We start from the raw sequence: 66,516 nt of genomic DNA on the forward strand, positions 1-66,516 counted from the left end.
GGCCTTGGCCATGGGCTGTTTTAACCCGGGTGGGAATTACTCTCAGATGTTCCAGCCCCTCAGAGTGGGCAGTGCTGGGTGGCAGAAGCAAATGTGTCTGGGCTAATTAAGAAATGATGTGCATCAGGTAACTGCAGGCCTATAGACTAACTCAGAGACAAGGTGGTGTGTAGTTTTCCTGGCCTGCCCAGGATGGGAGTGGGCTACAAAAATGTACGTTAATTCAGTAGATAACTCAAAAATTAACTCTCTTCAGCTTGCGTCAGACAGCAGGAACCGGTTAATTGATCTCCACACTACAACCGGCGGGGAGCTGCAGTTCCACCGCCGCGCTCCAGGGGGCGTTGCCCGTAGGAAGGGTGGACCAGCACTCTCGTTGCGGAACGCACCCTTCCCGGCCTAGGATTGGCTGAACGGAATCACGTGCAGCGGGAGGGTACCCAGCGCGGAGCGTGACCGTTGTTGCCAGGCGACGGGAGGCGGCGGCCCGGGGACGCGGGGCAGGTAGGCCATGCCGCGGCGATGCCGGTGGCACTCGGCGTTTGTTCGCTTCCCTCCCTTCTGTTTGGCTCAGGAGTGGGTTGGGCCGCGCGTTGCCGGCCCTGACTAGGCGCCCTCAGCGCCCCAGCTTGGGGGCAGGGGGGAGGGCGGCGGGCTGCATACGTGGGTTGATGCGTGAGGAGCCGACGTGAGCGCCCCATGGCCTGGCGAGAGTCGGCCTCGGAACTGCTTTGTAGGTGCCTTACAGGGGGAGTGGGGTGACTTCCTCATGCGGTTTAGTTTGGAGATGAGATGACTGATGGGCGGTGCGGGGCAGGGCAGGGCAGGGCTGCGCGGGGCTGTACGAAGCGCTGTGTTATCTGCTGACACCTTCCTTCTGTACGATTTTCTAGGTTTATCTATGATGAGACCTACCAGTAACGCTTAGAGATGGGCGATGTTCTAGCTTATGAAGCTGAGTTACTCGAACTAGTGAGAGAGGTTGGTTTTATCTTTTTTTTTCTTTTTCTTTTTTTTTTTTTTTGAAACGAGCAAGGCAAGATTTCATTGCTTGTGTTCCGAGCCAGGCATTGTAACCGTGGTCTAACTTCTGGAGATGTTTACATGGTCAAGTGTTTTCTACACTCTGAAATCATATTGTCTCCTGCCATGCTGTGTAGATTCAAAGGGCTAAGTATCCATTAAATGACAGTATTCAAACATAAAATCAATCTAGAATTATTTATTGTTAATTGAAAATGAGGCTTTGATTTCATTAAGTTTATTAGATTCGCAGACACCTTTGGGGCTCAGGTCCAACCTGTGATAACGGTGAGATCTTTAAAACTTTGCTTAGCTGCCTCCTCATTCCATATATATATATAAAATTACAGAGGCACATAAAACTCAAGAGCTGACAAAGCCCAGGCTGAAGCCCTGATATCACTGATCTCCGTGGTTTAATCATACACAGCTTCAATCTTTTTGTGGATCTCAGAAAACAGATTTTAAAAATCTCAGAAAAAGAAGTTTAAGTACTTAATCATTACTACACTACTGTTTGTGTTAACAGTGAAGAAAGTAGATGATTTTTTGTTCTTTGTGGCAACTGGCTATCCAGATCAAGTTTGCAAAGTGAAATGTGATGCCTGAGTAATCAATAACTAAAACTTCTGTGGTGAAAATCTTGTATAGTATAGTGACTGTACAAGGTGGAAAAAAGAGCCTGGACTGTTTATCTCTTTCACAGAAGAACAGTGCTTGATTAGTTGGTTGTTAATTTTGCTTGCACAACTTCAGATGAGTGACTTGGCTTAAAATTAAAGCTGTCTAACTACTAGTGTGGATGTGAGTCACACTTAAGAGTTCTGTCTTCTGAGAACACTCTTTGCAAGGACTTATTTCTTCAGTCAAGGTATAGCATTGATGGATTTTAGTTATTTTTTTTTCCCCTTTGGTTGGATGAAATTACTGGCAGGATTGAGGGGCATCAATATTTGTCAGTACTGTTCTCTAGGATGCAGAAGGAAATTTAGTTGAGAGACAGTATTCGATTCCCACATCAGGTACAAGTTCTTAGTTTGCTGATGTGCAGTCTTTGTATTTTGGACCCTGCTGCAGAGAAATTTTGAAGGACTTTGGCAATTCCTGAGTCACTCATTTAAGCATTAATAATCTTAAAAAAAAAAAGTTAAAAGGTTCCTTTATGGTTTTGTCTTGTAGTATTTGAATTTTGCTGAATTTGAAGAAACAGTGAAAGTCTTTACAAAGGAATGTAAAATAAAAGGGAAGACACTACCCAAGCCAGCAGGTGTTTCTTCAAGAGACTCACAAGCTTTGCCTGTTCAGGTAATGCATGATTTACACTTACTTTGAGTAATACTAAAACCAGTTTAAGGCCAGTCACCACTGTGTGATTTGTTAGAGCAGTGAGATTATCTGATCTTGATTATTCTTAGTTACTTTAAGAAGTCTGCTAGTAGTCCTCTTCCAGTTCAGGAACCTTCAAGTTTGACGTTGTTTTTTTGCAGAGCTACAGTCTGTTTGAACCCAAGACACTGGTTTTGGTTCACAGTATTTTAGGTTTTTATCTTGCCATATGTTAGTAGGACTAATTTTCACACACCATAGGCATTTATTGTTTCTTTGTGGTAAAAGCAGGTCCCTGGATCAATATGCTTGAAAATGTGGGCTTCGCTTCTTGTCTTGGTCGTTGATCCAGGCTCTCAAAGATACTGAAGATAGGTGGAGAATTCTTCATTCTCTAACCTACTGTTGAAAAAATGTAGCTCTGGTTTTGTTTTTTCACTGAATTCTTTTCCATTTTGCAGAAAGACTTGCTTATAGCATTTGATAATGGTGAGCAGAAAGTTTTCTTCCAACTCTGGGAGGAGCATATTTCACCTTCGGTTTGTGACAATGATCCAGCTGCTCAGAAGCTGGAGTTCTATCTTCATGTCCACTTTGCCACCTACCTCTTGAAACACTCTGTGGGAAAGCCTGTAAGTTTAATTCATACTTCCAACCTCAGATTCTTTTGTTTGTTTTACTTAATTTATTTGTCTTTACTGTGCATGAGGATGGAATGTTCAGTAAGAAGAATTCCCAGAATATGTATCCAGATTTTGGGCCACAGTCTGCATTTTAAATGAAGCAGATCCTTTCTATGGTGAAGTAGAGAGATGGAAGTTGGAGGTATCCTTATCTTGGAGCTCTTCAAGTATTTTAGCTTGGGAAATACTAGACTGCTGGTACTTTCACACCTCTTGTAGTAGCCTTGTTGTAAGAGTGTGAGATTCTGAAAACACCTGGCTTCCAGTTTGCACTGAAGCTTTTTGTTGAAGTATAAACATTTCTGATAATGTGGGAGAACTGCATCTTGAACATCTCAGTGTATTACTTTGAAAACTATAATTCCAAGCTGTCATAAAATAAAGTCTCCGTAAAATGGGGTTTCTGTCATGAAGAGACATCACAGAATGGTTTGGTTTGGAAGGGTCAAAGGTCATCTAGTCCAGCCCCCACTTAAGTAGCCTGGAGTCACCCAGGGCTTAATACCTCCTGCCATACACCTGTCAGCTACTACAGGAATATCTGGATGCCTGCAGTGTGTCTTCCAGCCTCTAAGGAGCTTTTAGTCTGTTCTGTGTGCCAGCTCCCTTTCCTGGTGCTGTGTAAGTGGCTTTTACAGATCTGCACTTACCAGTGAAATGTAGCATGTCTAAAGTAGGTGTTTGCTGTCTGCCCTGAGTATGGAAATGTCACCCTGCTTTGGAAATGTAGCCTGAAGTTGGCAGGAATAATGCACCTTCAAAGAGCAATTGTCCCTTGCTGGACTTGGATAACAGAAGCGACAACATCGGTGTAAATTTTCTTTTTTGAGTGGTGAAAACAAGGTATAATGCTTTCCATTTAAATTAATGTTGCTTTTAGATAGCAAATATTCTGGGATTTCAAACTTGATGTTTATGTATTTAAGTGTCTGTTTGTGTTTGCCAGCTTTACAGTGCATTGGGGGTGGCAGTTTTCAAAATAAATATGCTGCTGATTGATCTCCTAGGACAAAGCTGAACTTGAGGAAAGGATTTCTCATTTTAAGGCATACCTGGAAACAAAAGGAGCTGCACTGAGCCAGACTACAGAGTTTCTTCCCTTCTATGCTTTGCCTTTTGTTCCAAACCCCATAGTACATCCTTCATTTAAAGAACTTTTCCAGGTAAGTGTCTGTTTTACAGAGATGGTATTTATGACGATGTTTCTCTTGGGATGATGAATATTGAATGTTGTTCACTTTGGTAATCACTTTTATTTTTTTCCTGTAACAAAAAGTGTACAATCATAAAAGAGCATTTATTCGGTGGGGGAAGGGTTGTAAGAGTGTTGCTCAAGTCCTTAAGTAAGAGTTGCTGCTTCTTCCTTTCCAACAACCATGAAATACAGATGCTCCTGGGAACTGCTATGTAGCTGTTCAACTCCACTTGCTTGTTTATATGCTGTTGCCCAACCCTGCTGTGTATCCATAACTGGATTTAAAACACTGTAGCTAGGCATAAAGAGACTTGAAGCAGTTTCATTTAACGTAGAGAAGATAAAAAATCACAGTTAAAAGTTTTCCTCCTGTAACAGCAAAAGAGTTGGTGGTGTCTGTGCTCTGAGACCCTTCCCCTTTATCCCCTCACAAACCCCCAAACTGATGGAAGGCCATAGCTGTGCTTAGGGATTTGGTGACTCTTGCCACGGGTTAATTTTTTTGGTCAGTATTTTTTTGCCCCTTCCTTTGAGTGGCTGTTTCAGAGTTCAGTTCTTAGGCCTGCATGTGGAAGGTGAGAAGAGAGTGTAGACCTTAGTGTGCTCGAACTTCAAAATAATCTCATTGTAGCTGTGCTCATTTGTAGGTGCAGCATAACTAGATCATCATCACATTGATTCTGGTGATGAAAGAGTAATAAAACACCCTTACAGTGACTGCTTTCTGGGCACCATGCAGGTAGATAGGTAGGAAATGATGTCTAGATCTGTGATTTGACATTTCAAAATGTTGCTGTGGGGAAGGTACAGCCACCATTTCACTTGCTGACTTTGCAGAGCAGAAGTGTGCACTGGAAACAGCTGGTTATGTGGTTGCTCTTGGGCTGGATCAGGAAACTGATCTGCTTTATTGTCTATGAATGTGTGTGTACAGCACACGTACACATGTACACAAATCTGTTTGTAAAATATGTATAGTGTTTTGCAGAGTTAAATGCTTGAAGTGCTTCACCATCCTACCACATAGACAGTTGTGCTGACTTGTCTAAGCAGCTGCAGGCAGTTGTTATGGTGGGAGGATGTATCTTCAGCCTGCATTGCTGCCACAGACTTTTCTGATATCAAATCAAAGCTTAGGTGGTACTTACCCTAGGGCTGACTTTGAACATAGCAGCTGATAAGGAGCTCCACTTCAACACCAAAAAAGGCATATAGTGCCATTTCCTTTGGGACTAGCTATAAATAATGAGATGTAGTGGTTGACCTCAGAGATGGCATATGACTACTCTTTTTTAATTATACTTAGCAGCTTGGTGTTTTTCTTGTTTGTTTTGGTTTTTTGTTTAATGCCTTATCGAAGGCAAGATCCTCAGGTTTATTCATAGTAACCCAGTGTCTAAGCTCTTAGTCCACAGTCACTCATATTTTCTTGTGGGAATTGTACAGCTCATTCCATGTTAGTGTTGAAACACAGATTGTTTTATGTTTGAGAAAGAACAGCAGTGAGTCACTAGTCTACTAAGCAGTGTTCTTACGTTACTTTTTTTTTTCCTCAGGAATCTGATGCTTTATATAGCTGCAGTTCCTATCTGTTTGTGTAATACATCTTGAAAAATAATATACACTCCTCTCTGTAGGAGACATGGTTCCTTTGGTAATATACAGCATACTGCTGTGCACCACTGTCTGCATACTGAATTGGTAAAAACAGCAAGTAAATTCTGTATGCTCTCCAGCGTGGTGAAATAAGGGCAAATCTGGGCTGTGAGAGCAGCCTGCAATATATACAGCAGTAAATTTAGGAAGCTTCTGCTATTTGGTGGAAGAGTGTAGTTTTTCATTTGTTGGCTAGCTTTTTGTCAAGCAGAAGCTAGCTTAACTGAAGGTTTGAAATAGAAGAAATGAGTACTCAGTGAATTTTTAGGTGTAGTTTGGCTTGTTCCTTAAGCACTGCTTTCTTGTGCTTTTGAGACACGACGTCAGGCAGAAGACAGCATTCCAGTTAGTGGGTGATTTGTTCTGGTTTTTCATGTGTGAGTTGTTTTTCTCCAAATCCTTATTTTAGAAATGTTCTACCCTAATCACTGATGTCATGTCATGATGTTTGCAATAGGTATTGACGAAAGTTACAATTTCCCCAGATATTTTTAGGAGTAAAAGGTGACAACAGTGGTTACTTTTTGAAAGCTGAATAATATATAATTAGTTGGTTTCTACTGTATTTAATACATGAATAACCTCTCGATCTTTTTTTTTTCACACTGTTTATATTTTAAAGGTACTTCTAGCTTAGGGGCAGTTGTTGCACATGCATGCAAGGCACCAACACTATATGATGGGTTTACAAATGAAATAAAGCTACATTATGTTTTTACAGCTTTTGACTAGGAGTAATTCTGAACTCTCTTCTAACTCCTGGGGTGCATTAAGAAAAGTGTGTCCAGCAAGTCTAGGGAAGTTGTCCTCCTCCTCTACTCTGCCCTGGTGAGACCACACCTTGAATACTGTGTCCAGTTTTGGGCTCCCCAATTCAAGAGAGACAGAGACCTGCTGGAGAGAGTCCAAAGGAGAGCTGTGAGGATGATTAAAGACTTGAACATCTCTCCTGTGAAGAAAGACTGAGAGAACTGGGACTGTTTGGTCTTGAGAAGAAAAGGCTGAGAGGGGATCTTACCAACATTTATAAATATCTGAGGGGTGGGTGTTAAGATGAAGGTGCCAGGCTCTTTTTGGTGGTGCCCAGTGACAGGACAAGAAACAACAGGTACAAGCTAGAACACAGGAGGTTCCACCTCAACATGAGGATACACTTCTTGATGGTGACAGAGCACTGGAACAGGCTGCCCAGAGAGGTCATGGAGTCTCCTTCTCTGGAGACTTTCAAAATCCACCTGGCTGCATTCCTGTGTGACCTGTCCTAGGTGATTCTGCTTTGGCAAGAGGGGTTGGACTTGATCTCTGAAGGTTCTTTCCAACCCCTAATGCTGTGATTCTGTACACTTACATGGGGAGCTAGCAAGCACATTCACTTCAGTCACAGCCAAGGGAAGACCTTGGTACAATGCCAGCAGCTTTGTTTACTAGCAGAAGGTTGTGGTGATCCAGATGCTACTTTGAGCAGAGTGTGCATATTTAGTGAACAACTGTCATCATTTGTTTTTCTTTTCAAGGATTCTTGGACATTGGATTTAAGGACAAGATTGGAACAGTTCCTGTCTCTGACTCTCAAAGCCAGACAGACTCCTCGGCTTCTTACTTTATTTGTATCCTTTTGAGGAAACACTTTGAAGATAATTAGAATTACTGTAAGGAGGCAGTGTTATTTATTGGAAGAACATGCTGCCAGGATTGATTGCAGAACTGCAGTAACATTGCAGTTCATCGTTTTTATGATAGGAAATGTTGTTTATATTCCACATTCCGAGACAACTGCTGAAAAGGTTATGTAAAAACAATGCAGAGATGCACACAAACTTGCAGCTTGCATATTTATCCTGTGACCATTCTTTGTTGCCATGTATAAAGCACAGGATACTTGAAGGCACTGCCCTGGTCTGACTTCTTTCTTAGCATTTGTGAAGCCATCAGTCTTTTCAATTAGCTATTTCAGGGACTAGGTGAAAGTTTTCCAGGGCTTTAAAGGGTTCCAGAAATTGTTTTATTGAATGGCTTGTTTCAGACTCTATTATTTTTCTAATAATGTTGTTTAAGCTGTGTTGTCAGCCCTAATTTGTCTTATCTACATGACAAAATATCTTCTTTTTTTGGTTAGTACAGTTAAAGGCAAAGTAGAGAGAACTCAACTGGAGCCTTTGTTTATAGATTTTTTTATAATCTTTTGTGCTTTTAAACAAAATGAGAAGTTGAAAGTCCTTTTCCTGCTATATTTTATTTTATCCTAAAGTAGCATGATGTCATGATGATATTGAATGAGGAGCTGGAATTTAGATTCCTTCTATCCCATTCTTGCCCATTTGCTAGGATGGGGAGCAGTGATCAAAACATTGCTTTTCCTCCCATGTTATGGATATTTGTGTAGGAGTCTGGCACAGAATCACTGAAAATTTTCTCTCTGATCATTCCTCTTTGTAAAGAACTGGATCCTAACTGAGACCTGAATATTTCTCAGGTATAAAATATCACTTGCCCTAAAAACACTTGGGTATTTGTATGTTGATTTTATGCAATACCAGCAGTTTGACTTTTGATTTTTGTGTTAGTACATTTAGACTGGAGTTACTATATCTCATATTTCAGGACTGAATCTAGTATCTTTAAATGTCAGCAAAAAGTCTCAAGTCTCCATGCAACGTTGTGCACTGTGCACTTGGAAGATTTGTATGTATTTATTATTGATTCATTTATTCTTGCTCTCCAGTGAAGCATCAGGCATTGGCTGTTGCCTGAACAGTAGGAATATTTGGCTTGGTTGCATTTACCAGTTGGTTGAATTTCTCAGTCTGTTTCTGGAACAAACACATAATGAAATTTTCCTGAACTGATCCTACTTGTGTAACAGAAGGAGAATGGACAGTACAATAAAGGTAAGTGCTGAGATACATAATAAGGATATTCTGTAAAAATAATGTAGATATGTAGTTGTAATAGTAGTGGAAAATACACCTGCAATGACAAGGAAACTAGTGATTTGTGGCAAAAGGGCCTTTGAAATCTGGACCCCCTATCTAGGCAGTAGCTAGTGCTAGACTGCTGGAGCTCAGTAGGGATGAGCATATGTATGTCCTAGAAATGTAAGAGGGCCTAGTAATAGAACTTGCAGTTTAATTCTAATCTGTCTGTGAATATGGTGAAAACAAGTGGAGAACTCTGTACAAAGTGCACACCAGCTCTCCATTATTAGTTATGATGAAAGTAAGCCTCCTCAGATTCCTTTCCCATAGCTCCTTAAGCCTATCCACATCTTCCAGACTTCAGATCTCATTGTTATTTTAATGATCTTAGACAAAGTTCCTATTCACTCATCCTTTTTAAACTCCTAAACCTGTACATGTTGGTATCTCCTGAATAAGGAATGTGCTAATATGACTGTCTGATGTGTTGCATTTTTAGGGAAGCTGCTTACACACACTTAAATGTGTAAGTGAATTGGGGACCTTTAAAAAAATGACATTTTCAGCACTGAATCCTGTTAGATCCTGATGGCCCTTGAAATATGTGCCTTTTAAAAATCAATTCAATAGAATTTAGGTTCCCAGCTACCTTGCATTCATTTTTTCACCTGACTTTCTGTGTTCACTTGGTTGGTAGGGGTTTGTATGAGCCCAGGAGGGTTCCCAGAATGATGTTCCCTCTTGAGTTAATCTGGATTTTTACACTGAGGATTTACTATTTTAGACTGAGTTAAAGAGAAGGTTGGGCTCATCTTCCAGTGTGAGTTCCAGATGTTCTCCTTGTTATTTTGTTCTTTGCATTACATTACAACTTTACAGAAAAATAGAAAGGTCTTTGTGGGGTTCTGTTTTTCAGAAGTTACTCTGTTTTCTTGTTGTGGACTTTCCTGAAGGCAGTAATTCTATACTCTGATTAAAAACAAATAACCACATGATTGGGCCTGAGTTATTTTGGGCCTAATTATCTTTGGGCAAGTTCTGTGCCTTGTACAAGTACAGGAACTGTTATGGTGTTGGGTCTATACAGGTCAGCCTTAAATTGCAGATCTATTTTGTGCCTTGGAGGTTGCAGTGGTTTGGATTTGTCATAAAGGTTACTTGAAGCCTCTCTCTTACGAAAGTCTTGGATCTGAGAGGTTATTTTTTTGCAGTATGCTGCTCAGATCACATGGGATCCACAGCACATACTTACTGTTGGAGAATATTTACTTTATCAGTGAAGGAGAAATGCAGGGAAAATTAATAGGCGGGACTTGAATGTAGAGCAGTATGGCAGAGAGTCCTAAAAACAGCCCTTTGTAAATAGTTGCAAGTCATTAGTCTGACACACTGAAGCACTTCAAGTTTGGGTGGAGTAGTGCCTATGCTCTTGAGGGTGTCCTGGAGAGTTTAATGTGTTTACCCTACCTGATTAACTTGCTACGGTCTGGCTTTTTACCCACTAGCTGAAAATCTTTAGTACTTGTATGACTTCCAAAGCTGTCTGTGTGGCAGCTGAGCTTAACTTACAGCTCTCCCATATGTCTGCAGTTTGTCTGTGCAGAGAAGATTTGCAGAATGGTTCTCATCTTGCACAAAGATCATCAGACCTTCTGTGTGTCCTCTGTGCTAACAGGAACAGAGGAAATTAAGTGTTTGGAAGTGTATTCAGTGTCTGTCCCTTCACTGACCCATTATAAGTCTCTGGATGAGTTCACAGCCCCCCTTCCACCATTTCAGGGAAGGAGAGAGTTGGGAAAGAGTGTCAGGCTGCTGTACAAGAGAAGAATGAGTGTGACCTACCTGTCTGTCAAGATTTGCTATAGTCTGAACAACTATTAACGCAGGAAGGTGTCAGGTTAGAAAATGAATAGTCATTTTTATGGAAGTAAGGTAAGCAAGGAGACGAGGCAACTACTGCCTCTCCTAAGCGCAAGGTTTTGTTGTCACCTGAGGAGCCCTGGTGTCTGACAGCATCTCTTGGGACCTGCAACTCCTCTGCTGAGAGCTCTGCTGCATTGTACGCAGGAGATCCAATTGGCTGGAGTCACTGCTTCTGGCAAAGTATCTAAGGGTGGGCTGAGATTAGAGAAAAAGAGAAAGCACAAGTTCAGGAAACAGGTTTGAGCTGTAGGCAAGTTATTACAAAGGATAAGAACCAATCTCTCCCTTGAAGAGAAAAGCTTGTTGTGGAATTGTGTGCATATATGTAACTCCTTGGCTGCTCACAGGAAGTGGAATCAAAAGGCTTGACTATTACATACATGAAAGAGCAGGCAAGAATACTGAGGTAGTTCAGATGCTGCCTAATGCCAGCATCTTCATTTTGGCAGACTCCTGGCTTTGTTTTATGCTAGATCTTCCTAAACCAGCAGGCTAGTCCTCTGTCCTTTATTTTCCACTCTTTTTCTCCACATATGAGTAATGGTTGGTATTGGGTCCAGAGGTTGGGGTTTTCTTCCCTCTATAAGATTATCAAATGCAGAAAGCATCTGTCAGTTTGGGAGTTATTTCTGGGAAAAGGAAGGAGAGAAGCCAAATGTGTTGTGTTAGTCTCTGATTCCTGTTACAGGTGCAGTTTGATCACTGCTGCAAGGTGACATAAATGTGAACTGCCTCTCAAAAGCACTCTTTCCTCTTCCCCAGTCCTGGCTCAGATGGCAGTGCAGCTAAACACTAATTTTTACCTGGATGGTAGCTCCCTGGTCTGTCTGCACAAATATGGAGATGTGGCAGGAATGCAGGGTGGGGAATTGGGCAGTGCAGGGGTCAGATACATGTCAGTGATGAAAGCTTCCTGCTCTTTCAATAAGAGGCATTTCCATTAAATACTTTTCCTTTTTTAGTAGAATTATTTATATATGAGAAGGTAGTGATATAAAAAAATGCAAGATATGCCAAGACTTTGTGATTCCTCTCTTTGGCTCCCTTTTCTCAGTAAAGATCAGTGTTTGTAATTGATTTAACAGGCAAGTTGTAAATTGCACCCTCTTGCTTAATTTCCAAGACTATAATTCATGAATTGTGTGGCATTTTGGTTATGTAGTTTTTCCTGCTGACTGTAGTTGGAAGATACATTTTCATCACTGGAAATTTTCTCCACTGGGCTATGAAAAGCAAGCAAATTATGAGTAGGGTTATGTTTCATGACCTGGTGCTTCCAGCTTTCCTCTAAGTGAAAGTCATGCACTGGAAATTTCAGAACAAATGTGTTGCATCACAGTTACATAAAAATGTAACACTTTGCTCCTCTAGACAAAAGAATAAAAGTGCTGAAGAGAGTGGCTAATTTTGTGCAATGGTTGCTCTTAGAAGCTTTTATTAGTTTAGAAAAATATTCTTGGTTTGGAGCTGCATCGTGTGGCAGCAGATTAGCAGTGATGCCTCTTAATAAAAATAAAATCAAAGTTGAGTGGCTTCCTGTTACCAAGGAAGAATAATTTGGATTGTCTTTGGAAGCTCTCTTTACTCTTCTGATTTTTAAGTTGAAGAGTATTGACTGCAGTTAAGATGGTTTTAACAGATTAAAAAAAATTTCAATAGTCGATGTTCTCAGAAAGATTACTTTGTTACAGGGAGATGTTTTAGTGTTTGGGTTGTTTGGTGTTTTTTCAAGTACGTTTTGTTGCAGCTGAACAGGATCTGTGGCTTGTCACAGCTTCTGTTGTTACTTCACACTGATTTTGGCTCCCTCCTGGGAAGTATAAGGAAAAATAATATTAGGGTTACTTTGAGTTACAGTTTGGTATCAGATGTCAGTCTGCAGGTGCAGAATGCTGTGATTCATGAATGGCTGTCAGAAAGCAGCCATTCTTAGATAGAAGGAAGCTGTGAAAGTGAAATAACTGTCTTTTTTGATGTTAACTCAAAGATTTTGAAAAAAAAATAGATTACAAGTAAGAAGATGCACCTTCTCTGTATTTCCTGCTTTGGGACTGTCAATTTATAGCTAAAGTTTATAGCTAAAGATTATTAATGCATATTTTCTCAAAAAGATCTTATTAAAAAGATAATTTTGCTAAATTTTCTGAAATTAAAAGAAGCTGCTTTGCCATCTACTGCTTTTAATATAAATGGGGAAAAAAGCAGCCTATTTCATAAACCCACTGGCATGAATTTCTGGGTCTGGATCTGTCATTTTCCTGTTTTTTTGTTTTATCTTTGAAGTGGCACTTGACCTTTCCAGTTGCTCAGTGTTTTTACCCATTGTTACTTAAGTCAATGTGGAAGATAGTTCATGAATCTCATCTGCAGATAGCAAGTTGAGTTAAGAAAGTCAGAGCTGCGTTATGTCATACATTCCTCTGATTTGATGTCTCTGGTGGAATGGAACTTCTTTCATTAACAGAACTTTAAACCAGTACCCTCTTCATAAAAGTATTCAGTCATGTTTACTATGTGGTAATTGTATTGCCGCTGTAGCTGCAAAGCAACTTGTTTCTTTGGACAATTAAGATAAAAATAAACACTTGCAGCAGTTGCACTAAAATGAAATCATACTACTAGCATGAAATTATCCCTGCAGTGACAACTCACCCCTTGGAAAAAAGTAATTCCACAGCAGCAGTTGAAGTTACCTCTTCACAAAGATAAAAATGCTTTTAGGTTCTATTGTCCTTCTGGTTGAAAAGGTGATGTTATTTTTAGGTTTTATTATTCTCTTGACAGAAATGCTGCAACATCTTCATCAACAGTTAGTGGAATCTGAGCACAGGACCATGACCTGCCTGAAGCGGTTTAACAAAATGCAGACAGACTACCATAATCTCATTGGAGTCACTGCAGAGCTGGTGGATTCCTTGGAGGCCACAGTCAGTGGCAAGATGGTAAGAGGTGACTCACATGTGTACTTGCTTCTCCATCCCCCAGACAATGGAGAGGGAATGCCACTAACGTTAGTTTTGAGCGCTTCTCTAAGTACTCTGTCTCTTTAGGAATGAAACACAGGACTTTGGATGAGAGATTGTTCTGTTGCCCCTGTGTGCTGGGATGAAGGTAGTGCAGAAGATGGGCTGAATTGTGCTGGCTTAGAAACCCTGAGGAAACTAGCTCACAAGACATCTTGGATCTTTTGTGAGAGTCCCCTTTGAGCTTTGGCATCAGCAGTGATCAGAGTAATCCTTTCTGTGATTACTGACTGCAATCCAGCCCATCAAAGGTTGTTGTATATTTAAAACTACTACACTGTCTGCTTTAAGTTACACTGTGGTGCAAAGAGTCTTCTCATCCAAAATTTTCATGAGGAAAAGCTCTGCTTTCTATTCTGCTAAGATGAACTTGTTAATTTAATAGTAAAGGGGACTGGAGTAATAGTTACTCATTGTGTTAAACTCTATGACTGCAGAAGGTACAACTTTATTATGGTATTTTTATGCAAAGAGACTCTTATGCTTCATCTTTTGTGAGCATGTCTTCGTACTATAACTTCTTTATAACTTGAAGATTATTCTTATGGCAGAAATTAGTAGCCTCTAGATGCTTTGAAATGAGCTGTGAATTGGTAGCAGGAAGAATGACCTAGGAGTTCTTGTGCCTGTCAGCAGGTACCTGCCTCCTGTTACCAGCAAGAACATCTTAGTCTGTTACTCTGCATCTGGGAATGCTGTCTGCTTACACCATCACCACAGGGAGGTGGGCTTTGCTTTACAGCAGGTCAGGAAAAGTATTAGGAGCAGATGCTCGCAGGAACTTAGATAATAGGAAACACATAGTCATTAATTTTCTGCCTCCCATTTCACACTTCAGTGCTCTCCAAGCACCTTTTGTAGTGGAGGAAGCAGATGCTGCTCATCTGTTGTTGCGGATGCTTGTTTAATTTCCCTTGTAAGCCTTGTGCTGGGCGGTCACTCTGGTCCTTCCCAGATGTGTCCAGCTGAGGGTGCTCTTCCGTTATGAATCTTGGCTTCTGGATTTCTGAATCCTACGTGGAGTTGGGTACTGAATAAAGTCGGGCTGAATGTAGAGCATTCTGAGCTTGAAGGGATTTATTGTCTCACTATGATCTGTGAATATCAGAAGTGCCCCCATTGACATTTTTGTAATCCCAGTCCTCTCACCTCTGTTCTGAAAGCAAGCAGTTCTATTGCCTGAACTTGCTGAGATGTTTTGCATTGAAACAAAGTGCCATACTCTGCAATTCATATTTCTTTTTGCTGTAGAAAACAGTTGTGTAAGTTCTGCTGTTTAGCTAGAGAGTACACCAACATATCATTGCCTAAGCCTAAAGGACAAAACTGCTTCATACTGGCTGTTGGACAACTTGTCTTTTGAGGAAAATCTGTTTGTAAACATAGGTGTGACAAATTCTGGGCTTCTTGTAGACTCTGAAAGTGTTTAGCAATAGTCTTGTGAATAGCATAACTATTCCCAGATGAAGAGAGTGTGGAGCTTCCCTAATTTCTGAACGCAACTGTAGTATGCGCTTTGGGCTTGCATCAGTGAGTCTCAAGTGTGTGATTTCTTGCCCTCTTAAAAAAACCAACAACCTTTAGTATACGAAACACTTGTCTGGTAGTAAGTGTAACTTTTCTATAATCCTGTTCTCTTTATATTTCCTAATTTTTAGATCACACCAGAGTATCTTCAAAGCATTTATGTTCGCTTGTTTAGCAATCAGATGAGACAAAGTGTTGCACATAGTATTGACTTCACAAGGCCTGGAACTGTAAGTATTAATGTTTGGGTTTCTTACAGTAGCTATCTCAAAAGACAATACCACTTCAGCTGTATATTGGATAATGAGTGTGAGACAGCAAAGGCAAAACATCATGTGTCCAAGCTTGTATAAGAATATGGCAATACTGATCTCAGATGCTGGTGAATGATATGGTTACTCAGTCATAGCTGCCTAGGTATGATTAATTCTGTCTGTCTGTCTGTTAAAATGCTAACTGAATGTTTAAACAAAACCCCTAGAACAACCAACCCTATAACTAATGTCCTGAGTGTGGTTTGATGCTTATCTTAGCCAATTTGATTTAGCTATGGAAAGCGTTGCTCAGCTCTGAACACAGTTCCTTTCTCCTTTCTGTACTTTATGCTGTCAGTGATGCATCTATAATCTAAGAGTGAATTGTCTTTGCCAGCTAAAGGATCAGACAGGATCATGAGAACAAACAGGGAAGAGAGGAGGAAGGGAGGACTTCCCATTTGTTTAAGAGCTAATTGTTAGATGGACATTTAGATGATAAGCCACATTTTTTTAATTTACATGATAGGCTTTAACCCCATATCTAAGGCTCTTTAATCTTATTGATATGCAGCTCAGGATCCCTAGGGTTGGGGGTTTTCCACTTTACCAGCTTCTTGGTCCTTTTCAGATGGCTGCAGTGTACCTAGCTGCTTGTGCCTGTTAATGTTCCACTCAATCTCCTTTGCTTCAATGGAGAGGTAGCTGTTACAAGGCATGGCTGATTCTTGGCTTCTCCTCCTGGACAGATTAGGTGTCTGCTCAAAATCTCTTGCAGCCATACTTCCTCTTTTTCCTTTCTCTAGCACCTTCGCCACTATGCTTGCACTACTTTAGCACAGTGTCCATCTATGTAGATAGGTCAGATAAAGAGGATTTGGTGGTAGTGGATTTTTTTTTTTCCCTCTTGGAAGTAAATCTGTCTCCCTTCTGTCCCAAATTAACCAGGTTAAGCTGAGTAAAGCTGTGTTCTTCGGGCACAGTTGCATCTATTTTCATACTAGGCTTTACTACTGTAGCTATTTCTGTATGACTTCATAGCTCCTTTACCCACACTATTTGAGGTAGTTGCTGTGCCAGCAAAGTTCTATTTAGTGAAGGCCCAGGACAGCTATAGCACTGAGACTGTTTAGATTAAGGGTTTCTCAACTGGTTTAGGTCACTCCTTGACAGTGAGGTTACAGTAGCTACTGTGGTTGAAATCTAATGTTTCTATAAGCAGACCCACACACTCAGGCTCTCTGAGGTGTTAGCCAAGTTTTGGAGGGATAATCACAGTCTTCCTTTGTAGACCTTTACAGCATCATAACCAAGTTTCCTTATCCTTTTGTCCACACTTGATTGATTGTATTTTCTTGTTTATTGTCCATGTGGAGAGTTCTGATTTTATACACAAATAGCAAATATGTAGAAACAGAAATAGCTATAAGAAGATACAATATATATAGCACATCTTCTGAGAAGAAAATTGAGACTCTTCCTTCATCATCTCAAAATACTTCTGACCACTCCCTGACTCTGTTGATTCAGGAAGCCAGATGAGATGGGCTAAAAACCAAATTCTGACAGTTTGCCACCAGGCCACTAAGGCATCCCAGTACTTTTTCTTCAAGGATTCCAAATACCTCATCGTTATATACTGAGATGTTATTGTTCTATCCTTAAGTGGTTTCAGGTTTTTTGCCTAAGTTTTGGAATAAAGCTGGAGGCATTGTGACCCAGACTAAGTAGTAGCATGAATCTGCAGCATCTGTGCTGGATTTGTGTTGGAAGGTCTCTTCACTATTTGTTCCTAACTAATTGCAGACATTGGAGTGTGATCTTTCCAGCTACTCCATTTCACAGAACTCCTGCTCTAAGGGGCAATCACTTGTATAATTGCAGAGGGAAGAGAATAGCAGAGGGGCAGCTCCTTTACTCATCCTTACCCTTAGGTTACTGTGTAGGCAAGATAGAGATTTTAAAGGAGGAAAAAAACCAAGTCAATGTCTAAAGAGTTTTGACTGACATTAAATATGGTGGTTTGTTGTTGTTGTTTTTTTTCTTTTCCTTGCCTACTTTGTCTTGAGTTTTCAGGATTTGAAGCTATCTGACTGACATCACCAATGTCAGGAACAAATCCTAAAATTTATTTTTGGTAGATTAGTATCTCTAAATAGATGAGCAGAAAATAAAATCGTTAACAAGAAAATGTGTTCTGGGTTCCCCAGTTGAATAGAGACAAGAAACTACTGGAAAAGGTCCAGTGGAGGGCTATGAAGATGATGAGGGGACTGGAGCATCTCTCTGTCAAGGAAAGGCCAAGAGACCTGGGCCTGTTGAGCCTGGAGAAGAGCAGACTTCTCTGAGAGGGGATTTTGTCAATGTTTATAACTAAAGGGCAAGTATCAAGAGAATGGGGACAGACTTTTCAGTAGTGCCCAGCAGCAGGACAAGAGATGGTGGGCACAAACTGGAACACATGAAGTTCCATCTGAACATAAGGAAGAACCTCTTTACTTTGATGGTGACAGAGCACTGAAACAGGCTGCCCAGAGAGGTTTTGGAGTCTCCTTCTCTGGAAATATTCAAAACCTGCCTAGATATGTTTCTGTGCAACCTGATATAGGTGAACCCTACTTTAGCAGGTATTGGACTAGATGATCTCCAGAGGTCCCTTCCAACCCCAACCATTCTATGATCCTGTGGAATTTTTTTGTTGTACTGGTACACAACATAAATTTCTGTCACTTCTACTTGGGGGATGAGTGGATGTGCAGTTGGAAAGAGGAAGTGCTGGAGTTCACAGTCAGCTATACTGGCACAGCTCAGGACAATCCAAGTTTGGGAGCAGGTTCTGAGAGCAGAAAATGCTAAAGCTGCATCATTTTCTGAGAAGTGTACTTGAGCTCTATATCATATTTTGTTATATGAGCTACAGTACAGTGGTAGGCTTAAGTTATAGTGGGAAGGAGGACTGTACCAGTGCTGTAACCAAAATGAAGTATTACCCAAGGAAATTAAAGAGTATGCCTTGGATTATATCCTTGGTAGCATTATTTGTGTGCAAACTTGATTTTGTTCCCAGTGCATTGTGCTCTGTGCTCAAATTTTAATGTCAGGAAAGTAGTATTGTGTAACATAAAGCCTTGAGGTCTCAGGCTTTGAAATTACAATAAAGGTAGCATGTATCCCTGACTAATGTGTGCTGCTATTGTACAAACATCAGCTTCCTGGTTTGCCCCCTGTGAAAGGCCTGTCCTTTCATACTGGAAGAAACTCCTTATCAGGAGGGCAAATCCCAGAACAAGTCTTTCTTACTAAACTGGTTTTCAAAACCTGAGGCAATGACATCTCTTAACCAAAAGACATTCCCAGTGTAATCACACCCACAAAATCTGATTTAGCAAGGGCTTCTGGTGTTGGCTGTTCCTTTGTGCTCTCTGGTGAGCTGGCTTGGGTCTCATTCTTTCACAGAACAGCTTCACACCTCTTGCCAGCTCTTTGACCTCCTTGGTCAGCTGTGATTCTGATCTACAGCCCATTAACAGGATGCATCTGCTGCTTGTAGGGGCCACAGTACTGTGTTAAAGTTGGGAGATGTTTCCAAGGCTTCTCTAAATCCCTGTTTTACCATAAGGCTTTTTTTTCCTAGCTGCAGTTGAATGTCATCTCTGTCTTCCATCATCTAGTGTAACATACATGGTCCTAAATAAAGAGTTAAGAAAGGCTTGAGTCAAAGAGTAGGGGGTCAAAGAATCACATCTGACAAGCTGAGGAAATGTTCATTTGAAGATTTAATCAGATTCCTGACTTTCTAATGTTCATTTCGACAGGAACTGGATGTGCGTAATGGTAAATATGAAAATAATAGTTTTAAATACAGTGATCTACCATAATCTCTTATATCTGTAATAGTCTTCAGATAAATTTTCCCTTTTCCCCCCTTTCCTTGGTTTTGTTTTGTTTTCTAATAGTGATTTATCTGGTGGGTAGGAAGCATGTATCTTTTTATGCCTTAAATTTTCTGTTTAACACACAGCACTAAGGCTAGAGGATCTTGGCTCTTTAGTACTGAAACATTGTACATAACTCCCCATTGAAAGTAGTGCAGGCTCAAGTCTAAACCCACAAATAGATTTTTCTGTTTCAAGCAAAAACAGGCTGAGAGATTTGGGGTTGTTCAGTTTGGAGAAGAGAAGTCTCCAAGGAGACCTTATTGTGGCCTTCCAATATCTGAAGAAAGCTGGTGAGGGACTTTTTAGGGTGTCAGGGAGTGATAGGACTAGGGGGAATGGAGCCAAGCTAGAGGAGGGGAGATTTAGATTACATGTCAGGAAGAAGTTCTTCACCATAAGGGTGGTGAGACACTGGAACAGGTTGCCCAAAGAGGCAGTGGAAGGCCCATCCCTAGAGGTTTTTAAGGCCAGGCTGGATGTGGCTCTGGGCAACCTCATCTAGTGGAAAGTGTCCCTGTCCATGGCAGGGGGGTTGGAACCAGATGATCCTTTGAGGTCCCTTCCAACTCTGACGATTCTGTGAAGTAAAATGTACGCTTTCTTGGATTTTCTTGGATTAAGGATAATGTAATAAGATTCTCTAAATTTTGGATTAAAGGGAAAACCAAGAACTGCTTCTTCAGGTGTGTGTTAACCACAGGGGAATCTTCTCTGTGGCTGGAGAGCTGTAGAGTTTGCATGTATTGCTCTGGTGTCATAGAATACAATGAAACACCCATTATGTTTTTACTGCTATTCACTCTGATTGTATTTTCCTGTAGCTACAATTAGGTGAATTAATGTCCCTTGCAAGGTTTAAGTCTCTTTTTTGGCACAACCTTTAAAGCTGTGGAATTTTTTTTTTTTTTGGTAGTTCTGTCAGTGGACAAAAGTACCAGCTCTTTTGGAACTTGAAGCTGTCACTTAGAAACTGCACACAAGGAGGAATTTTTTGGGGAGGTCTTGGGATAGCTGTAACGATTAGCTAGCATGGCCTCCTTTTTATTCTGCTGTGTGCTTTTTTCCCTCAAACATGTTTGTTTTTTTTTTTTTCTGCAAATGTGAACATGCAGTCAAGCTGTAATTGTTGGTGGCAGATACTCTGTTCCTTACTTGTGAAACAGTTTTCTGTACCAGGAAACCACATGAAACCTAGGAGGCAGGGTACAGAAACATGGGGTTCATTTTAATTACTCTGAACCATTCAGAGTGGATCACCAAGCATTATGTGGATGCACACTCTTGCCTTTAAAAAATAATATGCACATTACAGCAAACAGCATCTACCCTAAGCAAACTTTTCTTATGCTGAAATATATCAGTCTTCTTCAACCCTGTCCGTGGGATGATTCTTACATGTTACCACTTAAATATGGTAAAGAAGAAATAAACCTATCTCTTGGTGTAAGCAAGGAGAAGCTCTTTTTCACTACTGATATGGTCTAAGACATCTTTTTCACAAATTAAAACAACCACTTGCAGCAAACTTGGGCAGGTTATTTTGTTTGCATAAATTCCTCATCTCTAAAGGTGTAAGGGGTTGCCATCAATAAGGATTTCCACAAACTTTCCCTGTTATTGTCCTCAAATTAGAATAGCCCAGATTGGAAGGGACTTTGAAAGGTCATCTGGTCCAACCTTGTGTGGATTCCTTTAATGTCAAAACTTGCCTTTAATGCCATCTTTGTCTTGCTGCCTGTGTGTATTGTCACTGCCTCCAGTTGTGTGTATGTGGTATATGGTAAAGACTGTCTCCTGGTTTCTCTTGCCCACATTGGTCTCTATCAAAATTGTCCTTTCTCTTGTAAAATGTCTTTGCCAGGAACTATCTATATGTGTAAATAGGACCATGAAAGTTAAAATACTCATTCACATCAGGGAGCTCTGTGATGGTAGTGAAAAGAATAATACCAAGTTTAAAAAACTGGTTGAAGAATAGAAAGAACTTTGTTTTCTGCTCACAGTGAAGAGTGGCAAATTCCTTATACCTTCTGCCTTGTATATGTCTGTTAAAGATAGTGTCTAGGAGCTTATTGATCTGCACAAATATCCTCTAAAGTAAGTATTGGAAGGTTTGCACAAAAAGACGAGAAGCAGAATAATTGATGTTGGTCTTGTTTAATTGTGTTGAACTGTGTACATTTAATTTTGAACTGTTCTTTATAGCTACAAAACTGTTGCAAGTGAAATGTTTTAGTCTAATAAGAGAGAACTAAAGTACTCAAACCACAAAATATCACCATTTTTTATTTTAGTTACTAAATATTAGGTTTCCTTCCAGAGATGTCTTCTTAGTTTATCTTTGGAGCCTTTTGAAATGAGGAATTGATAACATTGCTGAAACACATTAAGATGTCTCTCTCAGCTCTTATCATTTGCTGTTGAGAAACTGCAGTCAAAGCAAGGATGGAGAATACTTGCAGCTGCTTTATCAGAAGCTGAGGTCTTCTGATCAATGCCATGTTCACTGGTATCTCTCTGTTAGCTGCTGCAGTGAGGTGAACAATAGAAGCCATATTCACATAAATGCGTTAGTGCTTGGTATGTAGCTATTCAAACTGACAGTTACAATGGAATCATGTGTAGGCTAGGTGTGTCTGACAGCTGTTGAAAGAAGAACTTGTAACATAAATACATCCCAAGACAGGCTGATTTCAGTCCTAAAACATAAAAGGATGTGGATTAGGAGATGGTGCTTACACTCTTCTTTTCAAAGCTAGTGGGCAGTTAATTTTTAGCTAATTTTGATTTGCTGGTTTTTTAGAACTGTGCATTTTTCTGTGATTTATTTCTGTTAACTTATTTTTTTTTAATCTTCTTTATTTTAATGTGTGCCTGTTTGCCCATAAAGGGATATTACTCTATGAGCCCTTGTGATGACGAATATGTAAGTGTCTATATCTTTATATCCTTTCACATTGCCTGCTCAGTCTGTCACAGTCTGTATTTCTCTTCATTTCACAATGTATAACAATTTCCCCTGCACTTTAACCTGTCATAGCATTAACTGTATGGTTTATTAAGAGCCAAAAACTGTTCAAGGCTTGGAATTTCTGCATGGAGAACAGAGCAGAATGGCTTCATAATACATGTAACACAGCATGTCAACAAAAGAGCAGCTTTGCCCACAACTTTTATGTGAAACACAGCTTCTTACAGCATGCAGAAAGCAATTGTTTCTTCTACCTGAATATCAATGTGCATAGCGTACAGTGTCTGAAGTGTGCCAACACCAGCTGATCTTACAACAGCTTTGGCAAAGCAAATAAATATTGTTGCTTAAGGTAATACAGAAAATTCATTTGTGCTCTTCAGATATTTTACATATATTTGTATTTTCTAAGATGTAACTTTCTGCAGTAAAGGTTATAAAATTCTTTCAGGCAATTAAAATGGATCCTCTGTCATTGAAAGCTGAAAACTCAAAATGATATTCTGTGTACTGCCTGTGACTTCTGTAACCCAGATGGACGTTTGTATTCTGGCAACATCACAAGCACACCATAAGTATCTAATTCTGCCCATAGTCAGTGCATTCCTTGCAGAGAGAGGAAATGAGTCTACTTTTAAGTAACTCAGTATGTAGTCAATTCATTAATGTCATTGACACCAATTCTGCAAAATGTCAGTCAGAATTCTGCTTTAAAATAATCCTTATTTATATTTTTATTGCTTTCTGTGGGTAAACGAAGATTTTGCCTTTAAAGAAAACCTTTTTTGCCCCAAAATGTATTGGTCACCTGGAATTACAGTAACCCCTGTGGGCACTCAAAACTCCTCCTTAAATGATGTTTTGAGAAATAGCCATAGAAATATTAAATATTATGAACTATCCTTGTGTGCCTCTTCTAATCCTGATTGTAAGGAATACTCTCCACATTCACCTGTGGTAAAAGGTCACCTGTATGAGTCAACCTGTTCTGGTGATGTGAATGATCACAATGGGCACCTTTAGCTTGACATTTAGCATTTTGTTCCCTCTCATAATGGTCTGTTTTGAAACTGATAAAAGTTGATTACAGATGAGCAATTATGAATTAAGTGATCTTTTCTAAAGGAAAGTTTTGCCCTTATACAAGTAGCTTTGTATGATACACAAGGTGATAACTTGCAACACAGAGCTGTCTATAAACAGATTTTTGTAAAGCTGTCTGACTCTAATGCCAAGGTATGTCTTGACTGCATAGCTTTCAGCCTCCTCTTACTGTTTATATATAGCATTTTATACTTTTTTTTCCCTGACATTTTGTCTTGTCATTACATTATGACATAGTATTACAGTGTGACTCTTTTTCATGTACACTTCAGATGTCTCAGAGAACCTGTTTTATATGGCAGGTAGGAAGTTTTCACAACAGCATACCTCTAGTATAAGTAAGAAAAAAAAGTAACAGAAAACATCTGCAGATCTTCTTAAGAAATAAATTTGCATTGCCCCAGTTTGGAGTCTAATCCATTGTAGGTGGTATGTAGTAGTTTTGTTGTCATTGGCATATAACAAATGAGCTCTCCATAAATTTATGACTTCCAATAATATGGACAAATTTTTTCAATCTTTGGGTTTACTCTTCCATACTTACTCATATATCTTTGATTATTAATTCAGAATCTGCATTGAATTTACACTGAATTCTTATTTCCAGAGTGGTTACTTATCACAGAATCTATCTTTCAGCTTTAGACTTCAGCATATTATGAATTTATACATCAAATAGCAAAGTGGGGTTGGTTTCAATACAGGGTTACAGTATTTGATAAAATGAGTTGCGGTTTCAGCTTGCACAAGAAATGCATCTGGTTTCTTTTATATTTTTTTTTTCCTTTTGAACTCCTTTAGTTTATTCCATGCTGTTCGTAGTCATGCCTTGCTTTGTTCAAAAATGAAGGGCTGCCATCTGTGGCTAATCTGCATCAGGACAGAATTACTTGACTTAATATGGCACCTGGTTTGGTTTTGGCAAGAACCAACACAAACATAAGTTACGCCCCATGATCCTACCTGAATGAGCTATGCTTGGGCTGTTGTTTTCTTCTGCTCGTTTCTTTTCCTTTCCTTAAGACACCCTGTGTGTGTTTCAATTATGCCAAATGATTCTGTCTCAAGATATGTTTTTTCCTGAGAGCTGTTTTGTTCAAGATTAGGCCTGTGAATGTTGGGAGTTGTGTATTACAGGTGAGTCACGTATGCCCCACGTTCTTCACACTCTCATTCACTGGCAATGTAAAGAGCACTGTTACTCAAAAGGGTAAATTAATACTTAACCTGTTCCAGCAAAGGTAAGATTGGAGAAATGGCTTTGGACAAAATACTGAGGGTTTAAATGGGTTTTAGTTGAAGAAAACTGTGGTAAAGAGGAGATATGTAAACTTGATTGATTGAGGCATCTTCTGGTGGTTGATGTGATGGATGTGTAATGAGAGTGTTGTTATCTTGTCAGCATTGCCTTTGACTCTGTTTGCCTTTCAGTCTGTCCTTGGATTCATCACCAGGCAGTGAAGATTGTAATGTTTCCACTAAACTTAAAAGAATGTTAAGCACACTTTCTTCAGTGTGCTTTGATGGCTATGAATACACAGTGCTGATGGGTTTACTTTTGCATGTACATTTATTTAAAAGCAGCTGTTCTAAATAAACCCAGGCTTTCCAGCACTCAATGCTCTCTTTCCCAAGACCACAGTACAGTTGGAGTTTTTGCACTATTGCTCCAGAAATTACAAGTTAGTAAGAGTTCAGCATTTAGATTTGAGAATGAACACCAGGAAAGAAAATAATGGATCTATGAGGATCAAAAAACCAAAAGGACCGAGTGGGCCATGTTCTGCCCACCTCCAGGCTTCAGTATTAACTTTTTCCTCAGCTAAATTAATTTTTGAAGACTCCATGTTTTTGTATGTATCTGCAACATTTTTAAAAGCATATGGCTAAAGTTTTGCAAAGAGTTTTAAAAGAGTTTTGCTGTTAATTTGGTGGTAGGGCAGGTTTTTGTTCCCAAGAATCTCTTGCTTATGCTTTCCATGGTAGAAATGCATTGAGGAGGTGAAGGCTGGTTCATTGGGCACTGCTGCCAGAAGTAATGTATGTAGAAGCCTGGCTTTGGATCTGCTGTGTACAGCAATAATGATGAAGACTGTCACCTTTTTCCACTGGCTAGATTGTATGTCTTAAATTAAGTCAGCGTGCTGACGTAAGTAAGCCCCAGAGCTGGAGTAGGACCCAACTGTGTGTGAGGTGTGGTTTTCCTTTTGTTAAAGCTAGTGCATAAGTCAAGAACTAGAGCTTAACACAGATTTTATAGGGTTGGGTTATGTAAATGTATTTAACTTGGTAAATATTCTGAGATTGGGACATCTCACATCCATACCAAGGAGGAGACATGGAAACAAACAAACGAATATTACCTAGTGAAATGTTAAAGGAGGTGCTGAGGCTAAAGTGTATTTGCTTTGGTGGGCTGCCTGCTAGGGAATTTGTAATGTGCATTTACCCTTCCCTGCTTGTGTGGGGCAAGGCACTTTGTGAGATGGAAAAGAGCACTCTGCTTAGGGAATGAGTATCGAACCAAGTTAAAAAGAAATGTTAGGAGGGGTCTGTGTTTCATCTTTTAATTAAGAAATGTTTATGTGAAGGAAGCAATGAAATTTTCAGCAGAGTGTGGGTTTATTCCCCACCCTTGATTTCCATCTGAGTCCAGAACCCAGTGCTTCCCATTGCCAAGACTGCTGCTTCCAACTGGTCAAATCTGCTGGCACTGAAGATGAGGCATAGAGATAGTACACATCCGTTGTGCCAGGGAAGGTTTAGGTTGGATGTGAGGAAAAACTTCTGTGCTGAAAGGGTTATCAGAGACTGGAGCAGGCTGCCCAGGGGAGTGGTTGAACCACCATTCCTGGATGTATTTAAAAGCTGTGCTGGTTTTAGACTGATAAACCTGGGTTTGATCAAAAAAGTGAGTCCTGAACCACAAGGCTTCCCATCTCGGTGGTCCTGCCCTCAGAGGTCCAGTCTCTCTCTCCAGGGTCTGCCTTCACTGTGTGACTCCTTTTTGGTGTAGGTAGACTCGAGAGCCAAACCAAACTAAATGCACTACTGTGATCCATCTGCCTGACTGAGATTTACAAAAGCTGGCAAAAAGCTGCCAAAAAGTTTTGTTTGTGTAGAAGGGTGATGCACATATCTTTGCCAATTATATATCCTTTAGCTGGATTTTGGTTGGATCGCATTTTTCTTTCTAAAGCAGCAAAGAAGTGGTGGGTAAAAAGGACTTTGCTAAGAAGCAGAGGGCTTTTATATACATCTATTTTATCTTAGTGACCTGCTCTATTTCTTTTCTCTCTACCATTCTTTGTCTCACTTCCTTTCCCATTTCCTTTAATGGAGAAGCTGAGAAAGGCAACAAAGATGACTTGTGATCTCATTGTGCACTCAGATGGCAAGATGACAGGTTTTGACTCAGAAAACAGTTTTGTTTAAACTAAAATTAACTTCTGGTATTTATTAAAAATGCTAAAACAAAACAAAACAAAAACCCCAAATGCAAATCCATGAGGGGAAGATGGGTTAGGCAGATACAATACTTTGAAAGATATTTGTATTGTGTAAAATTAACTATGGTTTGGGAACTGCTGTCAAGACAGGTTCGTTTTGAAGTGTATGGCCTGCTAACTCTATTGTGTGCAAGTCATTCATTGACTTAAACATAAAATGCTTTCCAATGTGTGGGTAAGCTTATTTCACATCTAAGAGAGCAGTTCCTTGTGTTATGAAGGATACCCATGAGGTAGTGTGTTCAAGAACACGTCAGCTGGGGTAACTCAATATTCTCTATGATATTTCATGCCTTTTGTCTCCTAAATCCCTCAGTTTTAAATCTGACAATAGACATTGATTATATAGCTCTTGCTGAAAGAGGCTAGGTTAGAGGAGAAGACTGGTTTTAAAGGCAGAAGTGGTAATGAGAGTTTTTTTAGAAAGCGAGAGGGCAGATGAACACAAAGAAATGACACTCAATATTCTGCGAATATGGCATGTAGTTGACATCAGAATGCATGATATGAAGCACTCCTGTGCCAGAATTGCTGCTTCTTGGCTCACCTACAATTAGGTCTAGCAAAAAAACCCAACAACCTTACACAAACACACCACTTTTATATGGAACTTTTATGTGGTGTTGGTACTGGTTTTGACTCATCCAGCAGTAGTGCCTGCATATGCTGTGTCTCACTGCATCAGAGAGGAAACATCCAGCCTTGAACTGAAGGGGAGACCTTACTGCTCTCTAAACTACCTGGAAGGAGGTTGTAGCCAGGTGGGGGTTGGTCTCTTCTCCTAGGCAACCAGTGACAGAACGAGAGGACACAGTCTCAAACTGTGCCAGGGGAAGTTTAGGCTGGATGTTAGGAAAAAATTCTTCACAGAAAGAGTGATTTGCCATTGGAATGAGCTGCCCAGGGAGATGGTGGGGTCAACGTCCATGGAAGTTTTTTAAAAAAGACTGGATGTGGCACTTAGTGCCATGATTTAGTTGATTAGATGGTGTTGGGTAACAGGTTGGACTTGATGATCTCAGAGATCTTTTCCAATCTGGTTAATTCTGTGATTATCCTGGGCAGAAGCACTGAGAAATGGCATACTGTTCTATACTGGTTTCAACCATACTAGAATAAATAGTCTTCTCTTCACATTTTAATAGTTGTATATGTTAATAGCCACAGGCACTCTGGCTAGAGCACTGGTAGCTCTTTAATGTGACACTAATGCTATATCAAATTTTGATGCAGTAATATGTGTTAGGTCTCCAGTGAAAGATTGTTGCAACTTTATGAAAATTTTTGCATGCAATAAATGTGTTCGGCAATTTCTTCACCTTCCTCAGACTGGTAGTGTCTACTCACTCCCCGCCCCCCCCCCCCCCCCCCCCCTTTTATTTATTTTAAATGCTTCAAGTTATAGGTAATTTTTTTGAGTATGACACTGATCATAACAAAAGCAGATCATAACAAAAGAGGTCTTTACCTGTGAAACACTTTAAGGGAAAAGAAGGATAAACACTCTAGTCCTCGCTATTTACTTGTGTTACAATTTTGCAACCCAAGTCTTACAGAAGAAGTTCCACAGAACCTCAGTGAGAGAATTCACTGTGGACCTTTTTAGTAAAGCCATTGGTGTGAAATTTGAACTAATCTATTGTGATTCCTTTTGTTTGTTTGTTTCTTTTTCTGATCCAGGCTTCCACAATGTTAAGAGCATCTTTAGCCCCTGCGTAAGTATTTGTTGCTGAGCTCCACTTAGATCTGTAGAGAAGAGGAGGAAGACTTTGTTAACTGAAGTATGAGTGATCTGCACATGGGAATCACTCATCCTCTGTGTGCTTCCTCTGCTCTCAGTGAACACTGAACGCCAAGTATTGTGTGATCTGTATTCTTCTGTTGGGCAGGTTCAGTAACATCCTACTTTCTGCAGGATGTTGCTGAATCCAGTAAATGTGCCACTCCACACCTGTGAGTTGGTTGCTGCGTTTTCCTCACTCTTTCCACATAGTGGAGTCCTTTTATTGTGACTGGTTTACGTCTCAGAAATCCAGAAAAAGGGAAATTCAGTAATGAGGATTTTTGGAATAGGGATAGGAAGATAGTAAAAAAAAAAATTCAGTGAAATATATCTAAATATTAAAGCATCGATAGGAAGCAGCTTTGTTAGGGGAAACTTCTATTGCGGTGTTAAACTCAAAATACCAAGATAGTGCTAGTGCATGGAAAGTGGTCCTGCATTAAGTCTTATATTAAGCCAGCACAGTCCAGCCTGTAAAAATCTGTTCAGTCTACCACCTTTGCCTTGGAGAAAACATCTCTGTGTGCCTCAAGGCTTAGAGGTGAAACGGGGGCTGCAGCTTGTTACAGTGTGCTAAGAGCCACAGGCTGTTGCCCTCATGCCCTTGTGGTCCAAAAAAAGACCAAAAAAGGATGTTACTGTACTGTTTTGTGTCATTAAAAAGCTCAGATCATCAATTGGCTACTTGTCAGAGTTTAATGTTTTCAAGTTTTGATGGTAAATGAGCTGCATGCATGGTGAAAACAAAGTCCAAGTTTTAAAAGTTTGTTGTTTTAACACAGTAATGAAAGTAACAAAGGTGTAAAAATGTGGATGCTCTTTTCCTGAAGCAGACATCCTGTTTGGGCTCTTCTCACCTCAGTATTCAGCTGCCCGGAATAATAAGAGAGAATTTGGATGAATGTCTTTCCCGTTTGCATTGTAGGAAGATGCAGGATGTGCCATTGTTGCCCTCTTTGGATTATGAGAAGCTGAAGAAAGATTTGATTACAGGGAATGATCGTCTCAAGGCCTTCTTGCTGCAGGCTCTGCGCTGGGTAAGGGAGAGGGCCTCTGTAGGAGTAAGAAATAGGTCCCTTTTGGAGAGTTCCAGGGCTAAATTCCATTTTGTGTGCAAGGTGATTGTTCTGGTGATCAGTTCAACGTTACAGACCACTTTTCTCTTTGTCAGCGAGACTTGCTGAGGCTCTTGAGACAGTAACTATCTTCTTGTAGTGGTGTTCTCATCTTAAGAAAGCCAGATAGGAGTTCCTGGAATCTTCAGTGGAAATAGTTTCTAATGTATTTTCAAATAAATTGCTCATTTAGGCTGCTCCTTTTTCTGTGTATTGCCCTGGTTTAGATTTATATAAATATTGCTGTATCCAAGAAATACCAGACTCTAATAACCAGTTTCCCTTTATAATCAAAGTGTTCTACAAGAGCCAGCCCTTTGGTTGACTCAGGTCACATAATGGTATTGCAGAAAAAGGTGACAACAGGAAGTTATGTTTTCCTGCTGAAAGGGAAGCTGATGGGTTCAGTGTGACAAACGTGGAAGATCATAACAGTGGAATTCTGATCAAACTTCTATGTCCATTTTCACATAAAAAAAACTCCTATCTGTTTGGTCAGACCAGTGGTTCTTCTAGCCCAGTGCTCTTATCTCAGATGTTTTAGAAAAACACTGCATCTGTAGCTGTTAGAGAGGCTTTTTAACTTTACAGAAAGTAATGCTGTGTCCTTCCTCTGATGACAGCTTCTAAGTAATGGTTTTGTAATGGATCACCGAGCCGAGGTCACGCCAGTTTATTTCATCTCTGCCTTGAATCACTGAGGTTGAACTCCTCCTCTCTATCATAAGAAGTTTCTCAGCTATGGGTTATCTGCATCCTTAGAATCTTCATTTGTCATCAGTTCTTATTACCATTCATTTATTTGATGGGGTTATTTATGTTGTTATTTGTTCTAGCGCTTGACAACATCATATCCTGGAGAACAGAGAGACACTGTCCTGCAAGCCTACATCAGTAATGACCTCCTGGACTGCCACAGCAACTGCCAGGTCAGCTGGAAAGGTTTTTCCTCCAATTTCTATGTGATATTGCTCATTTGCTTCTATGAAGTGCTGAACAGAAAAATGTATCACCCTCTGGAAGTGGGAAAACCTAGTAGTAATGTCAAAATCAGGTGATAATTTTAACTTCAGTGTCCCAGTCTAAATTTGATGGGAAAAGCTTTGCCTTTCAAGAGTGCTCAGTGAAGATACAGTTCTTGTAGACAAGTGGAAGTTTGTCAGCTCTCCTGGTGCTTTTGGTGCCTGTGAGTTGAACAGAAGTTTACTGAACCTTTTGCTTATCAAGTGTTATGTCTCTTTGAGTGATTATGTATCATTAGATAATACTTTCAATCCATTCCACTGGTCTAGGGTAACAACTCAGTTAGGACTTCAGTCTCAATACCTCTGTGGAATATCTAATTATGCACTTGTAGTAACAAATTCACTTTGGAATTTGGAACGACCTGTCACTTTTTTTTCTTTTTGAAAGGAAGTAGCTGGTATGTTGATTTTGAAAGATTGCTTCAGTCACTAATAATCCTAATTTCTAAGACAAAGTTCAACTTTTTTTCCATTTTTAATAGTGAATTTTTTGCATGAGTTCCCCAGTTGTTTGAAGCAGTAAGCCTAATTGTTACACTGTGGCTTCCATTGTCATTGCAACTGTAACTTCACTAGAAAAGTTAAGGATTGTTAAATTAATGATCTGGTTTCTCCCAGTAAATTTCTGTAAGAGACAAGTTGTGTGTAAGTAATGCCTGAGGTAAACCAGATGAAAAATAGTTTGCAACGTGGTGTTCTTGGGGAGGTTCCTGAACTGCTTTCCCATACTTGTAGTTGTCAAACAAAAGCATTCCCATTCAGGCAACATTAATGTATTTATATTCATCAACAAAACAATCAGATTTTTCACTGACTAAATATTTATTTTAGATATCAGCTTTGACTGTTAATTAATTGATTTACAATTCTCACCCTACACCATGGAGCTTAATGGTGTTTTTACAAAGTGAGCTGAGGAACTGTTTGTTTGTTTTCATTCCTCCCTTACCCTCCTGCCAAAAAATAAAGACACTGGGAAATTTTAAATCCTATTGACATTATTCAAGGTACTGATATGCGTGTGAAGTGTTTGCTGTGGACATTTATTGAAGCTTTTAAAACATAGTAGAAGACTATAATAAAACCTCACCAAAGCAAGAAAATGCAACGTTTTCTTTCTTTTTCAGAGAAATGTCCTCCAATTACTACATTCTAAAAGTGAGGTTGTCAGACAGTATATGGCAAGGCTCATCAATGCTTTTGCTTCGCTGGCAGAAGGTAAGAGATTTGCTGCAAAGATTAAAAAACTAGCATTTTCATGTAAGGCTGCCTTAGAGGTACTTCATAAGTGCCTGTCATGGCTTGTGGAATTTTAGAACCTTACTTTCCCCCTTTTTCTAGGGATTCACTGTCTTTTGTTACATGCATTCAAAACAGTTTTTTGGTATCTGGAAAGTTTTCACTTTGACACTATAAATTCGGCATGTCTGACTTCTTTTGATGACTTGTAGCCTATATGGGAACTTACCCTACTGCTGCCTTTAATCTTGCCTGCAGTCTTTTCAAGAGTGGTTACCAAAAAAAACATCAGCAACAACAAAGCTGCTCTTACATCTTCCTGGTCCTCACCTGAATGCATCTTTGTACGTTTTTGGTTGCATGTATATGCAGCTTTGTATCTCTGCCTGTCCCAGATTAGCCCTCGGTTTGGTGCTATTGGATGAACAAACTCTTGCTAGGATTTAGAAGTCAATTAGAAGTCAATAGCAGTAGGACACCTAATATTCCTGAGCATTTTGGGCATTTGTATACTCTTCCTAGGGTATACAAAACTGCTAGCTCTGAAGGCATGTACTGAAAGGGAAGAGTGGATTCTGTGGGACGCTCACTTCACAAGTTGGGGCCTCTAATGCCCCAGGTGGCTGGACTGAATGCAACTGGTCTACTAGACAACTTGTTTGTGCAGGATTTTTTGTGTCTTGGCAGAAGATTGTGGCTTGTCAAGAAGAAACTGAAGTCAATCCTGCTTACTTTTCCAAGGAGAGGGAGCTTTTCTGTCATAAGCTGATATCTTGGCATCTGTTCTTTCATCGCTTGTTTGCACCAGGTCGTGTCTACCTGTCTCAGAACCCAACGTTGCTGCAAATGCTGGAGGAGAGACTGAAAGCTGAAGACAAGGATTCCCTTACATGGGAGAATGTTCTGGGGGCTCTGCAGAAATTCAGCCTCAGGTGATGAAAGCACAGGACACAGTGGTGACAGCAGGAGAGGAAATGCAGGCTAGTTAGGCTCTGTTCAGGGAGGAAAAAGAGCACTTGATTTTCCCATAACAATCATCAGAACCTCTGATGACTGATGAAAGCAGTTTCATTTATTATGGAGAAGATCTCAGTTTTGCTGACTGAATTAACCTGACTTCCTACCAACTGTCAAGATTCAAATAAACATACATCTGCCATAGCCTTGTGTGCTTTAATTGAACAAAGTGGAAATCCTAATGTAGAAAGCTCTGGAGATCCTGCACAGAAAAGGAATTGTGTTATATTGAAAAGCATAAGGTTTTCATTATGCTTTCTGCAAACATTTTTTTGGGACTTCATCCTCATCCTGTTGATCCTCTTTCCTGGAGCTGTCTATGCATGGACTGTGTTCTTACTTTCACATTAGCAGTCTGACTCAAATGCCCACCACAAAAGAAAGGTCATGCAAAAGCAGTAAAGGGCATGATATTCCTCCCATGTATTAAATATCATCTAGGAACTCTGTTTTCACAGTACTCAGGAGAAATATTGAGCACAGAATAGTTGACTGAATGTAAGGAGTTAGCTGCATGTGGTTAGTTCCTGTCACTTTCATTCATGTTTCTTCTAAAATAAAGAGGGCATGTGTTAGGGCCTTTTTTATTTGTTTGTTTTGGCTTGTTGAAGAATGAGGGTTGCTTTGGGATTTGCTTCATTTAGAGCTTATCTGGATGAAGTAGATGTAAATGAGCTTCTGGTAAAATTCTGGACTGCTTCCTGACATAACTTTTATGTATTTGAGATGAAAGAGAATAAATCTTCATATCCTACTGCTCAAAATCTTAAACCAATCTCAATGATTTTTCTATTACAGCAGTTGTTGAATTAAAGAAGTTAGTTTGAATTTTGGGGCCTAGGCACTAGGTGACTGAAAATTTGAAAGATTTTTAATTTTCTAAAAAATAACACTTAATCTTCTAGAAAGTTAATTGCAGGGAGTTGATGTGCAGGACTCCTTTAATGTGTGATCAGATACTCTCTTGTTTTGTTCAGTCCATGCCATAGACCTACTGCAAGATCCAGGACTGAGAAAGTATATGAGCTCCCAGGAGCAATCCAGGTCCCAAGTACTAAGATCTGGAAAATACCTGCTTTGATCTTTGTAATTTAGACTTACTGTGCGTTGGAAAGAATGTGATTAAAAATGGTAAAATGGTGTAGTTCAGTAAGACTTTTCTACCAGTATATACTTTTTTTTTTTTTTTTTTTGTAAAGCAAGGAATTTCTGTTGTAGGAGAGCACCTGGCACTTTATTCAGTATACTCTTTGAGGGTAACTACAGGCTGGGTTAAAAGAATACATGATTAAGAATCTGTAGAGAAAAGAGCAAATACGTTGAAGCAAAAAAAAAATCTACTTTGTCAAACTGGCAGTACAAAAGTTCTATAGTGCTATGGCTGCCTATGGCAGAAGAAGTAGTTAATTTGTTTTATGGGTCTGTTGTGTGTTCTGGCTGGGTTTTACCAATTTTAAGACAATTGAAAATGCAATTTTAGATGGAGTTAAAAGCCTTAGAAAACAATGAAGAAACTTACCTCAGCAGTTTGCAAGCTTAAAAAAACCACACACACACACACACACAAACCTAAACCAGCCAACAACATTTAAGTCCTCTAACCTTATGGGAACCTGCATCTTCAATTTCTTCAGGCTTTGTTAATTCCTTAGTTTAATTGAGACTGCCAAAATGGGTGCGTAGGGGATTTTTTTTTTTGTTGTCAGGCTAGTGTACAGCAGGTAGATGAAGTAGGGGTCTAATGTGCTTATATTAAATATAAATATATTTGAAAACTATTTATGATGTGATTTGATTTTTGTGAGCTTTTTGTCTTTTAATCCTAGGCGTGCACTGCAGTCAGCAATGATCAAGGATGGGCTCATTTTCTGGCTGGTTGATGTTCTAACAGATGCAGATTGCCTGTCTGATTACACACTGGAGTATTCTGTTGCCTTGCTAATGAATCTTTGTCTGCGGAGTGAAGGTGTCTTACATTTTGAATTATAAACTTACACCAACTTACACCAAATGATACCAAATTACCAACTTACACCAATCATAAACTTATACCAACCTTTTAGGATATCAGGTAGTGACAGGACTAGGGGGAATGGAATAAAGCTGGAAGTGGGGAGATTCAGACTGGACATGAAGAAGAAGTTCTTCACTGTGAGAGTGGTGAGAGCCTGGAATGGGTTGCCCAGGGAGGTGGTTGGGGCCCCATCCCTGGAGGTGGTTAAGGCCAGGCTGGATGAGGCTCTGGCCAGCCTGATGTAGTGTGAGGTGTCCCTGCCCATGGCAGGGGGGTTGGAACTAGATGATCCTTATGGTCCCTTCCAACCCTGACTGATTCTATGATTCTATGATTGAGGAGATTGTGAATCCTTCTGTCTGATGTACCTAGATTCTTTCAAGTGACTATAATTAGGAGCAGGGATTTTCATAGCCAGAAATATTGTAGTGTTATAACCAATGCTTTTGAACAATTCTCTTTCCCAAGGATACCAAACTATGGAGATTAGCTTGACCAAAATCTAAAGAATTAAGAAAACAGTTAATCAATGGAACTAAGATTTGGTTCCTTTTTCATATCCATATTTGTGGGCTGCCATGCCTAGGTTCCAGGACCTTTTTTTCAAAGGACACTTTTTACTTGTGTAGGGCATTTGTTTTTTTATAGAAGAAAGTCAAAACTGAGCTGCTGAGTAGTGGTAAGGAGCTTAACCTTCACCTTGTGGAGTGAAATACTGCCATGTTTCACTGCTATAATGCAGAGGTTCCCCCCTCCAAAAACATAAGTTGCTGTCTGTGTCCAAAAGACTTCAGTAAATTTCCTTTTAAAAAGAAAGTAAGGTAAGGGTGAAATCTTTTTTAAACATTTTAAAATCCCTTTGTGTTGCATCCTGTCCAGGATTTTAACTCTATAAATCCACTGATTTCAGCTCAATTATGCTGAGCATCTTTTTGTAGGGACAAGAAATAGCATTGCTCTGTGTAAAATGATACTTAGTTCTGCTTTTAAGAAGTAAGCAGCTTGCTCTGGTCTGTTAGATTTTTTCAAGCATACCTATGTTTTCTCCTGTTGCAGGGAAGAAAATGTGTGCAAGGATTGCAAACCGTGTGCTCAAAGTTCTCTCTGATCTTCTTGGCCACGAGAATCAGGAGGTATTTGCACAGCAAACTTTGGGTTAAGGAAAATGTGGAAAGAAAAATTAAAGATAAATAAGACAAGAGAAGAAGAAATGGAAGATATTTTTGTTTGGTTTCCTGTGTTGGACCCTCATGTAATAAAGTTGCAGAAATTTTCACAGATTTTTTTTTTTTCATTGGGCACAGAATTATGTCTGCCTTTAACAGGTGTTGGCAGCTAAGGATGAAAGTCTGTTAGATGCATAGTTACCATGTGGTCCATGTGCCTTCTTGATAGCAGTTTCTGATCCTGTTTAAATGTCATCTCACACCACATCATCTCAAGCTTACCTGGTTCATTAGAGGAACAATGTGGAGTACAAGCCATTATGTAAAGCATAAGGTGTAAAGAAGCAAATTTGCTAGTAGTTTTAAGCAATGTTACAAGAAAGCAGGACACCTGTGACATTCAGGCCCTTCAATCTTTTTATCTAGCACTTTATTTATCTACTGCTTCATTTATCTGCTACTTAACCCTTTGGTGGTTCAAGTTTCCTTTCTGTCTCCAGACATACTTTGCATTTTAGATGCTAAATTGAACTACCTCAGAGGAAGATGCTAAGAATTATTAGTTATTTCTACCTCATGCTTCTCAACACATTACTCTGATACCTGCTGTCTGCTGCACAAAACATTGCTGCAGAGTCACTTCTTTAACCATGGACTAAAATGCAGGGATATACTGTATGAAGTTGAAAGCATAGAGAGGCAGAATTTTTACCAGGGTATGGTAGATTGTTTCTTTGATGGTTGTGCAAGGTGTAGCAAAATATAAACTGCTATCTCATGTTTATATCCACTGATTGTATCATCAGTTTTTTTGTTTATCACTTCAACTGAAAATAGAGAATAAATTTGACTGAAGTGTTTTATGGCTTCATTAGCAGATGTAGGTCAGTTCTTTACTAGCACTGTTTTGATTAAGATGAAACTTGGCATACCTTTATTGTACTGTCTCACTAGCTTTGTTTTTATGAATGATGAGAATTAAGACAGTGCATACTGATACAAAACAACATCCCAGTCCCTAGACTGAAGTATTTAGAAAATGCTATCATACTAGTGAAGTCAGTGCCTTGGAATGGCCTGGAAGCTTCTCTGTGGATGCATTCATACAACATAGTTTGCACCAGTGCAGCTGGTAGAAGTTTTGTTATCAGAGTTGAAGGTAGAAGGCAATGCTCTTGGGTGCCAGGAGAGCTTTCTGAGAAACTGAGGAACCCTTGTGTAAATCCCAGTTCCTTATCATTCCTTGCTTCCCCTTCTCCCAGCCTAGCTCATTGTTACTTTTTCCGAGTGTATAGACAGAAGACAACTGGAGTCTTTAGTGCCCCAACAGTAGCTGGTCAACACAAAGTTATCATGCAGTCACATAATGGCTGATAAAAGTAGCTTGACAGATCTGGTGGGTTTCACTAACATGCAGAACTTTCATGCTAGCTGGGGTTTGTTTCTCTGCTGAGGCACAGTAACAGACATCAGAGCCAGAGGATATTTGAAGGTGCTACAGTTCTTATCACCCTGCCTAAGGCTACAATGCTTGAAGCCTGTCTCAAGCTCATGCTGACACAGTCTTGTTCCTGCTCTTTGTCCTGTTTTTTGTACTGCTACTAGTCTTTGTCAGAAACTAATCTTCTTGTTTGGTTGGTTTTTTAGGGATAGGTCATTCTTCAAGAACAGGTTTTCAGAAGGGGGAGTGTGGGGTGTGGAAACCTGCATACAACCATGCTGTTGTAGGTCAGCCATATCATAGTATATTTGCATCCTAAAAGTTCACTGCTTCCAAGGTGGGAATTTTTGCAAGTGCAGGCTAGCCTGATTAAACTCTCTGGATATGGTTATTCTGCACTTTCACTCTTACATTTTGTTTAGAGTCCACTAGGTTGAGTGTAAATTATTTTCTTAGTGGTATGACCATTTCTTCCTCTTAGATACAACCATATGTGAATGGAGCACTGTATAGCATTCTTGCCATCCCTTCTGTCAGAGAGGAAGCCAGAGCAATGGTAAGAGATGCTGCTTTTCATACCATAAAGGTTAACACATATGCCAAAGATGGCATGCACACAGGCACCTGTTGAGCAGTGTGCAGCAGGGTTGTGAGGTAGGAGCCACGGCATTTTGAGAAGAGGCCCTTCACCTTTGATATTCAGACAAGTATGAATGAATATCTCAAACATGTTTGCCATATTTCTTGGTCTTTTCCCAGAAGTGAAGCTCCACCAGTGTGAAAGATTCTGCCTAAATTATAAATTAAACATGTGGCCCAGGAGATTATTTCGTCTGACCTGCTGCTTCTGCCACCTATTTAACTCATTCTGCACCACTAAGTAGCCACTAAAAGGCTGAGTTCCCCTTGCTGCTTTTGTTTCTCCCTGATATAGATGTGGTTAGCTGAGGAAAGCAGCGGGAGGAAGGCTTTGGCAGAACTAGGAATTGATCTCCTGTGGAAGTTAGTCTAATGGTAGTAAGTGTGGCTTAACTTCTGGATTTGAGGAAGCTATTTCCGGGTTAGTAGTGTATCTTTGTATCTTAAGAACTGACCTAGGGTTAAGCATTGTTGTCAGATGTTTTACCTCACAGAGCACAGTGGATCAGAAGTCATCTTAAATGATTAAAGACAACATCAGCTCTACAAGGGGCTGCAAAGAGAGAAACTGAGTTTAAGAGAAGGTCAAAGTTGGTGCAGCTTTTTACTTTCCTTCTCTGAACCTTGCACTGTTGTCTCTGTGAATGCAAATTTACCCTTTTCAATATATTGACTACTATGCACTGAGTTCAGAAGGCAGAAGCAGCAGATTTATTGAAGAATTGGCTGTTCATCATGGGTACTTCTCTATTTAAACTTTGAAGCAGTCTAGACAGCATATTTCTGTTGTCTTTGGGAAGTGCGTGGACAAAACGGAGCTCTCAGAGCTGGACACGGTGGTTTGTTTCACATTGCCTCTGTTTCTCCTCACAAAGAAAAAAAAGACCCTTTAGCTAACAAAACTCCGTCACTGTGGTCACATGAAATACTGATCTAGCAATTTTTTCCACTACATCCAGGGAATGGAAGAAATTCTGCGCTGCTTTATCAAGGAAGGAAATGCAGAGATGATCCGACAGATTGAATTTATTATCAAGCAGCTCAATTCAGGTCAGAAGAACAGATGCAGCTATCTGAGCTGTAAATCTTTCAGAAAAGCCATAGGAAAGCTCATGTTTTTATTTGCTGTTGAAGCTCTCAAAGAATAACAACAGTGTAATGGTCTGAGAGAGGGTGAATAGTAAATGTCAGGATTTGAATGTCAGATGTATTTTAACATTTCTTTTTGTGTTACTCTTACAAAGAAGAAATAAATGGCTGAGTAGTGCTCAATTGCAAAGTTTTGGGACTGTAAATAGAATGACCATGACTGTTTTCTTTGATGCCACTGGCCTCACAGTAATGCTGTCAATGGCAAAAATAAGCAGGTGGTACAATTTGTAAGGCATGATTTAGGGACTAGGCCTGCTGCTTCTCATCTCTTGCTCTTTTGAGGAGTGTAGCTTTGTTATCCAAAATAGTTTACCCTGAACAGGGGGCTGAGACCCTCCTTTTAGGGGAGTATGTTGATGTGTTTCAGGAGTTGTAGATGCTGTGTTAATACAGACAGGTGTGAAGGATATTTATTGTATTTTCTGTTCCCTGTGGCTGAAAAGAAGGGTGAAGAAAGAGAAAGCAAATACTGAAAAGGGTGTGAATTCAGGTGACATTTTTCTGTATAGTGAAAGTAGAATGAGTTTGACTGTGTTCTTTGGCTTTTGGGATGAACAGAAGACAGCATATCTTATAGTTCTAGCTGGAACAAGAACGTTAAAGTATTTAAGCACTGTATTGCCACTATGCAATATTTGTTCATCAGAGTTAGAGAATCTCTCCTCTTCTACCTGTGCATGGTATTTCTCAAAAGGTTTTGTCTGACGGCTGAGTAAAAGTAGAGTGCGCAGATTTCCAGCATAAGCCTGACTGCTTTTTGCTAAGGAAATGAGCTTGCCCAAAAGCTACAATACATATTCTATGTGAGCACTATCTTTTATGTATAAAAGCAGTATAGTGAAGTGTTTGTAGGGAGAAGTAGAGTCTTTTATTAAAATTAATTGAAAACCTGAGAAGCCTGCAAGTGCACGCACGTTCTTTCGAGTATTGTCACTGAGACATCATAGTGGGATTTATGAGAAAATAATCATTCCAAAGTGCTTCTGTCCTGCCATTTTCCCAAATATGTACTGATTTCAGTAATTCATAGAATGCTTTATAGGAGCAAATAATTCCAGTAGCTGTCTAGGAAGGAATGGGATGTCTATATGAGAAGCAAGATGAGTCTGACTCTTGTAAAAGTTAGGCAATACTCTTGTAAAAGGAGCAGTAACTAGAGATGCTATTAAGTTGTACACTTACACCATTCTGTTTTGCTTCTTTCTAGATGAGCCATTAAATGACAGTATTGCATCCGATGATGAGGAGGAAGAGGAGGACGAGGAAGTAAGTGTAAAGGCCTTCTGGCACCTTTTAGAAAAATCCTTAACCTTCTAGACAGAAAATATTTGTGTTAATAAATAACACTTTGGTTTTGATGGCTTTTTGTTTTTTCTTTTTTTACTTTTATGTAATTGTTCTTGCATTAACAAGAAAATTTAATCTCTTCCTGTTATCTTTTCTTCATTTGAAGCCCTACTGTTTCATTTTGGCAAGTCACCACCTCTGTCATAACTGAAGGGATTATAGTTTGAGATACTTAAAGATATGAGGAGTTACTGTAGCAGTAAAAATCTTGCTTTCAAGCATATTTAGATGGGTGTATATGTGTACATGTATTTATACCATGTATTTGCCCTGAAGAAGTCAGTGATATTGAGAGGTGATGAATGACCTCTGCAAATTGTGCTTGTACTACAGGTCTTACTGGGGAACATATTTAAGGGTTTTAGATAAAATTTAAGTTTTTGTCCTGAACCAACAAAGAATAAGACACATAAATCTTAACAAGTCAGTTGCATCCACGTTCTACTGGCTTGTTGCATGTTGTCACTCTTCACTAGCACTTGTGTTAACCAAGCTACAGTCTAAACCTTGCCTCAATTTTACTGGCTGAGTGCATTTTTCAAATGCATGTTGAGCCTTTTATGTTTTGAAAGCTAGGAAAAATGTAAATATTCCAGTTAAAACAAGTGTGGTGTGCTCTCAGCTGCCATGGGGTGCAGCAGCTTGGCAAATGCAGCCTTTGCCTGGCAGTATGCAGGGCAGTTTTGCACTGGTTGGTTTATTTAGCTTGGTTTTGTGTTGTAGCACTCTAGATGGTGAACACATGAACCCTTGTGACTTTGCCTAAATTTAGAGCAGTGTGGAAATCCCAAGTTTAGAGCTGCAATGAAGCTTTATTTAACAATCAGCTCTCTCCCTTTTGTTCTGAGGGCATATAGTAAACTAATTTTTTTTCTAATAGAGTTAGATTATTGGAATTGTTTCACCTCCTGTAGTCCTGAAGTGAGTTTTCAGTAATCTTTCTGCTCCTCCCACCCAAAGTCAGTGCTTGTTGTGCAAGGTTGTTGTTTGTGGATATTAAACATTATAACTTCTCTTTGTTTAATATGATGCTTAACATCCTGTAACGGATGTTGTGAGGCTTTGGGTGTTTTAGGTGTATCATAAGAATCCAAGGCAGTGATATTCTTGCTTGAGCTCCAGAATACTTTTTTTGAAGGATACTGTGTTCTGTTAGGAAAGCATAGGGATAAGAGACTCCTACATGAAAGGCATGGCATCTAATTGCATGATAACACTGAACACTTCCATTACTTTACCTGCTCTTGGGATTGAAAGGAAGTTGAATTCTCTTAACAAGTTGCTGCTGCTCACAACCCCAGCCAAGGCTCTCAGTCAGATAGTTTTGAAATCCATTTTTACTGCTTCACCATCACATGATTCAAATGGACTTCTGTCACTTTTTAGAACTTGACTCAAAAATAACTGTAGACTTTTGAAACAGAGAAGTGTCTGATTGCATTTTTCATTAGCTTTGCTATTATATTAAAAAGTCTCACTAAGCCAGTTTTAAAATTGCTTCTAGTGGAACATTAATTGTGGCATGTACTAAATCCTTATTGCTGCTGGGAAGTCCAATCCTGTTTCTTAGTCTCTCAGTTTGGAAAACAGAGTTTACAAACAGCATGGCAGCAAAATGCTACTCAGAATGCATAATGCTCTTACTTTGTTAAGTAATCAAAGGTTGTGTTGACTCTGCCTCAGTACTTGAGACCCCTCCTTTATTTTAGAAATGCTGTGACTTACTGTTCTTTGATGGGGTTCTGAGATAACATCCGATATGATCTGGCAGTGGAAAGATTTGGAAAACTTTTTCAGAAGTCGTGCCTTTATATGACTTTGAACTACCACCCACTGAATTTATTTCAGAATAAGTCTATATATTGCTAATTTAGTGACATGCATTCAGATTGCTTACTGAAACTGTAATTTATTGCTGATCCACTCAGTACCAGTATTTATACCTTCACAACTTAAGAAACAACAAAGACGTTTTAATGGAGACTTCTTTTGCAGGTTTTGCTCCAGCTTTTACTGTCTCCAAGAGTATGCAAAGGTTCCCTATGCTGTTACTGTTACCTTTCATGTTTTTATGCTTTGAACTGTGTTTATACTGTTACTCAGAAATAAACTGGCTTTCAGATTTGTCTGCTAAGCTTTAAATTGATTAATGTAGAGCTCAGGATGCACCAGCTTCTGGAGTACATACCCACCTTTGTTGTGTTAGCCAGCTGGGATGTGTTGACACTCACTGTCACAGTGCATGTTTTCTGGTGCTTAATATTCTCTTGACTGCTCTATGAAATACTGACTTTAATCTTCAATGGTTGATCTTCACTTTTGCTTTGTATTTGACCTGGGCCATCTTTAAAAGCTGCTTATAAAAGCAAATGTGATATCATAGCTCTAATTCAGAAGTTACAAATTTGAGCCATGTTCGATAACTAACTGCACAGTGACAATTTATCAGACACCCTCCGATCCTACATCACTCAACACCTAGCAATAAAATCAGTGAACTGCAGTGTGAAAATACACTTCAGCTAGAGAGTGCATCAAAAGAGAGCTTAGTCACAGACCTAGCCACAAGATTTCAGGTTATTACATTAAAGGACTTTGCTACCGACTGCTGTAGCCTGTGAGCAACAATGAACAGGGCACCGATTGTGTTATTTCAGCAGTGGAATCATAGAATCAGAATTGTTTTAGTTGGAAGAGACCCCCAAGATCATCAACCATTAACCTAGCACCAGCATTAAACCACATCTCAAAGTGCACGTGCACACATTTCTTCAACACCTCTTAAATCCCATTCTCATTAAAACCTATGTGTTCTATACCATCATGTAAATAAAAGCATGCAACTGGAAGCCAAAATCTTTAACCAAAGACTACAAAATACTCCATTAAATCAGGAGGACCTTTGTAGACATCATCATCAACACTTTCTTCAGTAGGGAAGGGTCTTATTCCTGTGCCTGGTGGCACATCTGTCAAAGCTCTTCTTCTGTACAAGAAGGCAGAGGAGAGAGATGTTCAGGCTCAGTTACCTGGTATGTTAAGTAACGTCATGGAGCAAGGCTGGCAGGGAGAGGTACTTCCCAGAAGCTGGTGTTCAGTCTGACAAAATCTGTCAACCTGGTTATTGGAAGGGGTAGAAACCCTTGGGGAAACCAAGATGATCTGTGAAGGGAAATTAAATGCATCATGTATGCAAGAGAGCAAAGTGATGTTCTGACCTGGGCACAGTGTTTGCAGTCCTCTGTAAAGCATCCTTGAAGAAAACTATTAGCTCTTGGTGCTGCATTAATATAACAGATTTTATAAAGAAATCAAACAAACAACTTCACCATTTATAAAGCTCATATTTGCAACTGTCAAGTTTCTTTTTTTCAAAGTATAGTATATTGTGGAGTTCGGAGTGTGGTGGGGTTTTGTATTTTGCTTGATACAGATGGTTGTGGCCTAGTCTACAAGTGTTTATTTGTGTTTTTACACTATCTGGGATATTTTTCACACCTACCTGGCTTCCCAGATAATGAAGAGCTGATGGTAACTTACCTTGCCTTGGAGAGAAAGGCAGATTGAACACCTTCTGAGGTCTCTACAGCCTGATGTTTTATGGCTGATTGTCTAGAGAATACATCTTTGGGAGGATGAAGAGGTTTAACAACCTGGTATCTTCAAAGCACTTACAGAAGAACTAGGGGGCTTTTATTGAATCCATGCATGAACAAATACATTATGGAAAATTTTGCTCCAAACCTCAGAACACTGCATGGATTATTTCCAGTAGTTCTGTAACTGCTTCAGTTGTTCACACACAGGCATCTAATGATTCTTTAACTACCACATCAAAAGCACCTGCACAAGGCTGTTGGATATCACTTGGGACCTGTGGGAGATTTGTGCCCTTTCTGAGCCACAGTAGTAAACCAGGTAGGGTATTTCAGAAATAGAACTGGATGGTGCTTTGAGCTACTGAATTGAGCCCTTTTTGCCTGTATGTTTTCTATCTGCTTGGTGCCTGTGAGTAAGGAGATGATGAGCAAGGAGAACAACAAAATAAAAACAAAAATGTTGAGGTTGAAGCCATTTGTAAAGAGGTCGTCGAATGTGCAAAAAAGGCAAGCTCTGGGGAAGCCATCACCTACTTGGTCTGAGTGATGGTAGCCTCATTATTTTGCACCAAATAAAGATTGGAATCAGTCAGCCATTCCCATTGGAGGAAATACCTTCCCTGTACACACTTCCAATGTGTTTCCCTTGATGCTATTTTTGTAGAGCACTGTCCCAAGTATCCATATTATTGGCTAATCTAAGAGTTTGTCGTTAGGCATCTGCTTTTAGAGTGGAAAATGCTTGTATTTGACCACTTACATGTGCAGTACTAATAGTCATTTGTCTGGCATATATCATCCAAGTGACTGCTGAAGTGAGAACTAAATGAACTTCTTGGAACTTGAGCTGAAAGAACGTGTGTGTTGCTGTTGCAGGAGGACCATGACATCATGGAGTCTGATCTGGACAAAGATGAAGTTTTACAGCCTCAGCTGGGAGAGCTTGCAGGAGAGAAGCTGCTAACAACTGAGTACTTGGGAGTGAGTACCATTTGTTAGGATCTGAGTAGAAATTAATTTGCTCAATTGTTTAATTTCAATGGTTTCATCACTTTATTAAATCTTTTCATCAATTTGTTTTTTGAAGAACTGGGTTGTACTTGCATAGCAGTCCAGATCTTTCACAAGCTATTCATTAGCTGCTGTTCAGAAGAAGCAGAATAAGTCTGAGAAAGGTAGCTACCCTTTCACACAAGGTGGTCAGGCTGTGGTTTAGTAATAAGCTAAAGGCAACCTTAGGGTTCTAGCACTACATCAGTGACTCTGTGGGCACACAAAGCAAAGCACTGTGAGCAAGTTAGTACTGGAACACTCTGCTGGTCTGAAATTATTATAAACTCCCCAAACAAACAAACAGAAGAGTTGCAAAGCTGCTCCTGCAGGTGTTCACCAGATCAAGTATTGTATGTCTTACCTCAAGCAGCAAAAATCCATTAAGTAAAAAAGCCCAAAGTTTGCACAAATGCCATTTAGTGTGCTGTGACTAATTTGAGATTAATGTGATTGGATACCTTCTGGATCCCAGAGCCCACAGGTCTACTGATGATGATGGGAACAGCCTACAGTGATTCCAGGGAATTTTACCTAGTTTCTGTGATATTTTCTCTACGGTTCCAGTTAATCATCTTTTCATTGCATTCTCTCTGTTGTTTTTTTGTTTGGTTGGTTGGTTTTGGGTTTTTTACATTTCTTTATTTTCTGTGTATCAGATAATGACTCATACTCCAAAAACCAAGAAGAAGCTGTTTCCTAGTGTTCATCAGAGCATAGATGAGCCTCTCCAGAGGCCTGTGACGCCAGGTTATCACAGAACTGTGTACCTAATGTAAGTCCAAACATACGAGACCAAGGTGGATTTTTTTTAAAGCTTTTTTAAAAAACAAAACCAACACTCCAACATTACCTGATAAATAAACCTCCCCTACGTAAAAAGTGCATTGCCATTGTCGTTTCTTAATGATAGCTTCAAAAAAAAAAAAAGAAAGAACGAAGAGGAATATTGTAGGCAGAGAAAGGTTTTATTGACTAAGCTAATATATTTGGAACAGTTGAGTAAATGTTTACTGATAAGTATATTTGCTAATGATTTTGATTTAAATTTGTATTATATCCTGCTTGTTCATAGTTCTTTCATTTTCTCATGATACATTCTATTGATAAGTTGCATGGAGTATCTAAAACGCCTGGGATCTTCCACTTCATTGACAAGGAAGTGTCTTGTTCTGGGGAGATTTGCTACTCACCTGTGAGAACAGGTAGCAAAAGAAAATGGAAAAGAGAAAAACCTTTACAGGTTGGCTTTCCTGCTTTGGAAGAAATGCATTTTCCAGCAGGAGAGTCTGTGACACGTTGCTCTTGTGTGATTCAGGTCAGAGTTAGAAGGCTGCATTGTAAATGGAATAAAGACATCTTATAGTATAGAGCTTCTTGAATATGCTCTGCCATGTGTGTGTATCTTAATCTTTTAATTTCTGAGATGAGACTTCTCCTTTTCACTGTCCTGACTAATGAAGTAAAACGGCAATGAGATCTCAGATTAAATTATTTTTTTTCTGTTCAGTTGCATACAATTTGGGATTTTATCAAATCTAGGAGCTCTGATACAGGCAGCAATTATCATGAGGATCTGATGTTTTTGTTTCTGCAGATACTTAATCTAAAAGAGTACAAGTCACCCTAAGAATAGACATGAGTACTCAAAAGTCACAATATTGGTATATCTAAGTACATTAAAATGAAAGGGTAACCTGAAATACAGTGGTCTAAGGAAGTTAGAATGTAGAGCTGGCTCTTAGGAGACCGTTCCTTTTCATCCCTCCTAACACTCTTTGCCTTCATGTTCATATTTACTATATCTTAAAATACATTTCTTCCCCATTCTAGTGTGGAATTTCCATACAGAAAACAGTGAGGACTGATTTCAGCTGTAGTTCAACAGGTGTAGTTGAGTCTGGTAGAAGCCTACTGCATTGGGAGTGTTTGCATCTTTATATTGTCCAGGTTTTTTCTCCCCTCTATCTTGTGCTGGGGTTAGCATTCCTACAAGCAGATGATCTGACTGGGAGCCCTCCTGAGTTGCCCAAGTGGCAGCTCTACCATTCATATAGGATTATATTGATTATGTTACCAGGGCCTTAGAATGGACAAGTGTTTGAGCGTGGTGCCTACAACTTCTGCCTGGTGTAGCTGATTTCAGATTTGAAGTTCTTACTTCGTGGTCACAGCATTCTCACAGTTGTTTAATTTTAGACCATCATGATGTCCACAGCTTTTACAAGCCCTCTTCCTATATATTCAGTGTGTGTCTGTGTGTTTTAGAAGAAAACAGCAACTGATTAATATAAACTCATATTAGTAGCATAGTGATTATGTAATCATTTCCCTGCACAACTCTAAAAGAACTGCAGGCCTTAAAAATCTACACTGGCTAATACATGACTAACTATACAAGTGCCACTTTACAGTGGAGTTGGTGCTACTGAGTTCAGGGTCTACTTCCTCCGCACAGTATTTTGCCTATGAGAAGTTTTGTCATCAGAAATTATCTCTAGAAGTGATGCCTCTCTTTACCACCCATCTACCCAGGCAGTACTTTAAATATCCTGGAATACCAGAGTGATGCTGGTGCCATGTTTTGTCAGAGTTTGAATCTCCTGATGAACATGCAGCTCATGCCTCTGCAAGATGGCTTCAGGTTACTGCTGGATACAAATTAAAAGCTCCACACAGTTCTACCACATTGGCTCTGGTAGCTTTGGGTCGAAGAGAAGTGTTAGTTTGATGGTGTGAAGCAGTCTTTATGAATTGCCTCACTGTGAAATGAGGGAGGAAAAATGTAAACAGCAGAAATCTAACGTGGTGAAAAATAATTTCCCTCCTGCTCTGGCTGAACAGTAGAAATAATGTGAGTGTTTGATGCTCCCTTGCTTGAAGTAGGAAGCATGAGATACCACCCTGAGTGAGAATTTTGTATTTTTTATCTAACTGATTTGTGTGCAAGAAAACTGCATTAAATAGATGAAGACTTTCTTGAGCTAGATTTTTACAACAGAAAAGGACAAGTTTTGATGGCTTTTATGCTATCCCAATTTTAGTACAAATCCATTTAATAAAATGAGGATATACTCTCTTAGAAAGCCTTAGCTGCCTTAATGTGAAAGGAATATCCAAACTGGATGTATTTAATATTTTAAATAATTTTAAGTGGCTGGGATTTGTATCAGATGAAATGGCATAAAAAATGTCATACTTTTTAGCCTTGTATGCAGCTTGTCTACATGGGGACAGTCTGGGACAGCTGATCTCAATTATTTGAAGCTTTGGATCCAGTGTAGTAGTTAAACTACATTAAACATTTGTGTAAATGCTTGCAGCCAGAGTTGAAGTGAGTATAACTTGTTTGAATGTCTTCATGTGAGACTTGATGTAACATATTCCATTTTTAAAACGTCAGGAAAGAGGGAGCAGTTGATGGAGATACTATAACGTCTCTCTTTGAGTTGTTGATTCATACCTCCAAGAGGTGGGGAGGGGCAGATTTCTGGGGCTGAATAGAAGTATTCACACAGAAAATGAATGCAGAATAGCCACTGCACATGTAGCAGCTATTCCATGCTAATTTTCCTATGACTTCCCAGTGCAGAAAAGGCTCTAGTTACTTTGCATAAATTTTGTCATGGGATCCCTATATGGACAAGCTGTTGCTGTATGCAGCTGAGGGAGCCAGGAAATACTGGAAAGCTGCCTTTATTTTTTCTTTTTTTTATAAACTGCCCTGTCCTCTTTAAAGACTCACTGGCTGGGATCACTCAAAGGGAATTGAAGTACTTAATATTCAGCTAGCTGTTTCCTTAGAAACTGTTTTAGCTGTGAAATCATTAACTGCCTCATCAGATTGCATCCCTTCTAACTACAAATATAGTCTAGCTACCTTAACCTGATACTGGGCAGAGAAATTTTCTGTGTCTGCCAACTTCTTTTCACAAACCTCTTGCTTCTGCTGTGTTTTATTGCTTATTACTAACCAATCTTGTCCCTGTTCTGTCCTTCAGCTACCTCAGTTTCTCACTGATCCATCTCACTTGGGAGATCATCAGTTCTACTTACCACCTACACTGGTTAAAGTCTTTATTCTAGATTGCTCTGTAAAGTGAAATTCTCGTAGTATTCAAGAGCAAATCAGGAGCTAAGTATTGAAGACCTCTCAGGTCCACTGCTTAAAGTCTCTTTCTTTAAGTGTCCTGCTGGTATTTTGGGTCTTCATACTGTAAGGAGTTATGGTTTCCTTTCCTTGGCTGTTTTATTGCAATAGGAAAAAATGTTAATTTTGAATATGTCTAACATCAGCTGGTTTGGGGAATTCATTAAATTATGTCCTTAGCACTAGTTTTGCAGAACAAAATATAAAACTATTTCAGTACCTTTGATGGCATTACAAGCAGTTAGAAGGAATTAGAATTTACACGCATGCAACTTTTTATACTGCAAACATTCATCACTCTGCATTCTCCTTTCTTCTCCAGGCCAGAAAATGATACCAATTCTTGTCACGACAGGGATGAGAAGCTTCAGTCTCTGCCCAGTGGTCTTCCCCCTGTTTGTGGTGGGAGCAGGTCCAGCCTTTCTGACCTCTGCAATTCCCCTTCATGTAAGCATGTACTGTGAATGCTGTTGTTAACTGTTGATGGCTTTCTTGACTGAAGCAGGCATTTGGGGACTAGCTTGTATGTTGTTGGGTTTTATTTTTTCAAATGTAGCCTTGGAACTGGCTCTCTATTTATGGACCCTGGGGCAGCCTGCAAGACCTTGGGGCACACAGTTGGATTTTGGCTTGAGCTGAATGAATGGCTACAGAAGGGGATGTGTGGTCAGCAGAGGCCAATGGTCTCACTTGCCTCACTCCATCTTGCTCCCTGTAGAAGTGCCAAGGATCCTATTAATGGCTTCCAAAGTGCAGAGTATGCTGTGTTTCGCTCTGTGATGTCCTTTGGCTAGGAGAAGAGCTGGAGTCCAGAGACACTGCACTTCCCAACAGGCAAAGCCCCTTACTGGATGAAATATTCCCTTGTTTGGATCTAAAGGAATCACTGTCTGCTGGCACCTGCAGGCTCTGTTGGCTAGACCTCTGTATAAAAAGTTGAAGGCAGCTGCAGTTATCTGCTTAGATTTGCAAGTGCATTCAAACCACAAAAGGCTGTGGAGGATGGGAAGCCCCATGTGCTGTATAGCTACATTGTGGGTGATGCTGCTAAAGATTCTGGCCTTGCCACTTCAACTGAAATTAATGCAAACTCAGCTGGACCTGAGAGCTCAGAAACATGTGAATGAATTTAAAAGAATATAGGCTCCTGAAATACGTTGTTTCTGAACTTCTGATACCCAGGGGATCATGGAATTTTAGATGTGGGAGTTTCAACCTTACTTGCAGGGATTCGTTAACATTTCCAATTAGGAATTTAAGGCAAAATGCTCTGCAGTCTTAGGTGGAGGATCTTGCAGCATATCCGGTACAGAATTATTAATAAGTTCAGACAAAGCATGCCTTTACTTTGCTGGAAAATATGCTTTGAAGCAGCACAGGAGCAGCATACTTTTTACTCTCTCTTCTATTTTTTTTAAATTTCCTAGCGGAAATGAAAAGGATTCAGAGAAAAGTAACCAAGGTCTTGCAGAGAGGAATTTGCTTGTGTAATGCCTAGAGCTGATAAATGTCACATGCCGAGTGGAAGCCGTGTGAGAGAAGCAGAGATGAAGCTCCTGGTCAAGATGGGCACTTAAGTTCTCCATGTTGTGCAGGAGTGAGAGCTGCTGTTCACCAGCCTTGCTCTGCAAAGTAGCGCCTGGGGTATAGCCGAGCCTGTTCTGTGGGGAGGTTTAGCTGGCCAGGTGCAGCAACTCAGAACAGCAGAGGCTATAAACCAATCCAGAGCATACTGTCTTGACAATTTTCCTATGCAAAAGACAGAAACAATGGAATTTTACCTACTCATGCTTTTTTAAAGGAAGTTAAACCAAGCGGGTATCAAAGTGTTCCTATTTTAAAGTGTAATTGAATGCAATTTCTAAGGCATTATGCAGCCACCGGCGTGCCTTCTGAACCACACTTTGATAATATCTTGCAGGGAAATACATTTACTCACCTCTGTCACTTTTTTTCTGTGCTGCTGCTGCTGTCTGACAGTTGGCTTGTAGACATTTGTGGAGAAGTTTAAACAGGGAGTTTGTGTAAGTCAGCAAAGCAAATGTTCATTTTTAGTGGTGATTATTGATTTCAAGCCTCCATGCTGAAGTAATTCCTGCCAACTTTAGTGTTTCAGTCAAAATTCTTTGCAGGTGGATTCTGATAAGACTACTAGATTGTACTCTTGTAGAAAACCTTGGAGGCCAGATTATTTAGCATATTGCAAGTTTACATGTGCTATACATGTAAAAAGAGAAATCATTTTTGTGTGTGGCAGAGGCAATTCTTCCAAGCACTAATCCAGCTAAATGAAATGACACTGATTTGTTTGAAGGATTGTCAGAGATTTGCTTGAGGTTTTTTTTTTTTTTCAAGTGGCCAGTGAGATAAATGCTTGTCTTTCTTACCTTGGGGATTTGGAGAGGAGAGGGAACTTAAGAAGAGAGAGTCCCTGTTTGCACATGTCAGTGACAGAACTTTCACTCTGTATAATGACAGTTGGGCTGGATCTTTGGACATCCTGTTTTACACAGGCAGTGGGGTTTGTAATTTTTTAGTTGGAAAGACTTTAAGGCAATAGAAAATAATCCTTTTGTCTTCTAGTGACTTCTGAGATACAGCAGGGAACAGTACGTAACAGAAAGGTGTAAAAATAATTGTACTGCTTTTGGAGACTCTCATCATGCCCTGCCAAACATCCTTACTGTGAAATAAATATGCAGTTTTTTGAGTTCTGATGGTCATTATGCAGTACCAGGAGCCTGTTCACTTCAGAATATGCATTTTCCAGCCTTACTTGAATACTTTGGGATTCAGAGTTTCATGCAGTCTGGCTGTGAAATGAATAATAAGGGACCAAGAGTGAAAGAAATGGCTAGAATAAAAGCTTCATGTGAGCAGTTAGCATCTTCAAGGTCACATCTCAAAGAAGCTAAATGTAGCCTCAAGAAACCTTGATCCTCTCGTTTTCTGAAAATGAGAGCAGCACTTAATGTTCTCCATGCCTGCATATATTCAGCTCTTCTTGAGTTAGGCTGATTTTTTTTCTGAGTCCATCCTTTTTATCACTTTGGTAAAGAATCAGTAATTCTGATTCTTCTCTTTTTTGAGTCCTGTGAGCAGCAAAATTGTGGACTAAAGATGACCCCTGGTCATCTTACTTATTATGCTGAATGCCAGACAGAACATGCACTGGGCAGCCAAGTGCTTGTCTGAAAGTGACCTGATCTGCATCCATATCAGCATGTGAGAGTAAATCAGGACAGCAACCTGTCCTGAATGTGGGACAAACAGAGCTAGGGATTTTCCTAAAGTCTTACTGAACTTGTGCATCTTGGTTGTCTTGTGTCTCTCAGCAAACTGACTGTTCTTCCCTTCTCCAGTAGTGCAAAGCAGAAAGTGAGGGGCATTGAACAAATGCAGTTAGACCTGAAGTCCAACAGAAGTGTAACACATTGGGGTTTGTCTGCAGTAGCTACTGTGGATCTGAAGAGACAACTGCAAGGGGCTGCATTCCTGTGGCTTTCATGAGATCTCAGTCGTTAGTTTAATGTATGTTAACTAATGGGCTGCGTGCACCTAGGCCATTGCCAATGCAGAGTGGAGGTGCTTTGATAATAATCCAAGCATGTCTTACTTCCCAGCTGCAAAGGGCTGGAAGTGTCCACACTTGCAGTTGGCTTGGCTCAGCTGATGAACCATAGTGCAATCAGTAGCCTGTCATTATCCCAAGGTTTCCTTCATACAGCAGGAACTGTGACTTGATTGTGTTTGCAGTAAAACTGTATAGAGACAGCTCCTCACTGAACTGTGTTTCTTTTTTAAATTGCAGTTGAAATGAAGTCATCTAAAGCATTCTCATCAGGCTATGGAATGGGCCAAAGCCTCGCAGCTGGTGATAGTATCTTGTCTTCCCAATCCATTGACTTCACGGAGGATGAAGTAAATGGGCAGTTGCACAGGTATGATTTATCTACAGGAGTATCTAAAAGTGCAGAAGCAGTCTGAAGGGACTTCCTAGCTAATTCCATGTTGCTGTAAAGACAATTTGTGAAGTCATTTGATGTGTGATGTGGTCTGGTCTGAGGCGGCTGTGGTGGTGCTTGCCAAACAAAATACCCTCAGCTGTGCCAGAGGCAGCTGTTCAATTTTTAAGCATCTGGTTCAGAATGGGAGAAGTCTCAAGCAAGACATTATTAATGAATTTCGCATGTATGCATGGCATGATCTTCTGCAGATAAAACTTTCTGATGGCTTCCTTAGATGACTCGATTCTAACCCATAAAAAATAACTGATCAGTAAAGAAACAGGAAAGACTGTGAGAAGAGGACAGAAATTAAGTTAAAGAAGGAAGAAAAATTAAACATTGAAGTGGATTCAAAGTGTTTAAATATGCTGAGCTGCTAGCACTGCTTGACCAGAGTCTATGACTAGATGGTTATAGCAAGGAAAGTAATATTATGAGTTCTCCCAGCAATGGGTTTCAACTCATCCTCAAAAAAAGATAGAAGAACTTGCTCTCTTTGTTCTGTTGGTACCTTCAGCCCTCTGTGAAGCCTTTGTCATATGCAAGACTGTGGATGAGAAGTAGGAATTCATTAGCCAACTGGACCAAGGTTTACTGAAGTCTTTCAGGGCCTGCATGTATCCTTCAGACATTAACAGCTTTTTCCTATAGCTAATTTGATTTGGCCAAGTTTTAAACAGTAAGTGTAGAGACATTCTAAAAGCAAGTACATTCCAGAAGTAAAACACAGAATGGGTGGAGATGTGTTAAAGGAAAGGTTTTACCCTCTCTTTATGGATCTGACTTTTCAGAAGTGCTTAATTATTTGTGTCAGTTAAAGCTCCTAGCTCCTCTGAAAACTGGACTCTCTACTGAGAGCTTTGTTTCCTTCTGGCCTACAGATGCCTGTCTGTGGTTTTGGGCCTTTTAGGGGATTTTGGTGGGGTTTTGGTGTTTTGTTGATTTTTTTTTTTTCCCCCCAGTTGTGCTGTTTCCATTATGAGATCTGAGACATGTTATATTGTCCACAAATTATCACTGGTTAACAACTGAAGTACTTAGGAATCATACCTCTAACCCAGCATTACTGTTTTGGTTTTTTTTTTTCCTGTTGCCTGTCCTAACAGTAGCAAAGCACACACAACAAATAAACATAAACCATGAAAATTTTATGGCCAAATTGCTTGCTTTGTGATGGAGAGAGAGATTGTATTTCAAGCTTCGGCTTGCAAAAAGAAGCCAAGTTGGCAGCATCATGCCCCACAACCTTGGGAGAGGCTTTGCTCCTTGAAAATCATTGTCTATTAAAAAGACACATCCCTAGTAATCTTTAATCTTTTCTCTTTGCCAATATATGTCTAAATGTCAGTGATTAATGGATCTCTAACTGAAGGCACAGGTGCAGATGCTATCTTTTCATTGCGTGCTTCCTGTGCATACCCACAGTAGTTTGTATTTACCAAGGCAGCCTCCAGTTACGGATGTGGGAGTGCAGCCATTCCCAGGCTGAGCAAACATGGGGTTCCCTGTGTCAAGGGTCTTTTGTTAATACCTTGGTGTTGCAATAGCTAGACCTGCCTTTTCATTCTTTCATTCTTAGAAGCATACTTTAATTTGTTTGCAAAACAAACAGAGAGAATAAATCACTGCTTCGGTTGTAGCTTTGGCAACTGTAAGAGATGTTTCCTTCCTAGCAGATAAATACCAAGACCTTCCTAGAAGAAGTATGTATGAGAAAAGGAGGGCCTGGTTGTGGTGATGATGCTGTCACTGCTATTCCCCCTCTTTCTTAGCTGATTATACAAAACTGGGGGGGTTGCTGACACTGTCTGTCAGGCTGTGCAGCCATCCAACATGACCTGGACAGGCTGGAGAGCTGGGTGCAGGCAAACTTCATGAAGTTTAATAACGACAAGTGCAGAGTCCTACATCTGGGGAGAAATAACAACAGGCACCAGTACAGGTTAGGGGCTGCCCTGCTGGAAAGCAGCTCCACAGAGAAAGACCTTGGAATGCTGGTGGACAGCAAGTTCTGCATGGAACAACAATGTGCTCTTGTGGCCAAGAGAGCCAATGGGATGTATCAAGAAAGGTGTGTCCAGCAGGTTGAGGAAAGTTCTTCTACCTCTGCCCTGGTGAGACCACACCTGGAATACTGTGTCCAGTTTTGGGCTCCCCAGTTCAAGAGAGACAGAGACCTGCTGGAGAGAATCCAACAGAGAGCCATGAGGATGCTTAGGGAACTTGAGCATCTCCCCTATGAAGAGAAACTGAGAGCCCTGGGGCTGTTTAGTCTTGAGAAGAGAAACTGAGAGGGGATCTGATCAATGTCTATCAATATCTGAGGGGTGGGTGTCAAGTGGAGGGGGCCAGGCTCTTTTTGGTGGTTCACAGTGATAGGACAAGGAACAATGGGTTCAAACTAGAACATAGAAGGTTTCACCTCAACATGAGGAGAAACTTCTTTACAGTGAGGGTGACAGAGCACTGGAACAGGCTCCCAGGGGGGTTGTGGAGTGTCCTTTTCTGGAGACTTTCAAAACCCTCCTGGATGTGTTCCTGTGTGGACTATCCTAGGTGATCCTGCTCTGGCAGAAGGGGTTGGACCTGATGATCTCTTGAGGTCCTTTCCAACTGTGTCAATGTGAGCTGAAATTTCCCCCCCACCGACAATAACCAGGCTAGCCCAGTCTGGAAGCAAATGAAGGCTGTATTTACAAAGCAGAATCTACAACCTATGATGAAATGCAATGAATATGTACAAATATACAAAATTCACAACACTTACAAATATATACAATCAACAGAAAAGCACACCCGATCTCCCTTTGCTTCCCCCCAAAGGGGACCCTTCCCAAAGGGGCCTACCTCTCCCAGGAGCTTCCACCCCAGGCCCCCCTTGGACAGAAAGCAGAGTTAGTTAGAGCAGAAAGTTGTTAACTTAGCTGCCAAGGTCAGTGTGTTATCTTCAGCCAGAAGAGAAGAAGAAACAGCAGCCAGACAGCCCAGCAACTGCCCCCACTGCCAAACACAGAATGTGCAGAGTGCCTACTTTGTTTTGGGTAATAGTTCTTAAACATTTCTATCTATCCAATGGAAGTGTTTAGAACAATCAGTATTTTGCTTTCTTACACCCAATAGTGACTTATTTACATTCTTTCACTTTCTCTGTTCTGAACTTTGCAAGGAAAAATTAAAAAGACAGTTTCAAACCATCACACCAACCTCTGATATACTGTGATACTGTGATAAACTGGGAATTCAGCTGCACAGAGATCAGTGAAATTATGCAGAATCAGAGAAAAATGAGGTCCTAGCAGTGAACTATTGCAGTTGTTTTATTTCCATGGGAACAAATGATTATTCTAGCTGATCTCTGTCAGACTGGTGGCTGTCACTGCATTCCTGCTCCCTGCTGCAATTAGACTGGGCCTTAGGAGGAAGTTCTTCAGTGGGAGGGTGGTGACACTCTGGAATAGGCTGCCCAGAGAGGTTGTGGATGCCTCCTCTCTGGGGGTGTTCAAGGCCAGGTTGGATGAGACCTTGAGGAGCTGAGTCTAGTTGAGAGGCATATCCCTGTCTGTGGTGGGGAGGTTGGAGCAGATGACCTCTAAGGTCCCTTCCAACTGAAGCCATCCTGTGATTCTGGGAATATAGACCTGCTTTTTAGCTAATCAAGGATCAATTTGTAATACTATGTCCAGTATCATCATAATAAAGAACTTAAATCTGCAGATCTCAGATCTCCAATGGTCTTGCTTTTCTAATAATCTAGTAAAAATGGCCAAAAGTCCAAATGTTTCTCTTGGAGAAAATGGTCTAACTTATCTTTGTATGTTAAATTCTATAATTTCTCCTGGCTCATTATTCCAATCACAGTGTGCACTTTTTTATAGACAAGTAGTTCCGTTTTTCCAGGTAACCAGTTTTCTTTCTTCTCAGTGCAAATGTGTGTTTCTGAGTTTGTTGTGTGCTTGGGCTTTTTTGTTTGGTCCTCTAGTTTGTTGGGGGTTTTTTTGTTTGTTTTTTTTTTTGGGGGGTCTGTTTGTTTGTTTTCTATTTTTTTGTTTGTTTGTTTTCTATTTTTTTGTTTGTTTGTTTTGTTGGAGCACTTGCTCTCAAATTATGACTTTATAGTGCTTGGGAATACCAGTCTGAGGCCTTGTTATTTATTCTGATTAAGGCTCAAAAACTGCTGTGAGGCTGTTGGATCTTCTTTTTTATCTATGTGTCATAGCACCGGTAAGATTGCCATGAAGAGCACTAGTGAACTGCAAACCAGCTCCTGAACCAAAGCAAGTAAAATGACAAAAAGGCAATAACAATGAGACTGTTTTATGAAGAGAGAGACTTAAATATGGCTGTGGTCCACACCTTTGGGTTTTATCTAGCCAGTCTTACTCTTTTTTTTTTTTGGGGGGTGGGGGTTCTTTTGCTGGTACATTCCTGCTGCCATCTGCCACCTCCTCCTTTGAAAAGAGACAAGTGTAGTACTTTTGATACTCTGAGACAGTTAGGGGGCTGCAGAGATGGCTCTTGGCCGACCTGTTAGCATGTCTCTGTCCTTAGGAGGTAGCATACACATATGCAAAATACAGACAATTAATGCTATTTAAAATGCAAACGAAACACTTGCTCAATTCATCCTGCAAGGTGAAGCAGAGGTATGGAAGGGCTAATCAGCACTGACTCAGCAGCATTCCCAGGGGAGGAGGAGAGATTAAATGTCTTGAAAATCCTCCTAATCACCCCTTCTGACGGTGACAAAGGATTCTTTTGATGCAGCTAATAACACAGGAACTTTCCATTTTAATCTCCTGTCTTTAGATGGCACCTTTGTCGATCTCCTGCCTTTAGCTCTCCTTTTATTTCCTTTTCAAAATATGACCTTCCTTTTTCGTGTAGGTGTTATTTCAGTTTAACCTCTTCTCCTTTTGAGGGAAAATTGACTCACTAGAGCAAACATGAATATAGATTCAAAATTGGTTTAGAAACTTGCTATTTCCTAGGAGCCTCCATTTTTTTTAATTTTTTTTTTTTTTAACCTGGGAAGAATATATCGTGGGGCCAGGGAAGGACAGCATGTCCTCACACAGTCATGGGCTAAATTTTAAAGACCTGTATTCTTAAAGTATAAATATGCTATAAGCATAAATATAGCATAAATTATTCTTATAGCATAAATATGCTATATATATAATATATATATTATATATATAATATATGATGTATATTCTTATAGCATTAGTATGCTATAAGAATAATAATTCTTTAAGCATGCTATAAGAATTAGGAAATATTTGAAAGAGTAGCACCTGGTTTACGTTCTCCCTGTGAATGAGAAACCTGTGTGCTTAGGGAATTTATCTCATGGATGCCATGGCAACTTTTTGCTCTGTTGAAAATGCCTTCAGGGAGTTCTACAAATCCTATCACAGCCAGGAGCCAGGGAGGCTGTCTGTGTCTGTCAAGATTTTGATCTATACCTGGGAGAAATAATAGTGTCTGTGCCCTTAAGGGATGTATTTCTGTGCTATAGCCTGTTTAGTTTTTGCACCTCAGACTGAGCCTGTGTGTGACAAACACAATGGCAAACCAGCTGAAGAGATATTACTTGTTTGCAGGGGACTTAAGTGAGCCTGTTCAATCCTGTTGTCCAAAGAGCCAGGTTTGAGTAGCACAGACAGGTCCATAGAGCCAGGTTTAGGGGCTGAGTGGTGAGTACATGGCCCAGGGCAGTACCTGTGGTGCCTGCCATGTTCCTTCCCATTTGCAGTTTCCCTGAATTTTGTGCAGCCTGTCAGGCTGTCATGGCACGTACTGCAGGTTTCACTTGGTTGCAGAGTTACTCCACGTACATATTTCTCCACACATTGCTAACCCTTTCCATCTCCTCCCACAGCGAGTTTCCCTCCGCCTTCACCAGCAAACCCAAGATCCCTCGCACTCCTGAAGCGCAGAGTGCCAGCCCTAGAAAGGGAAAAGTCCCAGCCATTGCCCCCCAGTTCTCTCAGTCTGGACCTCAGCAAGCAAGCCGCCCCAGCTCCTCAGGATCCTCCACGAGGAGCAGACAGGGTAAGTGGAAAAAGTCATCATTCTGTTTGTCAGTCTTCAGGGTGGAAAAGGAGGGAGCACTGTGGTAGCTCTCCAGGAATGAAGTCGTGCGCTACAAACGTGCCAGGAGCGTATGACATTGTACTTGTCATCTGCAGGATGTGCAGCCATGCAATTATATCCTGCTGAACACTGCTCCTATTTCCAGACTGTCATGTGAGCAGTAAAGAGACATGCTTTTTCCTGTCTCTGCTTGGAGACAAGTGGCCCAAATTCTCTGAAGTTTTGGGTGAAGCTTTTAGTCTCAGATCAGTTATTCTCAAGATGCCATTAGCCTTTATCCTTTTCTTTAGGCACTTGTTCATTCTGCTGTGTAAGTTGTTGAATATTCTTGAATCTGAATCCCTGGGTGTGTCCACACTGGAACTGAATCTAGACCAGGTATCACACAATTCAGAAGATGGGCTCAGGGCAACCAAGCAAGCAGAGCCAAACACGGTGTGCTGCTTGTGGCAGTCATCATTCTGCTGGAGACTTGTATTCAAGAAGCTTATGGATGTGTCTGTGTCATTATCTGGAGACATTTAAGCAGTGCTAGTTAGTAGTTTGTAGCAGCACTAGTACTAGTAGTGGGCTTGAGGCTGGAGGGAAAGGGATGGACTCTTGCTTTAAGCCAACCAACACAGGCCTAGTAAAATGGAAATGTTGACCTCAGATGCTCACGCAACGCTAAACACCTGTATGGTGTCTAAGCTGAAGGTGGTATTTTGGAGGGAGGGAGAAGAAAGATGTGTTCTTCAGTAAGCTTTTTTCCCCTGGAGTGTGTGGAGAGGACTAGCTGTGTTTAGATACCCTCTGAGTCCATCATCAATGACAATGGCAGGAGCTGTGTACTGCATATTCTTATTCCAGATGTGTTTAGACGTGTAAGAAGTTTAGTGGTGACTGTTTGAACACAATGGAACATCAGCTCTGTTCTGCAGCTGTAACTGTTCTCTTTAAGCATTTCACAAAAACATAATACCCTGCAAACCCTGCAGGAAATTTGAGGTGTATGTACATCATTAGCTCCTCATTAGCTAAGATGAAACACAGAAAACTGAAATAGCTTAATAAACCAGGACAGAGCTGGAAGGAGCTTCCCAAGTCTTCTGTGTTGCTCACTCATTGTCATTCCACACAGCTGCCTGTGCAGTGAGGTGGTTTCATTGAGTACAGGTGAGGCAATGGAAGGGAATAACCTTGTGGGTAAGGGAAATTTTGACCTAGAGAGCACTTGCTTAAACATTCCTGTGCTTAGGTAACATTGCTAGCTCTTTTGGCTTTGCTTTGGCTGCACATGCCCTGTATTTTACCTCTGACATCTGTGCTGTTTCCTGTGATAGGAGGACTGTGTTAACACCCAAGAGTCTGTCCCTGATTCCTGTTTCAGTTCATTTACAAAAGCACATTGAGAGGGAGAAGCTCTCCTGAAGAAAAGCAGTGTGTGTGTGTGTGTTTACCACATGTTTTAGTTCCTCCAGGGCCACTCCTGGGTGCCTGTGTCCTATGAAAGATGTGACATGCATGTGTTGCTCTCATTGGGCTCTGGAGTAAGTTCCTCTTCCAGTGGCACAGTGTATAATGTATTTTATATTGAAATTGCACTAAAGCAGAGTGTGATCACAATTCTGCATCACTGGAGTTTCTCTTTTGATTCAGTATATGTAATTTAAGTCCAGACCCTTGGGGTCTTCTAACTTTAGAAGGATTTGTCTTACAATATACCTCTTATCTTTGCTGTGTCTCTGCATTCTGAAGCTGGGTGTATAGCAGGCTTCACTTCATACTGTGTGTCCATTTACCTTTTCTCCCTAGTTTTTTTTTTTTTTTTTGGGTGCAGGTAGTTTGTTTTTTGTCTGTCCACATGGGTCAGGAGACAAGCACAGTATCAGCAATTGAATATTAAAGTCTTAGCTTCCTGCTAAAAAATAGGAAATAAATTTTTCTGCTAACAAATCATCTTTCCTTCACTCTGTGTATGTGTATCCTGTGCTGCTCTCTGTGGCCACAGAGCACCTATTAGTTGTTGTCCATCTTGCAGGGACTTTCACACAGGTAATTATGGCTGAGAAAAGTGGGAGGAAGGTGACAAGGATCAGATTTTTTAAAGGACTAGAAGGAGCTTTAAGCACCTGTGTCCAGACTTGAGGCTCTCAAAGGTAATTCCCAGCTGTTACTTAAAGGTGCAGGGAAGGTATCTGAAGCAGGTAATGTTCTGTGTTACTGTTTCTTTAATTTCCTAGCTGAGTCACCTCTAAGTTAAAAATGTCATCAGATGCACAGTTATCAAGAGTTGCTGCCTCCCATTTGCCTGCTGTGTAGGTATGCAGCTTTCTACATGACAAGAGATTGTCCCACTGGAAAACTGTCCTTAGTTTATGGATTTCTTGTGTTTCTGGAGAAATACAGCTGAGGGGCGTGATGAGTAAAAGGTTCTGATTGCACATACTTGATGTGCTCACTTATTTTAGAGACACATTTTTTGCTTGCTTTTGATATTTATTAAAAGAGCATTTTCTGGAAATAAGTTTCTTTTACATAAACCTGGCTGAACTAGCTGGACTGGTCCTCTTGGAGCATGGAGTGTGTGGAATGCCTGAGGAATGCAGAGGAAGGACAGGTACTTAGTGCAGCTACAGGCCTGGGGCCAGATTCCTGCCTGAGATGTAGCCTGCTGCTGTTAGTTGAGCTCTAAAGCTGTACCTTAAAGCAAAACCAAGCTCCTCCAAGTAAAATCAGCCATGCTGGGATTTTCTGTGAATTCCACTGTTTAGTTGGTACAGGGATGACACTGGCAGCATGACTAGAACAGAGGGTGGACCTCCAAAGTTAGACTTTTTTGAACTAAGCTTATGTGCTCCTTGTGGACATGGCTGAATGGTTTAATCTACCCTCTTTTTTGCTCCTCATCTGTTCCAAGCAACTCTTCATGGGCATGTTCAAGCTGTTTGCAGGGTACTAAGTCCTGTCTAGGGCACAGTGGAGCTACAGTAGTGCAACATTTTCTACCAGAAGAATGCGGAATGATTTTTGTCACCAGCTGACAGCCCTGGTGATTTGCTGCTCCTCCACAACAATTTTCAAAGTGGCCTGACAAGTGGTTGCCCTGAATACCTCCTGCAGTTTTGAATCACAACAGCAGTGGCTAAGGTGCCTTTGTGCACGTTCTTTGAGGTGTTTGTGTCACTGTACAGGCTGAACAAGTGCTGCCCTCGGGCAGCTCCTGTCGCGTAATGCATCCTGCTTTCAGCTGACAGACCCTTTCTTGCTGTTTTTCTGCAGGCAGCCAGTCCCACAGGAAGTGAGAACAGTTCCTTTCCTCGAGAATCACCTGTCACATTGCTGAAGGACAGAGCCAGCTTCCTGTAATGAGCTCTACTGGCGAGGAGAGTGAGGTTACCGAGGCTGCAGAGCGTACGCCTTGCACGGTGATTCAGGGATTATCTGATGGGATGCGTCACTTGTCGTCTCTAGAGCTGGCTAAGACAAGGGCCTTGTTATTACAAGGTCTCAGCAGCAGCCCAGGAGTGATATGGGAGATGGATACAGTCCCAGTGTCTGCAACAGTTTGCTCTAAAGTCACATTGCCACATTGAGAAGAAACTTCTTATGCTCTGCCTTCTGTGTCAGAGTAAACGACCTTTGGAGATGGTATATAGGACTCAGCACAGGAGCCTGACCAAGCAACCATCTTTTCTGAACCAGCCTGCCCCAAACTATGCTTTTGTGAATGAGTTGGGAGTCATCCATGTTCAAAGGATCTGTGCTAGAGGGGAAAATGCACACCATATGTGCAGGGCCTCACTGCCTGGAGCAGTCTTCTGTGCAGTGAGATCTGTGCTTGGCTACCAGACTGGAGAAAAAGTATTTAATCAACTTCTGATTGACTTGTGCCAGTTAAAAAACACTCTGCTGCCCAAGGCAGCATCCATGCTCATCTCTGAGGATCTGATAAACAGCTTTATCTGCAGCTGCTTTCTTCTTATGTGTTTTTCTTAATTGTACCATTTAACATTTGTGGAATGAATAATCTATTTTATTCCACTGGAATAAAGAATTTTGTTTCTTTATTCATAGAAAAAAAAAAACCATGAGAGTGTGAACAGATCAGAAGCAGCTTTCTCTCTAAGTGTAGCTATGGACAATCTTCTTTGGTCTTTCTTGCCTTTTTTAAGGTACTTTATTTCTGAGCAACAACTGCTAATGACTTTATGGAGTTTGTGCTGGTCTTCAGTGAATATGAAGTGCTGGCTAGGAAAGAGAGATCAGGAAGCCCACTAAATGAAATAACAGCAGTTAGTTCTGCCAGTGAATTAGGAAGGTTTGTTGTTCTTTCTCTCCAAAATGACAGTGACCAGGAAACCTCTGACTGGGGGTTGGCTGTTGGGTAACATCCCCTCATGTGACACACCTGTTAGTACAAGGGCAACAAACTTTTCCAGAAGTGCAGTTTAGTTTACTTCAGAGCTGGGCTGCTGCTGAGGCAGAAATGCACAAAAAGCAAGCAGTGTATCTCTGACAGGCAGACCTCAAAAGGCAGTGCTTTACACAGGTACAGAAAGGGAGAGGGTAAGGCTTTTGTTCTGGAGTTTCACCCTGAGAAACAAATGGAACACAGCCTGAACGGTAAAGCAGCTCAATGGTGACAACAGTGACACTGCCATCCCCTAGAGAGTTGGAAAGCCATCAATTTCCCTTAGTCTTCTGCTGACACCTTGAATTGTGCCTCTTGGTATGTGGTGGCAACTGAAGAGCCAAGGCCATTTCCTTGTGTGATGTGGTTGCCATGAGACCCACCAAGATCAGTGACACTGTGTCAGATGCCTGCAGAATGGATTGCTGTGCACTAGTTCAGGTTACCCCTTTGGATAATAAACTTTAAATTGGAATCAGGGTGTTTTGTAGAAGGCATCCCCCAGTTTTAAATCTAGTCATATCCATGTGGTAGTTAAAATTTCCTGCTTGGTAGCTATAGTGTGTCCACAGACCTAACCCAGAGCAAGCAGAGTACAGGGCTTGCTTTAACTCCCAGACTACACAGGACATAAAGTGATTATAGACATTTGATAGCCCCTGTCACATAGATCTCCATGCTATAGACAAAAAAAAAAATCACATAAAATCTCTGACTTGTGCATAGTTCATGTACCTCCTCTCAGAGTTGATCAACACAATTAATGGAAAAATGTCCTTTGGTTCACAAAAGGGAGGTAATGGAAAACAGCCATAAAAGCTCACCTGGTGGTTTTCCAGGGTTGACAGCTTGTCTTTTTCCTCTGAAATGCTGCCTTTCTTCCAGCCTTGTAATATCAATGGCTGGGTTGTTAACACTGAAGTGCAAAGCACACTCATTTACATAGGCAGGTAACACAGAATGTGCCAGCAGTTGAGTTTTACTGGTTTCAAAGCAGTGCTCAGTTCCATGTTAGAGCAGATCTGACTCTCTGAAATGCATGAAAGTTTTTGTGACAAGTGCAGACTTTTCCTTTGGTGATGAGGAGGAATGGCAACCCCAAACCTCACTGGCTTTGCCACCAGTTGAGGCCAAAAGTGTATCACTCTTTACAAGTCACCTAAAGATGGTTGGCTACAACTACTCCAGCAGATCAAGATTCATCAGAAACAAAGTATGTCTTGCAGAACTGGACTGAAAAGAAGGAGCTAAAGTTGATGTGCTTCTGTATTTCTTTCTTACTTGGGCCTGTTGCAGTGCTGAACTCTGTGTGTACATTTTTTCCATGTTTAACTCTTAGATGCTTTGGAATGTGTGTGTAGAGTTTGAAAACTTAGACTATTTTTTATATTAATGTTGAAAACCTCCATTTTCCAAATACTTGAGAGATGCTATGGATATGCTTAGAAATAAATTGTCATCTAAGCAGTAATTTGGGAGGGCAATGAAGTAACGTGTCACAGAATCACAGAATTATTGAGGCTGGAAGAGACCTCTGAGATCATCAAGTCCAGCCTAAGACCTAACATCATGACATCAGCTAAACCATGCTACCAAGTGCCACATCCAATCTTTTCTTAAAGACCTCCAGTGATGGCAACTCCCTGGACAGTTCATTCCAGTACCTGATCACCCCTTCTGTGAGGAAGTGCTTCCTAATATCCAACCTAAACCTCCCCTGGTGCAGCTCCATACCATGCCCTCTTGTCCTGTCACTAATTGCCTGGGAGAAGAGCCTGACCCCCACCTGACTACAGCTTCCTTTTAAGTAGTTGTAGAGAGTGATAAGGTCCCCTCTAAATCTCTTCTTCTCCAGGCTGAACAACCCCAGCTCCCTCAGCCTTTCCTCATGCGACTTTCCCTCCAGCCCCTTCACCAGTCTCATCCTCATTTCCTCTGTCACATTCATGTAATGCCAGTCATAAAGTTTTGAAGCTGATGAAAATTGTTGATTCTGCCTCTTTTAGAAGGACTCTGCTGTTCGGGGTCAAAAGGTCCCTGGCTGGGGGTCAGTACCACACACACAGCAGATCCTGCACCTCACTCTCAAAAGCTGTTAGGTGTTTTCTGCATATGCCATGAAGCTGCTGCTAGATGCAACACCAACCTGGCACATTCTTAATGGGAGGAGTGGGAATTGCGTGGCTGAAAGGGATGACTCTTCTTGAAGTGGCTGTGGGGTTGTTTACCATAAGTA

The 66,516-nt window shown here is 40.4% G+C and overlaps 1 protein-coding gene across 3 annotated transcripts; it reads left to right on the forward strand.

The window, feature by feature from the left end:
* Window positions 1–930: 930 nt before the first annotated feature.
* ARMC9 (armadillo repeat containing 9) lies at window positions 931–46,413 on the forward strand. 3 transcript variants are annotated; one of them, XM_054385902.1, is made up of 20 exons: window positions 931–981; window positions 2,203–2,328; window positions 2,811–2,981; window positions 4,040–4,195; window positions 7,398–7,490; window positions 8,747–8,771; window positions 13,506–13,663; window positions 15,403–15,501; window positions 28,728–28,762; window positions 29,756–29,867; window positions 30,782–30,874; window positions 32,098–32,188; window positions 33,018–33,141; window positions 35,053–35,192; window positions 36,297–36,373; window positions 38,329–38,403; window positions 39,446–39,536; window positions 40,846–40,904; window positions 45,464–45,565; window positions 46,294–46,413. In XM_054385902.1, the coding sequence occupies exons 1-20, from the start codon at window positions 931–933 to the stop codon at window positions 46,411–46,413; spliced, it is 1,998 nt and encodes a 665-aa protein (XP_054241877.1). The 3 variants fall into 3 exon arrangements, with proteins under 3 accessions (XP_054241877.1, XP_054241879.1, XP_054241878.1); XM_054385904.1 differs by lacking the exon at window positions 45,464–45,565; XM_054385903.1 differs by lacking the exon at window positions 15,403–15,501.
* Window positions 46,414–66,516: the final 20,103 nt, after the last annotated feature.

This window comes from Indicator indicator, chromosome 13, assembly GCF_027791375.1.
Source record: "Indicator indicator isolate 239-I01 chromosome 13, UM_Iind_1.1, whole genome shotgun sequence".
NCBI lineage: Eukaryota > Metazoa > Chordata > Aves > Piciformes > Indicatoridae > Indicator > Indicator indicator.

What these genes read in the sequence shown, in the direction of transcription:
- ARMC9 (XM_054385902.1), top strand. Translation starts at nt 931, where the DNA reads ATGGGCGATGTTCTAGCTTATGAAGCTGAGTTACTCGAACTAGTGAGA. An exon ending in CCACAGTCAGTGGCAAGATG is followed by an intron (nt 13,664 to 15,402) that starts GTAAGAGGTGAC and finishes CCTAATTTTTAG; the next exon opens with ATCACACCAGAGTATCTTCA. An exon ending in AGGAAGAGGAGGACGAGGAA is followed by an intron (nt 40,905 to 45,463) that starts GTAAGTGTAAAG and finishes CTGTTGCAGGAG; the next exon opens with GACCATGACATCATGGAGTC.